The sequence below is a fragment of the Eutrigla gurnardus genome (genome assembly GCF_963514095.1).
Source record: "Eutrigla gurnardus genome assembly, chromosome: 19".
Lineage (NCBI taxonomy): Eukaryota > Metazoa > Chordata > Actinopteri > Perciformes > Triglidae > Eutrigla > Eutrigla gurnardus.
In genome coordinates this window covers 23,694,116-23,766,204 of record NC_139930.1, presented here as the reverse complement: position 1 = coordinate 23,766,204, position 72,089 = coordinate 23,694,116, and positions in this window count along the sequence as shown.

Below are 72,089 nucleotides of genomic sequence, written 5' to 3'. Positions count from 1 at the left end.
CTGTTATAATACCATCAAATAAGCAGAGGAGCTGTAACCCAGAATGTACCAGATAGGCTACAGGGGGAACCTCACTCTACTGTTCTGTTCACACATTCTGCCAAAACCCAACATTAGCTCCACTCTTACCAAACAATCACACTCAGTGGTATATTTTGAATTATGTTTTAATCATTAATGTTTGCATTTTTTTTGTTATACCACATGTAATTATGCTCCACCACTGAAAAAAAATCCTCCCAGAATAAAAGTTTCTTTGATTATTCCTTCATCCGCAGCACCACTCTCCATTTAATGTCAACAATGGCTGTACAATGTTTAAAGCTTGTTGTGCTTTAAAATTCCTGAGAATGAAGCTAAACCTCTCCCCTCTGTCTTCCCACTCCTCATCCCCCTTGTATCCTCCCATCTCACCTCCTCCCCCCCTCTCTGTTGTCCTCCTGTGTGATCTGTTGCTCCTCGGGGTGATGTTTTGGGACAGATTGATGGTATTCCAGCCCCGCTGGTGAGTGACGCTCTGCTCCTTCCCATGCACATTTCATCCCATCTCCCTCTCCTCTTCTTCTCTGTGGATGAATTCTGATTCTATACCTCCTTTCTTCATCGTCCATACTTCTGGTTCTGCACTCCATCATTTCCTCCCACCTCCTTCTCCTCTCCTCAGTGGAGGGACCTTCCATTGTCCCCCCCTTGTCCCTGCACTCTTTTCCCCTCCCTCCGTCTGTTCAGCCATCACTCCATCCTCCCTTCCTCTGCCTGGACAGATTAATAGTCTTCCCTCCCTGCAGAGAACCCTACAAAGACCTGTCCTTCCCTTGACAACACTAAACAAAGCCTCTCTCGCTTTCTTTCTCACTTTCCTCTTCCTTCGCTCTTCTGTCTCGCTCACACCCAGTGACCTGTGCTTCCTCTGGGCATACTACACTAGACCTCCATACCTTTCCTTTCCACACTCTCCCTTTCTTTATCTCCAATACACACACTTGTGAAAACTCACTTGGATGTAAAAAACGTGTTATATGTCGACAATCAGATGGCAAAATAATGCTGCATTTGTGTTACATATGTGTACATAAGTCATAGGCAACATCTATTTAAATCACCTCCCATTATGTTAGTTCATCTAGTAACATATAAGGCCAAATATGTTATGAAATGGTAGAACATGTTATTGTGTTTTAGCAAAAAGACAATGTGGAAGAGGGGAAGGAGGTGACCGTAGAGGGAGCGCAGGGAGGGGGAGGTTGAGACTAATACCACATGTCGAGGAGACAAAGTGATAAAGAAAAATAGGAAGGGACGGATGGAGGAAGAGAGAGAGAGAGAGGACGAGGAGGGTTGCGGCTGGGTCAAGTCTCTCTCCTGTCCCCAAAGGCTTACATGACTTACCAGCGGTGCAAGTTAAGCACAGTTCAAGGTTGGATTGGCTTTTATTCGGAGATAAAAGTCAAACTCAGCTGACTAAGGGAAATGGTGTCCTTTGGCAGCACATGGGTTTACTCAGTGGCCACGGGGGCAATATACATACCATAATCACTGTTATCATGACATATCGTATGAAGAATCTATATATGATTGTTGCATGACGAGGTGAAATGTTTGAAAGACATATTTCAGTGTTAAACATTGAAATGAATTAACATCCACTGATGGTAGTAACCTTATAATCTGCAGGATGTACGATGACTTTTGATGTACTATACATTTCCTTTATACATATCAACATCTATAAGGGTAGTTATGTATTCAAATGTTATGAAAAGCTATTAGAGTAGTTTTGTTTCATGAAAACCCAGTATGAGAAACTTTTGACATTAAGAGAAACTGTATTTGTGTATTCATCTTGTGCTGCATTTCGACTATATGGCTGTTTGCTAAATGTCAACTTTCTTGGAGAATATATTAATCATTGTTTTCCATTTGTGCTGTAAACATTCTCTGGGAGCTGGTCTCGGCCATATGGAATGAGCAGCCCAATTATGAATGCAGGTGATTTTCCTTAAACTGTTACTTGTTCCAATGCTCAATTTGTGAAACGATGAAAGAAAAACAGCCCTATTATTCAGAAATATTCTCCTCTATTCCGGGGCCAAATGTTATAAGCGAGTTCAGTAAACATAATTAATTGGAAAGGGAACTCAGCGTTGGCAAACATGTAAAGGTCAGCAGACACACTCGGTGAGAATATGAAATCAGCGCATCCTTACTTTTTTCGGTTAAGGGGGAAACTATTACATTGTTTATTCAGATTCGCTCAGATGAATTGAAGGTAAATATTTGCAAGTGTGTACTCACCTGTGGAAATAAGGCATTCAATATTAATAGCCGCTCTGGGCTGTCGCCGCCTTTTGTCTTTTCTTCGGCTCCATTTCATTTTAAACACACAGCAGGCGGTTCAAAATCAATACATTTGTAAATACACAATTCTGTAAATGGGGCTAATAGAAAAATAGAGACTGCACGGTCATCGGGAGAAATATGCAGCAGTCATGTGTTATTCATAAATCAATTTGGGTTTACACGAGTATGAACAGATGTGAACCGGTCATTATGTTGATGAAAAAAATAACCGTAATCCAAAACAAAAGAGAAAATGTCCGTTAGCATCATTTTGCATTCGGATTCACATTTTCACAATTAACAGGCCGCCCGTGACAACAAAGATTAATAACAGCAGGTCAGTTACTTTGGTGGGTGTTCTGAGCCACAGCAGCATCACTGTGAACATTAAGGTTTCCTGCTACTGATCACCCACAAATACATTGGCATTATTGAGTAAGTACAGAATATACAGCAGCTCCAGGATCACTGCAGAGGATCTTCACCTCTGTGAAGGAGGCCAAACAGCTGATGTTCTTAAAGAACAAGTACTAACAATAGCCATGTTTGTTGTTAATAAAGATAATTTGGGGGGGCTTTGGAGGGAGGGATGATGGGATGCACTGTGGGTGTTGCAGACTTGGTGACTTTCTCGCTAAATTTTGGAGCTGTCAGCTTCTTTCATTGCAAAGGAGTTGGCAATACTGAGAACATCATCCTGAAAGTAAAGCAGCGAGCAGAACAAACTGGATTTTGAAAAGTGAGGGGGGCACTTCCCCAGGTCCCCTGTGTAAATTAGGCCCTTGAAAAGAATGGCCTAGAAACCAGCCAACGGGGAAACACAAGTTTCTTTTCAGGAAGTCCTCCTCAGTTCATAGATCAATAGCTTCAGAACAGCAGCTTGGAGTGGTTGCTGCAGCAGCCATGGAGAATCAATGCAGGGCTGATGGATAATAGGATACATGGAGAATGTTTACCGGTGTAAAGTAATACCAGGAAGAGTGTGACGGCCTCCATGGAACGGTTAAAACGTTTACAGGTGTTCATTTTTGCATCACGTATGGATTTATTGTTGAGTATCCAGTCATGAAATAGCCTTGCAGTACAGCTGCTGTACACATCTGCCTAACTAGGTCTTGCTCGCTCGCTCACTCTCTCACTTCTCACTCTCACACACACACACACACACACACACACACACACACACACACACACACACACACACACACACACACACACACTCTCTCACACACACACACACACACTGCTCTACAAGAATTCAGGTTATTGCTCCCAATGTCATAGACGTGTCGGGCGTTTATTGAGCAGAAATTAATCTTGCATGTTTCATATTTCCTGCCTTTGTAATAAACCTTCTCTTATAGTCATATGACAGCCTCAGGTGTGTGTGTGTGTGTGTGTGTAAGAGAAATCTACGTTTCTAACATACGTTTCTAATACTCACACCTACAACCAGTAAAAACAGTAGTCAAGCCCTCCTTAAGGCAGGAACTCCTGCTTCACTTCATTTTGACTGTCATGAATATTTTATTTTCATCGCTTTAATTTGCTTCTTAAGTCACTTATTGCATTATTGGCATGGAAACCAAATAAAGCATTTTGAGATTATAAGCAGGGTGCGACCTCAGCTAAAGCGAGCGCTGAGATTTAATGACTTTATGTTTTCCCTCAACACTCGCTTCTCTCTCTCTCCTCCCGTCTCCCGCTTCATCCTTTTGCGTCCGTCTCTCATACGTATCGATCCGTCCTGCTACCCCTTTCGCTTACTCTCACTCTCTCCTGATCCAATCTCAGTACTGCCAGCTCGATCATAGCTTTGTTTACAACACGACTTGAGGGCAATCAGCAGGGACACTCTGTGTGTGTGTGTTGCTGTGAGTAGAGACTTGACAGGTATGCTGGTGTAATTAGACAAGCCCCAGAGCCTCTGCTTTTTTTTTTTTAAATGATAATTGCCCTGCATATTGCACCTGCCTCTCGTTCGCTCTCCTTTCTGCCTTCCTGCTGTTTCTGTACATCTTTCATTTCCCCGCCTTCATCTTAATCTTCTCTCTTTCTGTCTCACTGCAACTTTTCTCCCACTCCGTGCAGGATCTCTCTTTTGATTTCTCCACTGAGAGCCATGTCTCTCCCGGGACAGTCTCTTTCCTCTGCTTTCCTTTCCGCCTCAATTTCACCTCTATTTGGCACAAATAACAACACTTCATTGTCATGGCAGAACAATGACATGTTTGAGTGTCTGTCATTATTTTCTAACCCCCCCCCCTTCTTCCTCTACAACTCAATTCCAAACTTAATTTTCAATTAAGCTTTACATGAATTGCTGGTAGCCACTGTTGCCAAAGCAATTACATGATGAACAACAACAATTATTTTCTAACCTTTAACAAGGACAAACTCATTGAACCAGGCAATGACTGGATGGACGTGTAAACGGACAGATGTGTTTTCCCATATACTGCAAGCTCATAAGCACTGAATGAGGTACGATGCATTGTACAAGTTAATTTCAAAACTATTGTGGCGGTCGGTATGCAAACAACAAATTTAATGTGCTTTAAACGACATTAGAGTACATTTTACACCACTATTCCAATGTAAATGCATTATTCAGGCTCAAACACATCTAAGGCCTGTTTCATTGAGGACCAGCTGCTACTATGATTAAGCATGTTGTACGAGGGCTGATGGAGTAAGTTAAATGACTTAAGAATTCATTCCCCATCCATTCTCTTCTTCTTTCAGCCCCGTGGCTGAGTTATGAATTCAGTTACCTTTCACACGTTGCTTGTATTAAATATCTAACAGTTGAGCTCACACGAACCATGCAGACGGATTAGAAAGAATCAACAAACCGCTTGCTTGCTTCCTTTGTTTTGTTTATTTGACAATTCATTGTCAATAGACAAATGGTTGCAATACCAAAGTACATGCACAATAGAAAGAACGCAAAAAAGTGACCAGACTTATTTTCTTTGTGGTCCTTGTTGTAATTATATGGAGATAGTGGAGTTTGTCATGAGCAGCATATACACACATATTATATAATGATACAAAATAAGAACATCTGAACAGTTTTAATTGTACTTGTACAACAAAAAGCAACTATCATCACACAAAATATATGAGGATATTGAATCCAGGTCTACTGCACTAATAAATACCCTGTACAACATGTTTTCCCTTACTTTTGTACACTGAAGTTATTGCCTTGCACTTACAGCAGGCAAGACACTTAACACTTGAGGCTGGATCTCAGGGCGTTTATCTGTAGGACAAACTGCCCCACTTTGCCGTCTCGCAGCCCCAGGTTGTGTTTCTCCTGTGTCATATTTAAGGACTATGACCGCCTTCTCCTTCTGAAGCCTCTAAGCCTCTTTCTGGCAGCGCTGACAGTGGTTCTTACAGTCAACAGTTGTGGCATCAAAGCCCTCAGATGTGATTCTGCATTTTCTTTCTCTTCCGCTGGCCTTTGAAATGTTTCCTCTGCACTCATAATGACCGCTGACATTATGGAAATGGCTAGACGGGATCCAGAAAGGCAGCCAATCCCGAGGCATGCTAATAGCGTGCCCGAGTCAGCCCAGCTGGTGCCGGGTGATTGGCCCCGGCAATGATTCTTTTTCTACTACTTCTTGATGGAACTATGCAAGTTGTCTTCTTATGTATGAGAAAACTCAGGGCAGATAACTCATTTAGGGAAGCAGGTGTGTTGTGGAGGCTACAGTAATGCCTGCTGTCCACCGACTGCCAGACCCAAGGCGTGATGGGAAACATCTGGCCGTCGCCTCGTCTAGGAGCTGATTGGCTCTTCATTTTCACCACAAAGCAGATAATTCTTATATGTAATGCTAGATTTAAGCTTTTAATAGATAATTAATTAACTGTTAACAAACATCTTGTATGGTTGATGATAATAATAAGACATAAAACCAACAAAGGATATAATACAACGATACTCAAATATTTCTCCATAAACATCTATTAAATTGCAATAGGAGGGTGGTCCACAAAACTACAGGTAGCCTGCAGATCGCATCTAACAGGACGTAACTATTACTGTGACTTCCTGTATATTCTCTGAAGGCAGAACAGAACAAAAGTAAAACTATACTTTTCCATAATTTAGGTCATTTAAAAGGCTTTATTTTGAAATGACTTTAGTAATGAGATCTAAGGAGCATTGTAATCATGCAGCTGGTCACAGTGGAGCCAGTTCACTTTCTTAATGTGCTTTTGGTTTCACATGTAATAACAATTCAACTCCTCCTGTGATGGCAGGCCAGTGGAAACAACAGCATCAGCAACACACGGAGCACTGCATCCTGCTTGACAGACAGTCCCGGGACACAAGGACAGACTGAGGGTCCTCTGTGCAATTAGCCAGTCATCCAAAGTCCTCGAAAGTTTGGCAGTTGGTAATGTGTGCAGCATTATGATGCTCATGCTCCATCCCTCAAGTGAGGAACCAAGGTCTTTGTGCAAGACACTTATTGCCCAATACAGGCGCAGTTCTTGTCACCGTGGCGACCTTTTGCGAGGATGCCACACTCCTCCTTGTCCTTGGCAAACGTATTGATCTCTTCCTGCCAATTGTTAATCATACGGTGCAGAAGCTGTGCCCTCTGCATCCGACTCGAACCGCCTCTGTTGTCTGACCCTGAGTGCGTTCCCCTGCCCTGCACACCTGTGGCTCAGCCCCTCATCAGCCTTGGGACCTGCCTCCCCAGCTGCCCCTTGTAACCTAATTAGTGTTTGTGGACACACAGGGCGTGTTTTTTTTTGTTGCCACTTTTCCCTCCAAGTTGACCTTGTGTTCTTGAGACCTGCCTTGCCTGTTCATATGCAGCCCGTTCCCTTCTTTGTCATTATTTAGCTGCTTGTATCTACAAGTAAAATCTTCTTAACCTTTACTCTCTCGGGGTCTGTGTCTGTTTCCAAGTGCAGAGGGGTTTTCCTGCATCAGGTCGAATCTGTAGCTGGAAGGCCCAATATCTTGCAGCCTAACACCGGGAGCTTTTTTGTCTTCCAATGTGTAATATAGCTTAGCCAATAGCCTATAGCCAATTGCTTCCACAAACAAAATCAAAGCCATGCTTTTTAAAAATTCATGTGACGATAATGTTTATGATAAGTGGGGGAATATAGGGTTCGAAATTAAAGAGTGACTTGCCGAATTAAAAATACAGAGACGGTTCATTGCTTTAGAGTTTACATAAAAACTCTTCAGTTGATGTAGGAATGGTGGTACATTTTGGGTGTTGTTGCTTAGATATAGAATAGGATGCTTATTTTTTTTATACATTTCCTATTGATCTCTGCGTCCATCTGCCTCCGCCCCCCCCTCCCCACGTCCCACTCTCTCACTTTACCACAAAAGTGTTTCATTCTCTCCGCCCCGGTGTTGGTTGCTGTTTTATGGCTGTGTTTGTTTCGTTGTTTGTTTGTTTGTTTTGTTTTTGATGCCGTCGCTCTCTCTCCGTTGGTCCGACACCTCAAGGATCTCTCGCTGTTGCATCTCGGGAGTGTTGAACAAAGTTTGATAACACAAGGAATCGTATGCACGCTCCTTTTTTGGTTTTAAGTCCCAACAGATGGCTTCCAGGACTCCCCCTGATGCAGTTGAATTCAAAACAGAGAAATCTTTTATTTGGCACTAAAAAAGACCAAGAAAATTGGAAATAGTTCACTCGAGGCAAAAAAATAAAAAATGTTTTAACGCAGAAATGATCATATTTATCCAAATCTAAATTTAGCTTTCTTTCATCCCTCAATGCATTTTTTTCCAGTCAACAGGTTCATCAGTCTCCATGATGCTCATTTGTTTGTCTACTTTGTGCATCTTTCCCTCCCAGTTGTCTCCCTAATAACCCGTCCGTCCTCCGCGTTATTAATCACTCTTCACTTCCAGCTTTCAAAGCATTCCTCCGCAAACCGTCACATAACGGGTTTCGCCTCGACGGCATCTCCGTCGGCGTGTTAATGCTGAACGACTTTAACAATACAACCCGCCTCAACAAAACCACATCTGTCTCGAACCTGTTATCCATCCTTGACTTTACAAGGCCCAAATATGGGCTCAATTACCACGAGACAACTGGCTCTCATCTGTTTGGTGATGTTTTCGCTCGCTCGCTCCGTGTGCTCCTTTTGTTTATGTGCTTGTTAGTGTACCGCGTGTGTCTGTTACCGCTGATTTCATCCCCTCTGATCTCGGGGTTTTATTGCAGCACGAGGCAGTACAAAATGTCCATGTTGCTGCCGCTCCCGCTCCGCGCGCACACATTTTGGCATGTCTGGGGTTGTCGGGTCAGTCCAACCATGTTAATGAGATCAAAGTTCAACTTCTGCAGCTCACACACACACAGATGTTGTGGGAATCCGTTGTTACAGGAAACAGCCAAAAGTTGCTATCTACTCAACATTATAGCACTTAATCCTCCCACCTCACCATCCCTCATACAGGTCCATCTGTCTCTCATCACCCCTGTAATTTCCATTCCTCTTTTCCTCCGTTGTTCCATCTCCCCGTTCTTTCACTTAACTTCACTCCCTCCATCTGTATCTCATTATCTGCTACTTTTTTGTCACTCTTGTCCTCACGGTCCAACACCTCCCCTGTTCACACAAACTTTCCTTGCCCCTGGTGTTTTCTCTCTTTTTCCCCCCACCTCTCTCCTCTGTCCTTCATTATGTCCTCCATCCTATTCTTCACCTCCACACGTCCTTTCCTTCTCACTTCTGTCACTCTCTTCTCATCACTCACCTCCACACTCCCTATTTTCTCTCCGGTCTTTTTCTTTCCCCCCCTCCACCACCCACCTTCATTCCTTTTCGTCCTTCGGTCCCTCCGTACCCTTCTGTCTCATCCCTCATTTTATACCCTTGCCCTCTTGTCGAGCTTCCGTGACTTTTTTTTCACTACCATCGCTCTTGTCAAGATATCCTTGGCCTTCCTGTCAATGCATTTGACCTTATTGACATCCGCTCCCCTGATTCCTTCAACTACGGTTCATTTCATTTCACACCCAAGCACATGATCGGTATGCGTACCCAGCTGTGGACGTTTGAATTACTCAATCCCCATTCAGCTAAGACTCATGCATTTTTTTTTTTTTTGCATAGTTCTGCTGGTTCCTTTTGTGCATTGCCAACAGAAACATGTCAATGTGGGTGGGTAGGTCAAGAATGCCTTTTCTGTTTCTGCTTTACAATCCAAAAACAATTTTTTTTTGTTGTTGTTCCTCACTTTGGCAGCATATCATGCTATCGTTGCAAATTGTCAACCTTCTTATCAGACACAATAACACATTATACCACTAAAGCGAGATGAACTGACAACTGGATATGTTCTCCTCAATCTAAAAAAAAAGGATGGCAGGATTACGTGTGATGCCATGAAGTCAGGCAAACCCGCCAGGTGGGCCTATTGGATTCATTAAATAAAACCAGGGTACCACTGCACCAGGGTAACTCGTTACAACCCGCTCTGCCGCAGAGCACATTTCCAAACAAAGGCCGCTTCCTGCAGATGAATTAAAGTGGCCGTAAAAAGTCAGGTAGGAGGCAAAATATACGACACAGTTAAAGCATTTCAATACATTTCTGAGGGAGTGCGCAACTCCGCATGCATAAGAGGAGAGGCTGTGTTTTTGTTCAGAAAAGAGAGAGATGCTAAAGATGAAGTGAGAAAGTGAGAAAGATGGATGGAGAGAGGGGGTAGACGAATAGGAAGAGGGGATGAAAGGGAGAGACAGACATGCATATAGAGCGACAGAGAGAGCTGTTTCTCTCCTCGTTGTAATACTCCCCGAGATCCCCTTAAAATAAATCAGCCTGGTTTATCTTGCCAACAATGCACTTACTGGTCTGTTCATAAACAATGCTTTTATGGCTTCTCACCAGATTAACTTACTTAGCTGGAGAACCTGATGGAGTGAAAGGCGTTCTTGTAAGAATTCCAAGTGCAGAGGGGAAGGGAGGGCACCAAAAGATACCGCAGGAGGTGAGAGGAAAGTGAGGGATGAGGAACGCTGGAGAGGGAGCAAAATGCTTGAACGCAAATGCAGAAAGAGATTGGGATTGATTAATTGTAATTATACAGCACTGGTAATAAAATCAACTGCTACGGAGGCACATTAAACTTTAAATGAAGGCAGTGAAGGCCCACAGTTAAAGGCAAAGAGGGAAGTACGACCCAACATGTAAATTGATTTAAACATCCGAGCTTCTTGCCTTTTGTGATCTTGGGACTCTTCAATAACTTAATCATCTAATATGATGTGCATTAAGTTAATGTCTCTGGAGGCCATTTGATGCTGAAAGTGATTAAGCATAGTTTGAAAATGGCTGGCATTTAATTCCTACACGCTCACATTTTAATGTAAAGTGTTTGGTTTCTCATGATGATGATGATGATGATGAACGCCTATTTTAATTATTTAATTTAACAAATGACCTTCATTGGATTCAGTTTTCGTGATGACTGTCAGCTAGGTGACCGCTCAGCTCTTAAAGATCCACCTGAATGCTCGCACACCACGGAGGCTCCATTAAATTATCAAGGGTGTACGGCAACACGGGTAGCATGTTCTAGTTGAAAACCAGGCCTGCTTTTGGTAGCCCCCATACATAACTGCTTCATTGCCTGTCAGAAAACATTCGAAGTTGGGAGGAAAAAACTGATGGAAATGAGAAAATGTCTTTTAACCAAAAACAGATTTCCCATAAAATCTTGTTTTCACCTTGGCCTGACAGCCCCATCCATATCCCCAACTCCTACAGTGAAATTGAGTCTCTCCCTGGTCCACATGCACACACTCACTGTAAAACTTGAGGGCTCCACGTTTGCAGTGTGGAAAAATGGTGGGAAACAAGTGACTTTTGACCCCCGGTCAGGGTCAGAGCCAGGCCAGCGGAGACCTCAGAGGGAAGGAACATCATGAAGATGATCGGATCTGACAGCCTACTTCCTCCCCAGACAGGAAGTCAGGTGGATAACTGCTTTAGACTGACATTATCATCTGCCTATAAACCCACAGTAGGAGCTGGACAAGATTAGAGAGCTCCATGTGAGCCACTTAGGGGTCAGATTCCACATTAGGAGAAAAGAAGTACCTGTGTCTGGTTGTGTTTAAATGTCCAAGTTTATGTTAAAATATATTACATGACCATCCTCCGCCCTTTAGCTACATCTTTAATGCATTTGGAGATAGGATTTTAGTTCAGAAAAAAGCCTGCATGATTGGCTAAGATGTAAATGCTGGAGAATTCATATCTTTGCTGTGTTAACATTATTTTAAGATGCATCAAAGCCTGTGAAGCATTTCTTCAACTTTGCATATTGTATTTCAAGGATGATTGGCCTTCTCAGTCATTGATGTACACGTTCTAATAGATTGATGCTCGGCGATAAAAGCAGTGTTAGCTGTTTAATATTTAATGTTTTTTAATACTTTCATATTTTTTATTGTATTAGTTAGCACAAGCAAAACAAATGTCCCGATGTAGACAGTATTGGTAAAATGTAAAAAAAAAAGAGGCTGAGAACTAGCTGAGTAACATAAAAAGTAATGGCACAATTGGTGTGTTGCCCAAACACAAAAAGAACTTGGACATATATCCATGTTTCTGTTATATATATTATTTATTTTTATTTGTTTATTTGGAGTAGGTCACCCTCATCATTAATGTGTGAGATAGATTTAGTGAATTTCCCTATTTTCTAGCATAATAGACACCCAAATATGTTTTACTCCTTTCACTTTTCAGACTATTTGCTTCACAAAAGTTGCAGTGAGAGAATCTGCGACCTTTAAGTCCATTAAGCCCTGCAGTAGCAATACCATTGATAATGGATGTATATCTGGCCTAAGGCTGAATCGACTTTGCCAATATACTGCTATCTGCTGTAGCAGACTGTAGAAAGTCTGCAGTACATATTAGTGATTTACTAGGCTCTTTACAAAGCTCCCGCAGCCCCCAGCCCCCCTCCCTCACATTGTAACTCAAAACTACATTACAGGTTCAGCCGCCTGCTTATCTGAAGTCATAATGAAAGTTTGGGTTCTATTTAGATGGACTATCGTTTCTCTCCAGGAAAAACAACTTCACTTTGCTCTGAGGGATGTTTTCTTTTCTGTTCTCTTCTTTTTGTTTCTTTAAATGAATGATGATAAGGAGTTAAGCTGTATGATGGATGAGACAGCTTGCTGTCAACTGAACACAGCCATACACATAAGAGACCACATGAAATAATTATGTTAGATGTGTGAGGAGATTTTATCCGGGTACAGTAACTCAAAGCATGTGCTTACCCTTAACTCTGACCTTAAAGATACAATCTGCAAGCGTGATATAGGTTTACGTCCTACTTCCACAGATTCAAGACTTGTAGATGTCATGGTCCCTTCTGGACTTACATCTATCAGAGTTGATCTAACATGAGCCTGACACCTTCATTAAAGGCCTTCATTAAATAATTACTGATAGTCGTGGAACGGCATGCAGAACAGTGTTTGCAACTTTTATTATGTGTTTGTGATTGAAATCGCAAATGATCCATTCAGTTTGCAAACATCCAATCACATGATAGAAGTACCAACTACTAAAAGTGAGCATGAGAATCATTTATGGTGGAGGAACATTTTCAGACTGCTGTACTATATTTCTTATTTATTCAACCATAATTTATTATCTGAAATCTTGACATGATCTGTTTAAACATAAAAAGCAGCACTTCAGTCATATATACTTATATATTAAGGAAGATAAAACAATTAGAAACCATAAACAGAAGAGGTTAAAGAAAGAATTGCACTTTTGCCCATTGAAACACACATGCACAAACAAACACACTTACAAATGGTTTTTGTTTCTATATTTTCTATACTACTTGGCCCCAACCTGTTTCTAAAATAAGCCTAACACGCACACATACACAGTATTTCAAGTGACGACCTAAAGAGAGAACACACTAGCTTGCATACAGAGTGCCAAATGGCCTCTTTGATATGGTTTGACAGCGTGGAACAAAATGTGACATACACTCAATTTAACTTTTCACTCTACCTGAGAAAGTCCAATAGCAAACCATTCCAGCACTGTGCAGGCACGTCAAATGAGCCTCTGTGTCCTTAGAATTCTAATAATAGGAACACTGGCCACGTTTTGGCTGTCCGAATGCTCAAAGGCTTCTTCTTTGACTTCAGAGTTTTCTTTGTTTTGTTTCCAACATGGCAATGGACCAACAGATGATCATTCAATATTTAGTTGTTCTTCGTTTCAACCATCAGACTGAAAAACAAGGATATATTGCTGTATTTGACAATGTAATGGAGCAACATTTCATTGGCTCAAAATATGGCTGTAACAAATAGTTAAAAGATTAATTCCAACCTGGTTCTGCAACAAAAAAAAAAACTTCCATTAGGTTTGTATGATGTACAAATTAATTAATCTCTGTGAGGAGAATTTTAGGGTGGATGGGTCGGATGAACAAACAGGACATTCACCCAGGAAACCAATGCTCGTGTCGAAGTTGAATAATATGAATTCACGTCCACTTTTGTTGCTTTTTTGTTTTTGTTATGTTTCAATTCTTTAATTCATTAAAGCAACAACCACAATCCAGAAGACAATACACTACTTCATAATCCGCCTGTTCTGACAGAAAAAAGAAACCAACAGTATAGGGAAAGGGGGTGTGTGACCTTTTTGACGTATGATGTACGACATAATAAGAACAATATGTTTGACTCGTAATAAAAAAGTAACCCTCACAGCTGGACTAGACATGATGCCTCTGCCTCTTAGAATAAAGTGTCTGTAATGTGGTATTTTAACCCCGTTGTGTTTTCTCGCTGAACTTCCGTGTTTCTCAGCCAAAGGGGGTTCACTAACTCCAACACTAAACACAAATCGGAACCATCAAAGAGTCTTTTTGAGCGACTTCCTGAGTTTGCGGCTAGCCAGGGAGGCAGAGAGGAAGCAGGTAGGTTTACACAACTGGGTTTTTACTGGTGCAGACACAGGTGTGTGTGATTCAGTACAAAGCGTTGCCGCCGAAGGCATGCAGCTCTGCACACGCATTCACACGTGCATGTGTTTATGGCAGCATCCAACCGAGCAAGCGCACGCACACGGATGTGAATGTGCAAACACACACAAACACAACATACCAGGATGCATTCGTAGGGATGAACGCTCAGCCGCTCACACATGCGCGAACAGCATCTCGGCTGCAGACCTGCATGCCAAACAGACAGCTCATTCCCACGTGCTCCAAGAGAGTAAAAAACGGGTCTGAGATCTGTATCGGGGCCTTTGGATCAGAAACAGGTGGAGGCATGCTGCCTGTCTTGATCTCTCCCCGAAACACAAATACACACACGCTCGCAGGAATACATATCTCCATTCTTAGCGTGACATTATCTTGCAAGTCCGTTAATTGTATTTAAGAAGAATTAGATTAACTCTGAACTCTGACCTCTACATAGATGTCCTTGTTTGCCAGACAGGAAATTGCTCTAAAAACCATTACATGGCCTTCAATTCAGGCCGGGGCTAAGTGAGTCACAGTGTTTAAAATTAGCCTCGCTTATCTTTTTTTTCAACCTTCTAAAAGGGCCCTGTGTGAAATGTCTTGGAACGATTATGACTATATAGAGATACTAATGAGGTTAGCCGTAGTAAGCCTCACAACATGTCAGTCACCTGTCGAGTGGGACGGAGTGGAAGAGTTACTATGTGTTTTATGGGAAGCTCCCAGTCATGGAGTCAGGCTGACACCAGAGCTGTGAGCAGACAGAGGCCAGAGATGAGTTACTGCGCCGGACTTAGCCCCCTCCCAGAGGGAGATGCTCACATCTGAAACAAACATACCCATGGACCTGAGAGAGCCATGAAGCTAGCTGAAAGAAAATAGGATTTTTCTTTTTTGTTCTTTCCGTTTCATCTCAATTTCCACATCTGTCAGAGCAGGAAAACGTAATCTCCCATCTCAGTGTAATGAGTCAGGTGAATCTAATTCATTAGTGTGGCACTAACGTTAGAACGAGGAAACTAAGATAAATGTTTAGGTGGTTCAGTTACAAGGTAAGCAGTAAGTGTTTTGTATCACAGTGGACATTGTGGCTGCTTTTATGTTTGCAGCTACTTTGTGACTGATAGCACAAACTGCTCACTGTTCTATCGTTTTACAAATTGGTGTACGTTGATGTTGGAACCTGAGTTTTGTTAAACTTGTGTTGCTAAATTTGTACATTTTTATACACTTAAAGATGAACCAAGTTCATGGAGCCCTTTGGCATCACCCCACAGCCCCTAAAATAAATGAAAGTTATGATAGATTTGAATACACCAATAATATACACAAGACAAAAAATAATACGATGAAATAACGTGAGTGACACAAGGTGTGTTTGGCATAAAACTGAAGCATGAAACCATTGCAAAGGTTAAAGAAAAGTAATTTATTTCACAAAAGCAACTTAATTAAATGTCAATCTGAACATAACCAAAGCTGGGAGTATGAGTGTCTGTAGAATCAGTAGTGTGCATGAGGGATGAGGTGGTGTTTAGATGCACAAAAGAAACCAAAATACATTGTAACACTGGCGTCATCAAGCAATGGGCAGTGTACCTGCAGGAGACCGCACACCCACCTCCCTGCAACCAGGTCCCTGAAAACGAAGCAGTTCGGTGGATGGATGGACACACAGTTTACAGTCAGGCAACCACGACCACATCCTCCTTCCCTTTAATATGCCTAGGCTGTAAGCCTGAAGGAAAAACATCCACCTCATTAACTGCCGATTTGGACACCGCAGGAAATGCAGAAATGTCAAGGGGTTGAGGTCAGTAGACACCACCAATGAGCCATTTCCAGAACCAACACAGACCTCATAATATTAAAGGTCCCGAATCAGAGTGCTTCCTTCTTTATAGTGGAATACTTAAGCTTGCACAAGTTGCATAACTTTTAAATGGAATAGCAAACATGCCTGGCATGAAGTCAGATTTTCAAAGGCACATTAATGTCTGTGACAAAGGCGATTGCCTGTAAATATTGTTATTTTACATAATAGTATGACTTTATAACTACTTTATTGATACTTTTTTGTTTTACAATAAATCGATCTTGGAATCTTGTTAACAGTTCTCAAAGGTTTTTTCTGTTATATATTATGTGTAATCAAAATATTGTTATTATTAGTATTAGTAATATAATATTGCACATAACGTGGATGTTGTTGAACATCTCCCCCCCGAAGGTGTCATGTAAACACCTTGAGGGGTGCCGATCAAAAATCTTGCCTAGGGCGCCAACATTGCCATGTTCGGCCCTGCTTTACAGACCAAACTAATTAAGACGCGCCCTTAGGCAAATCAGTCGGGGGCACAACTATAGTCGAGAAGTTCTTACAAAATGCACAGCAGACCAACCGCTCAAAGAAACACATTAACTCCTTCTTTACTTGGGCACTGGATACTACCTGATAGCTCTGACCAAGTATGCCTGACTCATAATTGGCCAAATTCTCCACAAGATGTGCTTCAACCGAGCGACCAAACAGAGACATGGGAGGAGATGAAGGTCCCACACAGTCGATGACCAGATGTTCAAACAACTTACTAACAACTGGAATGAGCCGTAGATGAGCAGGCATTGCATGCATGCGGTCTATTTTCAAAATAAACTTCCAAGGTAGGTTTTCTTAGTTTTGAAAGATCGCGGTTGGCGGTTAAACTAAGTATAGTTTAATATAGCGCTAGTAATGACACGGATGGTTTTACATTGGTGTTAGTTGAAAGCCCAGTGCATCTCTACCGGATGCCAAAGGCACTGACTAAGCGGTTGGGAGAAAGAATGGGTCGAACACCCAAATCTATTTGGCTGAAAAATTTGGAAAAGCACTTCGCCAACAGAATCACCCTCACATGGCACCCATTTTCTCCCGAGCAAAATCTCCCTGGAAAAAGCAAGTACGAAGCAACGTCTCTTATTTCATCAACTGACAAAGCCTCATCCCACAGAGGAGAGCGAGATGAAACAGCACTTTGGCTCTCTACCCATTCCTCCCCTGAAACAGATGGGGGAAGATCAGACGGGGAAACCACACATTCTGCAGCCACCGTCACAGTAACCGCATGCTGGAGCAGGCGGGTCTGGAACGGGTCTGGAGAAGTCACATTGTGGCTCCGCGCACATGTCGCGGGGCACGATGGAAAAACATGTCCGACCACTTTCACCCTGCTCCCTTGGGGCTGTGGAAAAGACCACAGGAGACGGCAGCACATTGGCCCACACAGCACTCCCAGCCAAATCGTTAACCTAAAATCATGACGACATCTCTCGAGTGGCAGCGGTGGGTGCACCGCGACATAAAGAATGGCCTTTAAGCCACAGTCAAGCACTGTATTATGAGGCTGTACGGGAATCAAACCCAAGTCCACACATTTCATTAAAAGGGAGCTGCTTATTTGGGCCGGGTAAAATAAAAAAAAAGAGTTTGAGAATGAATGAATGTGTTATGTTGCTTGTTAATTTACACTCATGCAGTATCCGTGCAGAGCATTCTACAAGATCATTTTAAAGCATCTAAAATACAAAACATTAAATCTGTCAACTTTTCAAGTAGCATGTGCCAAATATATTGGACTACACATCTTCCATCCAAAGTTTCAACATGGTTATGAAATGAGAGCATGGGAGGGAGCAAAGTCGGCTTCTCGCCATCTGCCCATCACAATTTATTTTCCACTCATCCGTACAGATTTCGCCACCTCCCTACTTGTATCTCACTCTCATCCAGGCGCTCACTCTCATTTCTCAAATAGTTCTCCTCTGCATGCCTCTCATACACTTCCTATTTGGATTTGCTTGAAAAACAAGTTTTGCCACCCGGTCTTGATGTCTTCCTCTTTTCATATTCCCGTTCCTGCCATGTCTTTCAATCCAGCCTCCTTCTCTTCACCACTCTAAAATCTTTCTTGCACCCAAACCTCATACTGGTTCAAATCTAAATGCTAATGACAGTTAAAGTCCTTGACCCTTTCCCTCCTGCGATCTTCCCCACCGCTGAATTTTGTATGATGGGAGGAAAAAGGGAAGTATGAAAGGAGCATGGAGTTTATTGAGGAGAGGTTAAAGGCTACTGGCTCTCATTATAAAGATCTGACAAAGGGAGAAATGAAGACTGAGACAAGTGACAGGTAAATGGAGGAGAATAGCATTCTTTGAGATTAAAAATGCATATATATTGCTTTTAAATCAGACGCCCAGGGTCATGCAGGCATATCAGTTTAGGCATGGCTACTTAAATCTATGGCCTTTCATTTGTTTATCGACCCTTTTTCATATCATATACTAAGTATTAACCTCATGCATGATTAGTCGCCAGGTCAGATGCACTTTCTTCACATTTAAAGCCAGAGATATTAGAGTCATATTAAAGGCTAAAGATAGAAAGGCAGAAAAGTGATTGACAGCAGACATTTGGCGTTATTGAAGTGTGTTTGCATCTGGGCGCTCGTGCAGGTGTGTGTTAAATGTGTGTCTGTGTGAGTGAGTGTATTTGTGTCAGGTATTGAGCTGAGTGCTGACCTTCAAAAGCAGCTGAATGACATGTAGAATCACAGCCCTTTTGGTTTAATAATGAATGAGCTGACATTTGAAGATCAGATCAGCAGCTGCATCACCATCAGGACCAAAGAGTAACAGATTACCTTCACATTTCGGATTTGGATCCGAGGTAATCCACCAATATCTACAATGAGTGCAGCAGGGTTGAAGACCAGTAGGAGCTTGAGTCCAAAATGATGGGAATGCGTGTCATGACTTTAAGTCTCCTACAAATGGATGCTCAGGATTGAATGTGTGTGTGTGTGTGTGTGTGTGTGTGTGTGTGTGTGTGTGTGTGTGTGTGTGTGTGGTCATGTGGAAATGATTTATCAAGTCAATCTCCACCACTGTGTTCAGTGCGAGGACCCAAGTTGCTCATAAAAGTAAAACTATTATATGCACAGCTTTGTCATAGTTCATTACCACAGGCAGGAGGAACTCAAATCCAATGTGTTTCCTGTTAAAAACAACACTGGATCTGCTGTTAATCTTGTGCCAGATTAGGAAAAAGTAACAACGTGATGGCTGCTTGGCAGACTCTGTTGGTTGATTATTTAGACATAATTGAGAAGAAGCGAAGATTCTCAATTAGATTCTCGGCTGCTTCACCAAATGGGAAATGTTTTGTTGAAATAATGAGATTCATATATTAATATCCTGCATCCTTTTCTTTTCTGGATAATCAAACTGTGTAGGAAGTGACTAAGTGGTTTTAATGACTGATAATGAGGCCACAGTTCTTTTGATATACAGCAGCATTGTGAAACTTGCCATTCTCCTTCCTTCCTGTTTCCACTGTTCTAATAACCCCTCTAATAACTTCCAACCTTGACATCCGGGACTGGCCATCTGTACGGATGTGAGGAAGGAGCCAGTATTTCTGACAATTTTCATTTGAACAACTGAGTTCCTCAAAACGTCAGGCAATCATTTTTAAAGTCAGACAAACATATCTGATATTTAAAACCTTCAGTCTGTCAATGAAGATTTGAAGTGGAGACAAAAGAAAAGTGGCGATCACTGGAAAGTCTGGGATTGACAGACGCTAATAATGTCACTGTAGCTGCCTGCGTGTCTATTAGTGCAGATTTTTTGTGAATTGGACTGTTTTTTGCAATGAGGCTCTTTTGCATAGTAATGGGCCAGTTTTGCGTCAACTGTATGCAGACAACCTCATTTAAATGTATTAATAGCAAAGGAGAACCAAGATGCCTTTTGCTTGGCATTACAGGTATGGATCCATTCACCCTTTGCGTGTGGTTTGAGAATCACATGATTTCCTTTTTCTCTTATTTGTGCAGGTTTGGTGGTTGGAAAAGCCAGACAATCCTTTCTCGAATTTGCCCCTGGATGTGCTGTTTGCCGTACACTTGAGCAATTTTCCTGCTGCAGTCTGCAAATCAAAAGCTGACCCTTCAAGAAGGAAAGTTATATCATCATTGTGGAACAAATAAATATAATACAAATGAAAAATAATATAAATCGTACCATTGTTCACGCCGTCTGAAAGCACACAGTGATAAATATCTGAACGTACGTGAGGTAATACATTGTGGCCCCATACATCAATGTTGTATGTACTTAACGGGCCTGTTTTTGTTTTCAAATAGCTCTCCACCTTGTCACCATGATGAATTCCCTTCATTGAACTGTGTGGATTGAATTCTTTTAGTGCACTGTGGACATCGCTGAATCAGCCAGAGTGCGTTTACATTTTGTGCCAATTAAGTAATTTGGTGCCTCTCTATATTGCGTGATTGAGTGTTAATTTACTGAACAGACGATGGCTATTTTTCATTGTATTTGGATGGTTGTCCACAACAAGAAGATGCAGATGATATCATATTATATTGTATGCTTCAGGGGTTTTTATGTAATAGAAAATGATTTATACCATGAATTCGGTATCAGTAAGAAACAATCATTTTAAGCTGATATCTAATCTTTTTTACTGGTAGAAAGTCAATCTTACTGATTGAAGAGGTCGTCAGATTCAAGGCTTTTGTCAGCAATAACTGAGAATTACAATTCTCATCTTTTAAACAACGTATTTATTATTATTAAGTGTAATTAATACCTTGTACTGAGGAGATCAACACTAGTAATGCAAGTACAGTGAGCCTCCTCAACGATATCCTAGCATCCAGACCAGGTATGAATATACAATGACATTCCACTCCTTCTGCCTGCAACATAACAACTAGTTTCTTCCAGCAAATGTTCTGACTCCATGATGTTTAATGAATGTCATCAATTGATATTGAAATCAATTTGACTAATCGCTTCTTGGCACTTATAGCATGCCCCCAGCTACAGCTTCCATCTCCACGTTATGTAATCAAGAAAACATTATGCAAATCGTTATGTTAATCACAGCTGGAGGGTTGTGATAGCAAAATCTTGAAGACGGTAACCCAATTATGTGGTTGTTGTTCTGTCAACAAAATCTTTGCTAACGGATGGGCGGCACAAGAATAAACATACAACTGACAAACCAGGAATGTGGATGTTAATATATATTAATTTCATTATGTGTTATGTGTAACTCAGCATAGTTCAGAGGAGCAAGATTATGTGTGTACGTGACTGAGAAATACTAATATGTATATTTTTCTATTGCCTTGCCTTGATGTGTGTCTCCATACTGTGTATATGTATTTCCACACTTGTTTAACAAATATGTAGCGTGTCCACGTGTGGGGGAAGGTAAGGAGAAAGCCAGACAGCCAGTGAGACAGCATGGCCGGAGGAGGAAGTGTGAGCTGCAATTAATCTTGATTGATTTTTCCTTGTCGGGTTTAAGTGGAGCTCATTGTAAATGATGTAATTATATAATTGCATTTACCAGCCATTTGCCAAACAAAATGTTCACATTGGGCCATTCTGCGAAACCTCAAGATTACATTAAGTTGCGATTCTGTACATTTGATATAGTTGAGATGTCTAAAACTACATAATTAAGATAAGCAAAGTCCAACATGTTGCACAACAATCCATCTCTGTATTTACAAAAGCATTGTTAGTGCAGGTGTAAAAAAACAAAATGCTTGTACTTTGTTAGTTTGGTTGGTCAGACATGTTGTTAGTACTCTTAAGCTGTGTTCGAAATCATTCACTCATTCACTCACTCCCTATCCCCTACATCGTGTATATGATATAGTGCACTACATCATGTACACGATGTAGGGTACGACGGGAGGAGAATTCGGACACTACACGGGTCATTTTCTGAACGTGGTTACGTCAGCAGATGCGCCAGATACTCATGTGACGTGAGTGGGCGCGCCGAGCATCATGTAAACATACCTGACGGTATAAAGATGTGATTCTTCATGGCGGCTGTGTTTCTTGGTCAATAAACTGTTTGGTTTTGTCAGCTACTGTTTTGTGTCCTCGTCATGAGCTGTAAATGCTCAGGGTTGCGCACAAGCTGTAAGATACGTAGCGCGTGCGAACTAACGCTAGTGGTCAGTAGCTATTTAGCTCGTAGCTAAGTAGCTAGTGGTCAGTAGCTATTTAGCTCGTAGCTATCGGCTACTTGTGTATCGGCTACTTTCTTAAAAAAGTTGTTTATTCTATGAAAAAATGGTACCCGTTGTTGTTTTGATGCTGCTCGCCCAACTCCTGGTTCTCAGGCACCGACGGAGGCGAAGGGAACGGCGTCTTAGGCGTTTACGGCGCTATTTATTGATTCGCCGACGTCAACAGGTAAATACCAAAATAAATCTTAGCTAACATGCTAACTGATATGGGGAAACCCTATGATTGAACCCATGATTTAGTGAATGACTACCAAATGAAATTAAAATGTCTTTGATATTCATTTAAAAACTCTACTTACCTTAACTCAATTATAGTAATATAACTTTATATTGCCATTATAATTAACACATAAAAAACTAAGCTTTTCATTGTTTTGCTGAGGACCCCAACGTGAAAGACAATCATGGCAAAAATGTCTGTTTTCTTTAAACTTACATTACACTTTTACACATTAACTTAATTTCAATGACTTACTGCGCAACCAGTTATTACATAACTCACCAAGGTTATCATTTTTTGATAAATCAGTTCAAGTAATTGCAGCAACAACATAAAATAATGTAATAGGTAATCATCTGGTTAATTAACTGGAAATACCTGTGGCAGTCCTTATTTCTATACCCTTAAACACTAAAAATGATCAATTTAATGTTTCAATCAGGAATGCCAAATATGAACTCTACAAAAATGTATTTATTAAAGAATATGCCAAAGGGTTAGAATCAGGGAAAAACGGGAATCAGGTGAACAGTCTTCCCCGCCCAAGGGAATCCTTGAAGGAGCTGGAGATGTCAGTAACTGTAAAACAAAATACAAAAAACCACTGTGAGAATAACAATAATAATAATAACTTATTCATATAGCGCCTTTCAAAATACCCAAGGCGCTTTACATGAGCATATAGCACAGATTGTAATCAGAGGTAATCACAGGTAATCAGAGTTTAAGACTATAATAAGTTCACAAAATTGTAAAATTCAGTATGGAACAAAATGATGCTATCACTCAAATTTGTTTGCTTACTCCCATCCATGCAGAGCCGCATTTCGTCGGCCTGAGAACAGCTCGTTGTGCTTCATTCGCATTTTAATTAGTGTTTCCACATCCTCATCAGTCCCTTGAAACAAGAAATAGAAAAGCATATATTTTTCTAACACACCGCCAATTGGGAAAAGAGAACAAACGTTATGATCAGATGTGAGCGGCTGTCTGCTACTAGCGTTAGCTTAGTGTTAACGTTAGCTAGCAGATACAAACAACAAACAGGATGCTTCTCCACCAAGAAATCGGCTCGTTTTAAAACTACTGGCATAAAAACTACGCCACTAAAGTATTACACGCATGAAATGTGTACATTCTAACGTTACTTACATTTGTAGACAAAAGCGGCGTTTGGTGCGGCGGCCATTGCCTTCTTCTCCTCTGACAAACCACGGCAGCATTGCATTGTGGGATACGGGAGCACAATGTAGTGTACATCGCTTGTTCACTCAATTTTGCGGTGCATTGTGGGTATTTTGTCGTCCACTACATAGTGGATGAAATCAGCCACGGAGAATTCGAACAACACTACAAAATGGCGAACACACTATATAGTGCACTACATCCGTGATAGGGGGCGATTTCGAACACAGCTTTAGACTGTGATTAATACAAGTTGTATTGGAATATTTATGTAATGTTATGGGGACCCACAGTTTTTCTGGGGACAGTTGGGTCCCCACAAGGTAAACCACTAAAGCAGACTGATCTCATGAAGTGCGTATGTATGTATGCCACGCCAACTCGTATGCCATTATGGCGTGTTATCACTACGCACAATCGCCTTTTCGCGTGTTTATCTACGCCGAACCCTAACCCTAACCCTAAAGGGCGTTTACATACACGCCGATGTGATGGGTCGTTTCGCTAGAGGGCGCTGACAAACACGCGGATGTGATGGGTCGTTTCGCTAGAGGGTGCTGACAAACACGCGGATGTGATGGGTCGTTTCGCTCAGAACGTACACATACACGCGGATAGCTCGAATTGCGTACAGATAACACGCCACAGGAAGTGGCGTGTATATTTACGAAAAGTCATGATGCCACGTTGACTAAAGGGTTAAAGAGTAACGAAAACAAAACTACAAAGTCTGCATGTGCCGCCATCTAGTGGTTGCCGCATGGTGTTTATGTGAAGTACAGGACTTTATCAAACACTAGCTGATTTTCTTGTGACACCCAACTGACTGGTACAATGTCTGTGAACCTTTCAAACAGTAGCGGACAAGATTTAGTGTGGAGTTTCTATTTTGTTTGTCTGATTATGTATTTGCCCTTTTGTTTTGTATGTTTGTTCTTTTTGACTCTCTATTCCAAAAGTTATCTGGCTCTTAATCAGACAACCTGATTAAATAAAGGTTATATTTAACACTTGATTTTTGTTAAGTCGAGGGTTGGATTAATAAAACTCGGGTCATACCTCAGCCTTGATTTCTGTTTAAAAAAAAATACGGGACGTCTTGCTTTTTTAATATTGGTGGATTTGTAAAACAAGCTACTCTATGATGCGTTTGCCAACAAGAACATATATCTGTCTGCACCACACTGGAGGCAGGGAGCTCACCGAATGTATTCCCTACACACTCCAACATTTGGATGTCATAAATCCTCCTTTGCATCGGTTTTGATGCACCATTAATTTACAAGGAGATCTTTAGTGGCTGCAGATACGCTTTTTTTTTTTTTTTTACTGTTTTTTGGTCCATCATAAACATTTGGATAGAGGAAAGAAAACACGGGCCAAGTCCTTTTAGTTGCACCAATTGCTTTCTTTTATTCTTGAACTCATTCTCAGCATGTTTGTGCGCACACGTTATAAATTACACGGATAATTATCCGCTATCAGGAAACTCCCTCATAGCGTTAGACTGTGGTGTTTGTGAGTGTATCCATCTGTTTTTGTGTGGTTGCTTGAGTGTGTGTGTGTGTGTGTATGTGTGTGTGTGATGCTCTGTCAGGGGGGAACTACCCAGTATAATCCATGCTGTCAGATTATAAATCGATTGAGGTAAACCAGAGATAGTCTGGTGTTACACCATCATGACATCATAGGGGTTTCTTAAATGCCATGGGGGTAGAGGAGGGAAGACGGAGAGGATAAACAAAGAATAAAGGAGATGATGAAGAGGGCGAGCTGGGAGACGACAAGATAAGCACTTAATTGTTGCAGTGTAATTGTTCTCTTGTCGATAAATCACTTTCATGACACACCCGTTTGTTAAAGGTGCTTTATGAATAACTATAATTTGACAGATATTGATTTTGCATCCCCACAATGTACCACTTTCCACAAAGTGAGTGAACTACTACATTGTCCCTTAAGCTCAGACAGTTTCGCTTTCTGGCGTTCCAGGTTAGACCTTTAGAACTTTTCCTATCTCCAAGGTGTGAGGTTATTGAGTTTTTTATGCTTTGGGGTGAATTTTTAACTCCATTTTTAGGGTGTGTTTTTTAACTTGAACAGAGCCCTAAGTGTGGTAGGTCCATGTGTTTTATTGGTATGTGACTCATTACCAGGAACGAGGTTTGTGGTTTGCGTCCAGCCATAATGGGTTCCATTTGCAATTTTAACAGATTTTCTAATCGACTTTCTAAAAGAGCGGAGTGGTGTGATGGAGTAGAGTTTAACACGCGTGGCGACATGTTCCATGAGAACTGCCATGCCGCCGCCGGGCTTCGGACAAATACGCAAATGAGTGATACTTACATGTTGCAGGTCTAACACACACACACACACACACACACACACACACACACACACACACACACACAAAACATAACAAGAAACTCTTTGAAAATAAAATGCACATCATTTGTCATGAGTATTTTACAAATCACTGTTTTTCTAATGCAAATTAATTGGTCAGCCTCACTGAACAAATACTCCCACAAATATCTACAGAAACATAGAGTTACATATAGAACGACACTTAAAGAGAAGAACGATGAGGTCAACAAAACCTCTGACTTTGGGAGAGCGTTTGTATTCCATTTTTGTTGATTGATTTTATTTTTGTAAGCATAGCGGCTATTCATTGACCATAAGTATGTGGTTATTTGTGTGACCACACACTAAGGGCCCACAACCTCAGTCACCTCAACTGAAACCGCTACAGGCCTTCAAAATCTCTTCATTAGAAGGGTTGGTGAATGAGGCGGCCCAGTGTTTCTTTTACTTTAATTAAGAAGTTACTATAACCCTGATCGAAAATATTAGCGCACAGACGATTAATATTGTGCTGTAGAAAGGGGCACCAGATCATAAAACGAGAGTGTTGTCTCCACCTGACTCTGCACGGCTGATGGTGATTCTCTAATCAGACTGACCTGCCGCTAACCTGACCACCTGCACCTCGTTGGCTCGTTAGTCGCTGGCTGCCTTTGCTACTTGTCCTGTTGGATTCTATTGCTTTGTGCTCTCCTGCCTGCCTCCTTATTTGTCTTATGTTTGCTCTGCTTAATATGACAGAATGTACCAAGTGAAAAATAAATATGGCATTAAATGTACCAAAAATACTGATTAATTAATATATAAAACAGGAAGTAACTTATATTTCTGATATAGATATTTCTGTTTAGATTTGCTTCTTTGTCTATTTCCCTTTTTTATTAATTCCCATATGGATCTATTCTATTTAAGTTTCACTAAAGGTTCAGGATAAGTGCTCAGACTGATCCCCTTCTCTAGTGTGCACATTTGTTTGTTGTTCGTGCCTACAATGGACATTTTTCTGTTTGAAATAAACAAGTTAACAGAATGAGGTAGGGAGGAAAGATCCAAGTAAAAAACAATCAGAGGAGAAAGAGAGAAAGGGATTAGGAGACAGTATGAAGCCAGACTATGTCGGCAAAAGGCTCCTTGGGGGCAAACCAGGCAATTTTAGAGTCCTAAGTTTCTTCTTGTCAAAAGCCAATTTGCATTTTCATTTTTCTCTCAATGGGTTGGTGCACATACAGAAACACACAAACCAGATTGATGATCAAGTGGTCGAATGCACCCGCTGACCCACAGACTGGTCTTTCTCTCTTGTCTGCCGTCCCCATTGTCTTTTTATGTCTATTCTATTCACTTCAGAATGAAAAAAGGAGATATAATTATTCCTGTCCGGAAATACTGAGTAATTGACAGGACGTTCTCTTTTCTCTGGGTCATTGCTGTACTGCTAAGTCCGTCAGGCTGACAAGGATAGCATTCAATTATGTCATCTCTTTACCACTTGTATGTCTTCATGGAATGATACAACACACACTTTCAGATGCAAATGTGTGTGTGTATATATAAGGGTAGAACCATTCATACAAACCATGTCACTGAATGTAAAAAGAAAAAAGAACAGGCACTCAGGTGAGTTTGAAAAAGTTAAAAACACTTAATTTTTTTAAAAACACCAACACGTGTCAGCTTGCACCTTCCTCAGGGTGTATGCCCTCACCTGAGTGCCTGTTCTTTTTTCTTTTTGTCAAATTACCCTTAGCAAGAGCACCGGTGGTTTGAGGGACAGCAGCAGCACTCCTGTGATCCTTTTGTTAATGTCACTGAATGTGTTTAAATAACGTGAATCATATACCTTGGGGTTCAAATCTCAAAACACCTCACAGTGATCTCCACTATTTACATTTAGGGCATTTAGCAGACGTTTTTGTCAAAAGCGACTTACAATAAGTACATTTGTCAAAAGAAAGAAACCACAACATATCATTGCCGATAAAGTAAGAGCGAAAAAATACAAACAAGTGTTAGGTCCTTGTCTGAGGAAAGTAGCTGTTCAGCAAGTATACCTTAAGAACAACAGAGCTATGATGAAAGTGCTATAGGTAAGAACATAGAAGTGCTTATTCCTTTTCACCAACACCATTAAAGCACCAAATTAACTGGTTATCATTCTCAACACTGCATACAAAGTGAACTTTCAAATTAGGTGAGGTAGGTATTGCCATGGCAACAATGACAAATCTAAGATACTTCTCATAATTTTGGCACGGCAGCAGCCTGACTGAGCCAGTGTTACCATGGAGTTTCCGTGAGACACGGCGACAGAGAGAGAGACAGCTGACTGGAATGGTGTCTGGGGAGTCGCCTGTGTTCAGTCGAAACTCAATCCTGAAAATGTGGAAACAGGTGGGACGTGATCTCTCTGCATTCAAGCCTTTTTTTTCTTTAATAGCTGCCATTCATATTGATATTGCATATGGGTGACATCCTGGAATAAGTATGAGCAGTTATCCACAAAAATGGGACAATTTGTAACTTGCGTGGCCACAGCCGGAGACTAAGAAAAGGAAGGACAACCGAGGTAACGGTGAATAAGTGATGGGAGTGGAGAGGCAGAGGTTGTGTGACACAGACAGACACGCTTAATTGAGTGATTGTGGGTGTGCATGAGAGAGAGCAATTGATCAAAAAGGGAAAGAAAAAAAAGGAAAAAGGAGCAGCGAGTGAGAGTACACCAAACTCAATTAACGGTCAGAGCGATATATCACAGCCAGCTAAATTATCTAAATGAAAAGAAGGAGAAAAGAGATCAAGACAGCAACTGCATGATTTCACCGTATCTCAGTAATAGTTAGGGGAGACAAGGAAGCTAAAATGACAGGAAAAAAAATCTGGAGGAAAGAAGCCATGTGCAAAACTTTCCTGACTTTAATTGTTTGTTAAAAGGGAATCCCAGAGGTTACAATGACAGCAAATAGTGCACACCTGTGCTTTGATGGACTGTTGTCTATAGCTAAGCTAGCAACGGAGGAAATAGTTCAGCTATGACTGGATTTATATTTCGCTCTATATATCAAAAACCCAGTTAAATCAACCTGGAATTTACCCTTCAACAACCTCAGTTGTAAACAACAACATTAACAAATTTACAGCTTGGAAAAATGCTTTTCAAAGCGCAAATTAAATAGAAAAATGTGGGCCCAAAATAAGAAACAAAACAAAGTCCAATAAAGTCAGGAAATAAAGTCAAATGTCCAATTTAGTCAGTGTCCACAGTTGTCCGTATTCAGTGAGTGTGTGTGTTAGTCCTTCAATGTATGGTGGTGTAATTGTTCATCTACCCCGGTAGTGTGATTTTGCGTCTTATCTGTATGATGTGACAGATGTGCTTTCTCCAGATGCATGATGAAGCTGTTTCCGACGTCACACCCTCCACGCATGTAAACCGGTGTCCTGCTCCACGTTCCTCGGGTTCGGGCTCGGGCTCGCCATCAATCTTAAATCAATGGACATGACCATTCACATCTGTATCATATACAACTATAACATTACAAATACAGCCAACACACACAACATGGTGTGTATATGAAATGTTTTTAGCCTTTATCACTGGCACATAGTGCACACAAAATATGAATTAAATCACATATCAATCATGTTTGAGAATGATTCACTGAATTACTGTCCTTCAATAACTCAAATGCACAGAGCTGCGTGTGTTTTAGCTCACAAAACCAGCTTGATTAGCTGTTTAGCATTAGCTAGCATTTAGCAATAGCTCGATTTAGCACAAATAATTTCCACACAGAAATACAAAAGTTAAGCACATTCTCAACTTCAGTGCACACTCTTATATACCTCCGGTTGGTTTTAAATATTTTCTCAGAAACATAACGACACGTACTAATGATGTATTCATGAAATGAGTGAGTAATTAGCCGTGGTCGGAAGCTGCTAGCATGCTATGGTTACTACTCACCGGAGTTTTTCTCTCGACAAAAACACAACAACACGGTAACGTCTGGCAACCCAAAAACCTCCTCACGGTTGCGGATACATCACAGGATCAATAACTCAAGGCGAAATAAAGTTTTAATGACTTTTTGTCTAGTTATTAGCATTAATGTGCTCTCTCTCGGCTGTAGTGTGTCTGTCTTCATCGGCATCAGTGAAGAAAAAAACAAGGAACTACGAGCGTGAGCGGCGCTTGAGTGTAAGGAATGCGCACCTGCTGGTGAAATTAAAGAACTACAACTGCAAAGTAGCTATAGCTCAACATGGTTAAACTAGAAATATTGGGGATTACATTGTGTGTGTAAATAACATTATATAACACTAACATCGTAATGTCATGCAGGTAAAATGATGACCATATTCACTATCGTCTACACTGCCTTTTTGCTAATTAACACAAAGTACAGCTGAGACTGGGAATGTTAAATGTCAAGTACTGGACACATACAGACTTGACCTGACGATGATGGCACTTACTGAAAAGTTAAGTGAACACTCGGGTCATTAGGATCCGTCCTCTGGGGTGAATGTTTGAGCGACAGCTGGGCGGATCGCCATGAAAGTTTGTCGACAGCTTCTACCTCCACCCAAAGTGAAGCAATCTGCGAAAACATAAGACTGAATGACATATGATAACGGTTTGACTCTTGACAACCAGGCAGACTATTCCACATTTGTGCACACACACACCCATGGAGACACGTAGACACCGAGTGGCACAAAGTTGAGGGAGAAAGGCCGAGAGAAAGAAAAAGGGAGGTGCAGAGACTCACTAAATGCCATTTTGAGTCTGAACAGACTGAGACATTGAACACATTAATGTCACCAGACAGACAGTCCGTGTCTGAGTCGAGGCGGCCGAAGACTGTGATGGTAAATTGGATACCTTAAAAAGGCCCGGAATTAAACCCGAGACGGATATTTCAGATGAGACATGAGGGACATGCTTTGTAAGTATGCTGCAATGAAAACGTCGATTAGGGAGGAAAAACACACATATTGGGTCAATAGGGACCTATACACTATAAAAGGCATGATTATGAATAGGATAGCTAGGAAATGGGAATCAAGACATGGGACCAAGTGCTTTTGAGTCTCGCGGATGCGTGCTCCATGAAGTGATGTCTTTTTTCTGATGAAACTGTCAACCGAGGTGATTTTGGGTGAAAGAAGTCTGGGTTCTCAATAGGACCTGCTGAGAAACCAATTTAAGGAATGGGGCGAAGAGAGGAATTGGAGGTATTATGTTAGCTTGTTTCACTTTAGGACACACTTTTTGAATAGTGCCAGTGGGGAAATGTCCAAATGTGGAGAGTTTGAGAACAGATACTATTGGAGAGGGCCCAAAGAGCACAATGAGTGATGCTTTTGAGTAAGTGATTCATGACAGTCATTGTATACTTATTTATATATTAAATTGTATTTAAACTTACATTGCTTCAAAGGTTACAAGTAGTCAAAATTAGACTCTTCCCATACTAACCAAATGTCATTTTGAAATATCAAACTACTGTGACACCAATTTGAACTTTGTTGACCGGTACTGGAGGATCTTTGAGGTTAATGGGAGATTAAAGAGTTATATTATTGAATCTATTGTTTGTGATTTTACAACGGACCACATTTCGGAAATAAGCTTCGGTGTCTTTTTCCTTTCGCAAGATATGTTTCAACCCTGTTAATAATGTCCTGAGATGATTTCTTTCAGATGGGTGAAGGGGTTTAATCAACTGAAGGGGAGATATTCACCCAGCAGCTGTGAACAACAGATACTGTAAGAATCACTTAATTATAGATAAATGCAGACTGCATTACTGAGGTCCCTGATTTAACCACATGTCGCTGCTTTAAATGCACTTAGTAGCTGGAGAGAGATTAACTAAATGGTTTATTTATGTTTTTAACATTATTCCGTCAATTTATAGTGATTTGTAGACCAACTAATGGAGAATGGCTCGCTCATAGATGCTCAGGTGATGGCTTTCTCAGTTTTTGCATTTTTTGGCAGGATGACAGCATTTATTAAACCAAGTTACTCTGCTTCAGTAATCATGTCAGATGTTGTTTTGGTGAGCCAGCTGTACTGAAGGGCACGTTATGAACAAATGTTATGTATCTAATTTAATACTCAGGCAGACGTTTTTAGTTTGATAAAGACCAACATTGGTGGATGTTATATGATAGAAGTGACTTTGATAGCGGTGTTCCGCACCGACCTGCCGTGACTTTGCGGTCTGCCGGAAGGAGAAACACAGAACCAACATTTATTTACGAGCGGGAGCCGTACAGAGAGACAGACATTTGTCAGACAAATTTACCTGTCAGACTGTAGACACCCAAACAATCTGTGGGTTTGTAAATGGAGTGAACACAACAACTTATCAAGATTGCGGCAGCACTTTCGACAGAAGGTTAAGTGAGACAAGGTACGAGAAGTGTGACGAGAAAGAAAGTCGGGCTTTTTTTCTCAAAATAAAAGCTATAATGATGGTCATTTATTTGTTTTTTTTCTGCACTATAGTCACCTAAGTCCTATTCCTAATCCGTTTATATAATTATATATTGCGTCCATTATGCAACGTCCAGGTACACAATGTCACCCCTCTTCCACCACCTTTCCTACAAACTGGTTTTAAAGACACCCCTGATTTATACACATCAATTTACATCTGTTTTCTGCACAAATATGAGGTATTATCGTAGAACTCAGATGGCTACGATGTGTTTCTCCTCCATTTCTCATTCAACACCATCAGGACATCGCTGGCGACAGGAGAATCTCAATGCTAACAGGCTTCACAGAGTCACACAAACAACTATTTCAAGTCGAATGACAACTATTCCTCTCTTGGCGTCAATTTGCATCAATTGTGCCTCTTTGTATTTGGTGTGACACATCAGTAAAAGTGTTATTACACTACGCCTGACCTTTACCTGATGCTACCTATTGTAAGATGCTGAAGTTAAATAATACAAAATATTGCACAAAGATTGAATTGTTGCTGATGTTAAATGTACAGGGTATATTGGTTGATTATCAAATCCTGCAATCCTTACAATGTCTTAAAGATAATCAGCCCTATGATTTTTTTGAACAACTAGATGCAACAAGGGAAAGTCATTAATTCTGCTTCCTCCACTATGTGAACGGAGGATAAATCATGCATACCAAGAGATTTTGTCAAGAGTGGAAGCTGGATGAGGAGGGAGAATTGCGAGCAGGCTGCATCTGGGGCGAGTCGAGACAGACAATAAGTCAGTGCCAGTGGGAGGAGACATAGTAAATTGGGAGAAAGGGAAAGGAGAGGGTGGCTGGGGAAGTAGCTTTGGATGTTGTCAGGGTACTTCCTCAAAGGAGCCGAGGTGCCAACCGCCGTGACATCAACCGTGATGCCAGTCACGACAGTGGAGACTGATATGTGATGGTACAGTTTGGAGAGAGTGAGAGTTGGGTGTTCATGAGGACTAGCCTGCCTCCTCTAACTCTACTCTAATGAGAGCATTAGTTCCATATGAATGCTGGAGACGGATGTTCCTTGTGTGAAATGAGTTCGACAAAGGTCAGGGAGGGTTTCCTCGGATTGAACCTTTTTGTGGGACAGTTAAATGTTGGCAGGAGAATCAGATATGTCCCCTGCTGAATTTGGGTCTTGGAAATCAATGACAATATAATATGCAAGCAAGCTGGCCCACAGTGAACATGTGGATATCGAATTAAGAAAAGCTAAATGTAAAACACGAGGGGAAAAGTGGAATTATAGCATTCGTGGCACCACTACTGCTAAGAGAGCCTCGGGTGTTTCTTTAGACTTTGTCGGGGTCACTTACTCTGAGACAGTCAGGAGATGCACCATGAAGTGAGCAGTTTACGATGGAACAGCTCACTGGCAGTTTCTCAAACACAATTTGAAGGCTTCAGCTGATTTAAGTTCTTTTTGCAACCAAATAACCTCAGGAAACCAGACACTGAACCTGGAAATCCCTTTTGAACATTGCACATTGCTGTTTGCCTGCGCTGCATCTGAAGTGATTATGGAAATACACCAACAGCAACAATGGAAGCTGTCATTTTTTTAATTCAAAACAACAACACAGAGTGCGTAATTCATACTTTACCATTGACACACTTGACTCCAGAGTAGCAATAATGTGTTTTGATTGTTTCTGATTTAGTACACGCACACAACTCAAATCAAAGCTGGCCTTTTGCTTTATCTCTCTCCATGAAGCCACCACACTCCAGGCAATGTTTCCGAGATGTTTATTCATGTCGTTTTATAAGTTCTGCAGAGCTGTCATGATGAATGACTTTGCGTCCTGTCCACTGGGCAGTTCATCACTGCTTTATGAAACAAAGTCACAAGAGTTTGTAAACATGACAAATCTGATTTGTTGTTGACAATGAAAGGGCCCGACTGTCCTCGGCCAACGGTTTTGTTGACTTGCCAAGCAGGCTATCAACTGTCTTTTCCTAGCTATTCATCTTCCCTTTCCTCCCTTTTCTGAAGGGAATGTTGCATCCTGCTAGAATGAATGGTTACTGATAGGTCTGCATCATCAAAAAAGAGCCGCTGAACCAGAAATGATCTGGACCGTGGGATCATCACATGTGTTTATTCTCTACTTTTCTATTTAATAATCCTAAACATCAAATGTTCAAGAAGAACATTATCTTTAAACCAGATACATTGTGGAGAAGTGAGGTTTTATTTGTTGTAGCATTGACTGAATGTTGAATGAGTGAACTTGTATCCTAATGGAGACTTTCATAGAGTCATAAAAGAAAAAGGTTCACTGCAGAAAAAGAAAAAATGTAATTACTCTGATATCATGTAGGGCCCCCAGAAGGGAGGCATGCAGGTTTATTATATCGCCCACATTTTCCATATAAGTTCCTCTCCCACATCTTTCCCACACCCGTAAAGACAAGCACTGTGGCTTCTTTCATATTTACCATTAAGATCACACTTCCTCCTTTGAGATAAGCCCAACAGAATGTTTCACCAGCCTTGCCTTATAATTTGCATTTGCTCCTGCTATTCTTAGCTCCTTCATTCAGCCACTGCACTTTAATTTAGTGAACAGCAAGCCTTGCCTCCTTTTCTCATATTCAATTTTACATCTTTATTACTTGTCGGTTCTTCTTTGTCAGGACTTTACAAATGCAGAACTATGAACTAAATAATGTGTTTCTGGAGTAAAATTAGATTACTGGAGGAAGGTGGCCCTACTTTACCTTTCCCTCGTTTTCATAAAGGCTTTCCTCGTATCCTGCTAATGCGTTTCACTTCAAAGTGAGAAAGAGTAACACATTACTGATTGTGTGGCAGTAATTATTTTTGTTAAATAAAGTTAGGGGCTGCGGGTCTTTGCATCAGTGTACCGGGACAGGGTTTCTGCAGGGATCAGCACAATGCCTTTCCTGACTTTTGCGATTTCATTAAATCATGCTTTTAAGGCCTCGGCTGGTCACAGAAGCAAGATGTGAACATTACAGCATTGTCCAAATCCAAGTCATGAGCAATGTTGCAGCTTTTAACCCTTTAAAATGTGCACCCAAGTTGTTACATTTACACAATTAAAAAAAAACTCATATTTAAACAAAACTACGACAATTACCTGTCAAAGTATAAATGCATTTAGCAAAAAATGTAATCTTCCTTGAACATCAGATCTATGTACTAAGTCTTCCATCCTACATTAAATGTGAGTCATGAACTTTCTCTTGAACTCCATCATAGACACGGGTCACTGAGGGCCGTGGAGCTATTAAGGACGGGACGGGAGGATTCGGACAATTTTTAACACCACTGGAGTCTTTATGAATGATGGCCACTTCTATCTGAGCACACACTTTTTCCTCATTCAGGTTCTTACACACACACACACACACACACACACACACACATGCTCTGAAGCGCTTCAACACACCCTCCTTCACACTCTCTCTCTGTCACACACCGTCTGCTTCCCTCCGTCCCCATACTCGGATTTAACTGGCATGAGAAATGTTGTGGTAAAAGTGGAGGACTCGGTCTAACTGACTGTATTAAACCACAAGCCGCACTGATTAGGACCAGATGATAGGCGTGGCTCTTCATAAAAACCCATGAAATAAACCCAGTGTACTAAATCAGCCCTACGCGACTACCAGTCATCCGTCTTTATGTGGGAGGAAGTTAAAGATCACCACTGATCTCGTGTTGAACTGCAATATAATCCTCGGTAATAAATCACGTTCCCAGACTGGATGCGACTGAAGTCACTTGTGTGATTGGTGGTTTGGCCTTGATAAAACAGCGAGTTCAGATCAACCATTGATCTTCCATTGATGAGAGATGTAATCTGTGTTGATGCATTGCCCCTCTTTTATCTTGTTTGGGGACATAAAGCAGCCCACTCCCATGAATATTGGCAGGATGCTTCGGCAGTTGCTTTGCTCTATAAATTTGGGGTTGGCTTTAGGATTGAAGGGCCAGGGTCGCTGTCTGTAGAGTTTTGATTGGGTTTTTTATCGCTCTTACCTTGAGTGGCTTGTGTTTGGATCTTAATGCCAAAATGGACAGCCGGAAGAGATATTTAGCCTCTGTCAAAGTGATTCAAAGCCTGATGGTTTTCAAAGTGGCTGGGTAAAAAATGAAGAGGTATTATGATGTGACTGACTTGATCTGCAACATGCGGTGAAAAAAATCACAGGAAATCGGCCTCATTGTGAAGCTTGACAGGGTTTTTTTTGAGTGTCAAAGAGGTGTTGATTAATCTCTTTGCTATTTTGTGATGTATTAAATTGGATTGCATCTTGGGACACTGTCACCAAAGGAAGGAGTTTCTCCAATTTATAATAATAATAATAATTGAATCTCTCTTAAACTCATTCAGATAAGGGAAATGTAAAAAGTCTGATCCCCACTCAATAGTGCCACATCGAAATCACAATTAATTCTATAATTTGATCTATAATCTGCTGAGTAAACATTTTTAAATTATCCACTTCCATCCAATGTGCTGATGTAGCAATATTCTTTTTTTTATTGTTTAGCGTAAAACTACACAGCTCAAAACTTTTAATGTCTCTACCGTGTTTTAATTAAACATTTCAATTTTCTTTCTCATTAATAAGGCCATGCGATTAATTGAGTCAGGTTTGTGCCGTAGATTGCTACATTAATCACTGTAGTCATAAGCAAGTACAATGACTGATAATGACGCCCTGAAATGTCTTTCCACATAATTACAAATCACCTCTGACACTGTCTACATCCATCACAGAACAGCTATAAAACATTACCCGAGCGCCAGATGTGACGCGTGACATGTATCACATTGTTGATGTCCAACAGGAACTTGGTATTTTTTTGGTATCAAGTGCTTTCACCAGCTCAGAAAGTGAGCGCTGACAGGTGGAAATGCCCTGTCATCTGTGAGCTTCATTCTCTAAAACGGAGTATTTTTCTCACCCTTGGGATCCCGGCAGCAGGAGTCTGTGCTGCTTCGGTTCCTGCGGAGGTGATCGCCGCCAGCATGAAAGCACAGAAACACTTTCAGTACCCACAGTGATGGTTAGAAATGGTGAGTTAAATTAAGCAAGCGTTACAAAATGACATGACATCATCAGATAATCAGAGAAAGATGAAGAATACTGAAAAGTGACAACAATGATGATAAAGAATTCATAGCCACACAATTTCAGCTCATAAACTTCTTCCAGAAACTTGTTTTGCATGACCTCCAGAGCACTGATGGTGTCGGATAACAAGCATAAGTTATGACAAGATAAACTCCCTGAGGAGAAAAACAAACAAGATTGCAGATCCATCGTAAGCATTTGAGCTATTTTATCGAATGAAGCCGCTTTCACAGGTCAGAGGCCTGATACCTGGCTTCTTTCAAACAGACTCAGACACTGTGAACTTATGAGACACAGAAAACAATTAGTATTCCATGTTTGTTTATCTGAAAATATCAAATTCATGCTTTGAATATTGAAAATCACAATGACAACCTGGACAAATTATAATAAGCAACAGACTGGAGATTTATGACTCCAGCTTATGACCCCTATTCTCAAACACACACACACTCTAATTTTGACCAAATCTGACTTTATAAAGGCATGAATATTTCATTATGAACCAACTTTAGTTTCCTGTGATATAAATTGGAGTGGATGTATCCTTTTCTGCTCGTGTGGCTTTAATTTAAAAGATAAGCTTCTCGTATGATTCCAGTAAACTGAGACCTCATTCATATCAACCACATTCCACAATTAAATGAGATGATTAAAACCACTGACCATTTGGAGATCCATCTTGAGCTTGTGCATAGTAGGTTTCTGTTTTCATCTAGTCTACGTGTGCATATCTGAGTGTGTGTTAATCTGATGGATTCAGCTCCGTTCGTGGTCATGACTCATCAGCCGTGCATGAATGATAGTTTGAGATATGACCTCGGGAAACACACGATCCATCACTGAACACCACATCTGTCTAACCCTGAAGAGAAAAGTCTGCCTGTGTGTGTGTGTGTGTGTGTACATACAATCATTTACTCTGAGCTCCAAAAAAGAACATGCCGTGTGTGTTTCATACGTCAATGCTTTTTAAAGTCAAGGAATTAAACATTCAGTTGAGTAAAAAACAAAGAGACAAATGGAGGCTCCTTCCCTGAAAAAACAGTGAAATTATTTATCAAAGCTTTAGAGTTGCATACATAAACAAAGGCAAAGGCACGCGTAGAGATGAACTGAAAAGGATCAGAATGGCTGTATGGCGTGTGTGATGCTTTTTGAAGTCAGACTACAGAGTGGTTATTACTTCTAATGCAGGTCCACATGATACATGAGCCGTGCATCGGGCCAGCTTCCTCAGGCAGTTCTTTGAGGTTGGCATGTCGGTCTCAGGGTCCTTAGATCTTCTACCTTGGTCTAAGGACCAACACCTTGAAGCAGCTTTATTGTCCTAATAAGTCACCTCTGTAAGAGTGGAAGACTGCATGTCTTCACAGATTGATTTATTTTTTATTCACGCAAATTAGAAAACATCTGAGGTGTCACATGATGGGGAAATCAAAAAACAAAGCTTCAAAGTGCAAACTCACCTAATCCACCCACATTTTCAACATGCTTCCCCACTGTCTTAGTCCATTGAAGCATCGGCACCTAACCTCCAAAAACATATGCTTCGTTTCTCACACACACACACACACACACACACACACACACATAAAGAGAGTAAAAACTCGAACTTTTTAACGTCGCTAGTTATCAAGAGAATGTGCCAGTTATTGGCTCATTCTGTGCAGCAGATGAGAGACACTTCACAAACCTGGTACACACACACACACACACACACACACACACACACACAGGCAGCCCCATCTCTCTTCATCTGTACATCCCCCGTGTCTGTAATGTCTGCCTCCTGCCACCATGCAGTTTTTATTGGATTTCATATCCCAACGCTTTGACCACAAAAGGAGGGATTCGGTTACCTTGTGCATATGTTCCTGTGAGATCGGGTGGTGCTTGCATACAAATACTGTCATGGAGTTCTCTCTCTCTCTCTCTCTCTCTCTCTCTCTCTCTCTAGAAATAATAAATAATTATTTGTGAATGGGACTGATCCCCCCTCCCTCTGCTGTCTGTTGAGCGTGTGTCTGCGAGTTTAAGTCCCTGTACGTATTCCACTCGGCAATCACCCATTAGGGCATTCTCGGAAGACCGCACAGTCACCCCCATAATCAATCCCAGGATTCTTCAGGGTCCTCAAAAAGTGTGTGGAGGGGGCCCCGAATGTGTTTCAAACCAGGCAAAATCAAATGGGAAGGTGAAGGACGAGTTCCGGTTCCACATCGGAAAGCACAGCCATTCCAACAATCACAGAGAGGCCGTTGAAGAGCTAAGCCAAGGTTTTTGAAAGCTCCCTGAGGGGACACAACATCCATCCAGTTGGGTGAGTGATGGGTGATATCCGTCGACAAGTCTGGCCCACTTTCAAAGTTCAAAACCCGGGTGCATCGGCATGGCGTTCTTCCCAGTGGCCCCTCCTGTTTCTATGCAGCTCCTAATCTTGATAATTGAAACCTGAGAGATGCGTGTCACCAACCACCTCAGGCGATAGATGGGGCCTGCCAATAGCATCACGTCCTATGGACACCACAACACACTGCCCTTTAAATCCGTAGAGCAGGACTTCAAGGGAACAAGAGCCAGGGAAGTGGTGCAGTACAGGGAGTGATCTGAGGGGGGCGAAAGCAGGAATCCAGCTGAGGAGGGCAGAGGAAACTGTTAAGGAAGCAAAGGCAACATTGGTTCACAAGAGACTGGTGGGACTGGTCACACGGAGGCCGAGCTGGGCCAGGATCCACCTCCAGGTGAGAGGAGGACTTGGAAGTGGATTGGAATAAAGCAACAGGGACCTTATGAGCGGGAACTGACCTGGGATGAGCTCTGGAAAGCCAGACAACACCGCATTAAAATGTCTCATCCAATGAACAATTATTGTAAAGGCATTGTTGATTAAGTTGCTGTTGATAATGTAGTTGCAATTATCACAGGGTTTATTGCTGAATATTCCTATCTTGTAGCTTTACTTATTTATTTTCTTCTATGACGAACCGTACAAAACATATTTAATAAGATTAGGACTTTGTCACTAAACAGGCATCTGCTTCCATTCAACATACTGAACCTGCAACCTGAAACTTTATCTCTCTTTGTTTTTCTCCCTCCGCTGTTGTTTTCATTTAAAGTCACCACCAAAACAGTTTTAATAAGTATTCGGTTTGAAAATAATTGCCAATAATCTTGTCAGTTGAACCTTGCTTTGATAATGTTTGGCACGGCAGCGGTATGCAATTTATTCCATAATCCGACCTTAATTCATTTTCTTTTTTTTAATCAAGTATAGCATGTTTACAGCAAGAGTCAATAAAACAGAGCACGGTCTCTGCCGTTTAATTAATTTACCAAATGACTTTGCGTAAGCTTCAAATTTCCTGCATATATATATACGTTAGGAGTAAGTCTCAGTGTAACGAGCTCATTGAAAACATCTGTATCAACTTCTTCAGACACGTGGGTCCATAATATATATAAGATCCTGAAGACATCATTAAATGCCACCAGAAGCGTTTTCATTCTTGGTTCACTATAATTACCAGCTCCATTGGGCAGTATAGAGCATACAAGAGAGTACAATAGGCTGTAAAGAGATCTATTAACATCCTCTTTACACACATGAAATCTGTGTCTATCCAAGAGAACATTTCTAATACTGCTCCAGAAAAACACATAGCAAGTGAAATTCTGTGACCAGCTTAGATGTTCTGCTGTTATTTGATCAAGGTCACGCTTTGTTCACTGCCAATTAATGTATCAATGACATGGCAAACTTCATCAGGTCTAATAACCACACCGTCACTATTAGAAACATCATCATTCAAATCATCACTATAAACACAGTTAAAATATCACTTTAATATCTTCTCCACCATTCATCAATATTTTAAGACCCAGTAACCCCATCAATACTGAATGGCAAGGTCATCAATGACTTCTCTTCAGGACCTATTTATAGAGATGTTGCCCTTGTGGCCTGTTTATTCTTTAATAAAGCAAACAGCATGTTTGTAAATCTAGCAGTTGTGGTTTTCTTGTGTTCACAATCTGGGCCATGTCTAGTTTTATTCTGAAGTTTCTTTAGCCTGGCCTGAAAACTAACAGATTTTTGTTGAACTTATTTCTGTCTGTCTGTCTGTCTGTCTGTCTGTCTGTCTGTCTGTCTGTCTGTCTGTCTGTCTATACACACACATCTGTCAGTGGATTTATTGGCAAGGCAGAAATGAGCTGAATGGAGCAGAGCAGGCTGACACACACACACACACACACACACACACACACACACACACACACACACACACACACACACACACACACACACACACACAGTGCAGTGTCTCTCTATGCTAACTGATTAGCTAAATTAACGTCAAGGCCATGCACTAAATGCCCAATGCCGGCAATAGGATTGGTCAATACCCAGCGGCCTGTGTCCTAATTGGCTGGCCTACGAGGAAGAGCAAAGGGACTTACTACTTAATTAGGAACAGAGAGATTGCCAAGATTGGAACCACAATCACAGTGTGTGTGTGTGTGTGTGTGTGTGTGTGTGTGTGTGTGTGTTCTGAAGCAACTGCAGGATAAAACTATGTTGACAAGTATTGATTCGCAGCTACTAAATTGACAGAGGTTGGAGGAGCAGAGAAGGACAGCAATGCAAAGGTGAAAAAGATGGAGAGAGGGTGCCAATAAAAATATATATATATATGGGAGTGTTAACTGATGAAGACGTAAAAACTGAGATGAAAAGAAGAGTTTGAAATCAATGTTAGGAAAAGGTAGAGTTGGGCAACACATAGACAGAGATTCCATTCCATTTAAACCACCAGTCATTACACTGGAAAGCCACTTTGATTGAGACATTTAATTGACTCTTTATAAATGAAGTAAATTCACAAAGTAAATTCATTCAAGTATAAATCAATTCAATATCTCAATCGGAATCTGGAGTCTGAACAGGTGGATTTTCAGTCTGAGACCAGGCATCCGATTCAGGTCTGAATAGTGAAGCCGACTGGAAGTCTCAAAATATAATTATTTCAAATGGCCACCAGGGGGCGAGTCCTCTTGTTGCAAAAAGAAGTCCAACTGTATAGAAATCTATTTATTACCTCATTAAACATTGTACTTATTGTTTGACGTCTTTTTGAATACAGCATTATTATATCTACTGCAACCAATTAAATTGCAGGAATCATCAACTCATATTTGGAGCAATAGTCAAGTATGGCTGTTCCCATCTGATGATCTGGTACAATAAACTGAATTGTAGCATTAAAGTTTAGTTACTTGTTGTGGTGCTTAACATCAATATCACTACTTCTCTGACTTCTCCACCAGCTCTGTTTGTAAATCATTCTTCAGATGCCATACCGTGTTTGGGAATCGTGTGCATTTCCATATCATATCGACACTGCTTGTTTCCAATCTAATATCGGGGCTCAGACTGAAAACAGCCGTGTGATAAAACAGCTCAGGGAACTGTGCTGGCCGGGTGTGGTATTTAAGGTCCCAGTGAGACAATAAAATCCATATCTAGGAAGTCCAGCTGGAGTTACACATTGCATTTATAGACTTATCAGCTGCCAAAACAGTTCTTAACAGCAACTTCAAATGCGTAGTAATTTAGCACCATAAAATGATGAAATCTCTCTTGATGTCTTGATAAAGTCTCCCTGACTGATTACCACAGTCCACATAAGAACTCTTATTTCTAAGGAATTTTAAATGATTTTGTAATCAAACTGGTCCATGCTACACATTTGCAGTGTGCTCTAAGTAAGACATGCATCCAAGGCTCCCTTGAAACAAACTTGAAGATTAGTTAGAAAATGTAAACGTATTTCTTCCAAGTGTGGGATTTGTGTGGGATCAGCATTAGTGTCAGAAAGTTCCAGCCTCGGCACCGACCCAACGTGCATCGCTTACCATGACTAAGAATGTCAGTCTGCTGAACAATGATGACAGTCTTGCTGTCAAACACTCATTTTAATTCCAGGTGAGAGGTATTGCTGGTGTGTGTGTGTGTGTGTGTGTGTGTGTGTGTGTGTGTTCGTGTGTGTGTGTGTGTGTGTGTGTGTGTGTGTGTGAGAGAGAGAAAGTGGACCTCACAAGTTCAGAATTCTGATAAATTTGTGGTTAGGATTTTTTTTTATCTTGCCTGATTTTGAGGTGTAAGAACCACTGGAAGGGGTGGACCACACAATGGGACACAACCTGGAAATGTGTGTGTGTGTGTGTGTGTGTGTGTGTGTGTGTGTGTGTGTGTGTGTGTGTGTATATGTGTGTAAGAATGCATGATGCTATTGTAATTAATTTTAAACCAGTCTGTATTTAGTTTGTGTAAACCAGTCTTTATTATGTTTGCCCTATGAGACATTTGTGTGATTACTTAACAAATGACTTATTGAGTTTTGGTTGAAAACATGTTTTGTAATGTCACAGTGACCTTTGATACCAACACCTCTAATAGGTTTTCAGTCCACATGGATGTTTGTGAAAAAATTGACAAAATTCTCTCCAAGCATTCCTGAGATTCTGCATTCACAAGAACAGTAAGTACATGAGGTCATAGCGACCTCGACCTTTGACCACAAACATTGAATCAGTCCATCCTTTATGTTTGTGCAACATTTTTTAAAAAGTTCCCTCCAGGCTGAGCTATTGTGTTCACTAGAATGGGATAGGCACAACATGGTATTGTGCTTCTATTGTGTGCACCACCTGCGTGATATGTGTGTCCAAACATCCATCCAGTCAGAGGCGATTCTAGAGTCTGTTGGGGCCCCAAGCAAAATTTTCAGTGGGGCCCTTCTGACTAAACAATAACAATAATAATCTTCTAAATAATCTGACGCCAACGAAAGATGTATGAAACCAACGTTTTTTATATTCAAAATGTGCATATATAAATGTCAAGAACAATAAAAACCATATAATAACTAACTAGTTTATTTACACTTTATTTTTATGAGGAGGTCGGTTGAAAAAAAAAGTATCTTTTTTAATTCTGTCTTCCATTGTGGTCTTTAGCGGCAGTGGCGGCGGCGGCGGGCATCAAATTGATTTTTTAAACATTCATAAAACAGCCCTCGGGCCGAGTCTCGGGGGCCCCCTGGCAACTCGGGGCCCCAAGCAGTTGCCTGCCTTGCCTGTTCACAAACAGCGCCTCTGCATCCAGTGAGTGATGGATTACACAGCAGAGTGAATTCAACTGTGGTCTGAGTGTAAATCTGGTGTTATGTGCACATATGATAGTGGTTTAGAAAAGTAGTGCGGATCATTAGTGAAACACTTGTTTGATCACAGTTTCCAGAGTTAATGATAGGAGCGAGCATGACTCAGTAATAGCTCTGTGGTGTTCGGCTGCGTGTGCTCTTCTATCTTTGTGAGGACCATCTTGGCTGGCAATCACTCGTCTTCCATTCAAGGGTTAGGTTTGGAGTTTAGCACCGAGGTGATCGCGTCAGATGAACGTCGGATGGAAAAACGTTATTTATACTGAGGGAAGACAACAGCAGAGCGACAGAGAAGGGAAAAAGAGAGTAAATTAAAACTCGGTACTTTTTAACGGAGCTAGTTATCAAGAGAAGGTGCCAGTTATTGGCTCATTCTGGGCAGCAGATGAGACACTTCACAAACCTGGTACACACACTAAACCACAAACACACACACACACACACACACACACACACACACTCACATAACCACATTGACATGTATAAAGGCCCACACACATCCTCCAACACACATGCTCAATACCCACACCTCCACACACACACACACACATTCCACCCATGTAATTATGTGGCTGTTTTATCCCCTCTCTTTACCTTCTGTCATAGACCAACTCTGCCAGTTCCGTCTTCACAGAGCTGTTTTATTAGCATACCACTCACAGCTCAGTGCTTTACAGTGTGCGTAAAATGGCATCGCTGCATCGTTGTGCCGGCATATGGTTAGTGTACTGCTGACGCCGCGGTCTATTTGCCCACCGAATGTCACCGGGGGAGAGACAGGATCGCCCCATTTCCAGTTGGAGACGAGAGGAGAAGAGGAAAGGCAAAGATACCTGAGAGGAGAACAGGAAGGAGAACAGGAGGATAGAGGGATGACAGTCGGAGGAAGGATAATACATGAAACGAGGGGAGGACGGGGGGAGATTAGATATGATGGGAGAGAAGGAGTCGAGACTCGAATAGAGAGAAGAAGAAGAAGAAAGGAATGTCATCTCCGTTAAGAATGTAAGACAGAGGAAGAGGGGGTACGAGGGTAGAATACCATCACATAGCAAAACAGTAAAACAAAGATTTGAATGGCTGAAAGTAAGAGTTGAACGCTTTAAATCTCAGAAAACATAGGATTCAAACATTTAAAAAGACAACCTGTTCGGAGCTTTCTTGAGGTGGTGATAAAACAGATGAATTATTTTTATAATAACTGATAGAAATGATGTCCAAAACCAAGAAAAAGCCCAACATTGAAAATAATCTCTTTCCCTCATGTAGTGTGGGAAAGCTGCTTTTCACATATGAACTCCAGAACCAATCTCTGGAGAATCAGGTCCGGAGTTTCCCTTTCACACATGTATCACACAACATTCATCACCTGCTGGAAATGAGTGAATGGCACCTTGGAAGAACATACAGCAGGCAGGACATGTACACTATATAGTATTCACTCACCTGCCTTGACTCGCATATGAAGTTTAGTGACATCCCATTCTTAATCCATAGGGTTTAATATGACGTCGGTCCACCCTTTGCAGCAATAACAGCTTCAACTCTTCTGGAAGGCGTTCCGCAAGGTTTAGGAGTGTGTTTATGGGACTCTTGACCGTTCTTCCAGAAGTGTATTTGTGAGATCACACTGATGTTGGACAGGAAGGCCTGGCTCTCAGTCTCCACTCTAATTCATCCCAAAGGTGTTCTATCGGGTTGAGGTCAGGACTCTGTGCAGGCCAGTCAGGTTCATCCACACCAAACTCTCTCATCCATGTCTTTATGGACCTTGCTTTGGGCACTGGTGCACAGTCAATTGTCCATCTCTTGGTATGCTGAAGCGAGTTCCTTTCACTGGGACTAAGGAGCCAAGCCCAGCTCCTAAAAAACAACCCCGCACCACAACCCCCCTCCACCAAACTTTACACGTGGCACAATGCAGTCAGACAAGTTCTCCTGGCAACCGCCAAACCCAGACTTGTCCATCAGATTGCCAGATGGAGAAGCGTGATTCGTCACTCCAGAGAAGACATCTCCACTGCTCTAGAGTCCAGTGGTGGATGCATCTGACACTTTGCATTGCACTTGCTGATGTATGGCTTGGATGCAGCTGATCGCCATGGAAACCCATTCCATGAAGCTCTCTACACTGTTCTTGAGCTAATCTGAAGGCCACATGAAGTTTGGAGTCCAACTCTGCAGAAAGTTAGTGCCTCAGCATCCACTGACTCCACTCAGTCATTTTACGTGGTCTACCACTACTTGGCTGAGTTGCTGTCATTCCCAATAACTTCCACTTTGTTATAATCCCACTGACAGCTGACTGGAATATTTAGGAGTGAGGACATTTCTTGACTGGACTTGTTGCACAGGTGGCATCCTATCACAGTACCACGCTGGAATTCACTGAGCTCCAGCTGTTAGAAACAGTCTGCATGCCTAGGTGCTTGGCTTTATATACCTGTGGCCATGGAAGTGATTGGAACACCTGATTTCAATGATTTGGATGGGTGAGTGAATAGGCTACTTTTGGCAATATAGTGTATCAGTGAATCTCATCGTCCCTCCAGTTAGACATTTCCATTTGTGTAAACCAACCCTCCTCTTCACTCCCAGGTGTTTGTGTTTTCTAGTTTCACATTGGCATGGAAACATCATCAACATGCCCACTCGCTCGCTATCAATTCTCTGGGCAACGACCGCCTCTGTTCACACATGGGCTCGTGTGGATGCTACGCAGACTTTTTACAGGGGTGTTTAAATCAGTTTAATGTCTGGTCCGACTGATTGGGACATTTGCGTTTACACTTACAGCTCCTCCGTTTAATGTCTAGATAGGTTCGGGATTGTGGTGCATGTGTACAGACTGCATCATCACAGAAAACAAGTACACTCCAAGGGGATGGAAGGATCGGTGACCAAGGACAACAAGCTGCTATCCTGCTGCAACAGCCAACAACAAACATGTAAATATAAATGTAGCATTTACATGTTTTCATATTCAGTTTGAATGAAAAACTGAATATGAAATAGTTCCTGGGTCTGCAAATGTAATCAGGGTCAAATGTACTATGGGACACTTATGCATGCGTGTATATTGCACCTGTGAGATACAGATAATGACATTTCCAGTATCTAAAACTCTGCTGCTTTTTACCGATATCCAGGGAATGTGATTTATGGAGGGTGTGTGGGGCACACGGATGGCTCACGACAGCACAGTGAGAATAAGTATATTCCTCAGCCGTTCCGGTTGTCTGCTTTCTGGACTCTTCTCCACTAAACTCGTTTTTTGTTAGTTTGTTTCCAATAGATTACACATATTTCATTGCATTGCATCCAAAACATCTCATTTACATCCCAGATAAAGTCTTGTTCCAGAACACTGACAACATCTGTCTACCAGCAGTATAGCTTCACTCAGTACCTAAACATCATGGCCAATGTTAGCATGTCAATGACTACATTTACTAATTTATTAATATATTTCGACAAAAGGAAGGTCACGTATTTATTCTTCATTGTATGGATGGTTCTGCCTTACAGTACATGTCACAGAAATGCTACAACAAGCTCCAATACTTTTTGGGGAAAATCTTTGCAAAAAAGACTGTAAATGCACGGTGGTTTAGTGGTGATTGAGCATAAATGAGAAAACGGTTCATGTATTTTGAGAGATGTTTTCTACACTGAATGCATTTTGTGTCAAAGCAATGAAAAATGATCCACAGTGATTTCTGCTTTGCTGAGGGTGTGAAGATTAAAAAAATGTGAGCAATCATGAAAAAGAGTACACAAAGAAGAAGAAGAAGAAAAACAAACCTGTAATGGATTTCAGACTTTTGTCTTCTCTCAGTCTCTTCCCTTCCTCTCATCGTATGTTTGTACTCTCATCCGTCTCCTTTTAAGAGAGTCGTTTTTTTCTCAAGTCATTGTTTCTCTTTCCAACTCTGATTTTCTCTGAACTCTTCTCCCTCTTTATATGATCATTTCTCTCCAATTCCTCATATTAGTCAGTTCCAGGACATTCCAGGCCTTGTTATGGATGACTTGAAAAGATGCAGTATTGACAACCCGAGGCCGACCCCTTTGATTTGTTTTTAGTGGAGGTTTCCAATATCATAACAGCTATTTTTGTTTTCATAAAACACACTTGTGAAAATCATCTGTATGAAGTGTCACATTTTGGGGTTTATTATTTCATAGCTGAAATCAAAGTGCATTCAGACACATTCCACATCAATCTATTGTACTCGAGGGCGACCAACTCAGCGGAGAAATAGCCGTGGATGGAAGTGTTATACAAGCAGGGATGGTAGGCTACTCAAGCAGCAATACATTATGTATGCAGAGGGACCTCCCCATAGCAGGCTATGAATGGCTGCAAACACTTAGATTGACACATGATGAATGCACTCAGTTGTAGGTAGCAGCAGCAGCCTCACCGTCCTGTCGGGCTTCAAATTAGGATGGCATTTCTTGGCATTTTGTTTGGAAAAAGCTCCAGCCTAGTCTTCGGTGGACTGAGAGTTAATCGTGAAACTGATCCGGGTTTACGAGTGACTTGAGTCACTTGAGTCAGTACCACCCAGAGCATAGAAATCCTATTTCGCGCTGGAGGAAGCAGATTCCCTCAGTCAGCCAGGCTATGTGAGTGTGGGTCTGCTGTTTGGTGCTGAACTTCTCCTGATCAACAGTGGAAAATCTAAGTCTGAAGTCTCCCTGATCCACTGACTGTAGCCAATCTCACGTCTGCTATGACGGAAGTTTCACTGAGTGATCCACGGGAGCGAGTCTAGGGCTTCTAGGGCTTCTATCACCGACCGAATCACGTCTGTAGCACCGAGTATCAAAAAATGACAAAGCATTCGGTGCCGAATCCGGTACTTGACAGCTCATTTCGTGGAATTTGTCAAAATCTGGATACAATTCACAAAAATGTATGTTTTCTCTCACATTATAAGCTTTTGTCATCGCACGCCAGCAGGTAAAGTTCCATGTGTACCTTGACAATGAGCATTGAGTAGGGACCAAAAGAATGAGCTCAGATAAAAAAGTGAGCTTGGGGGCTCGCATTTCAAGGGACCAGCTGCGAAGGTTCGGGCATCTGATCTGGATCTGGATGCGTCCCTCCAGGCATGTCCAATTGGTAAGATGTCCCAGGGTAGACCCAGAACACACTGGAGAGATGATACATCTTGACTGGCCTGGGAACGCCTCAGGGTCCCCCAGAAAGAGTTGGAAAAACTTGCTTGAGAGAGGGACATCTGAAACACCCTGGTGAAGACTGCTGCCGCCTGCAACCAGGCCCCGGACAAGCAGACAATAATGGATGAATGGATGGAGCTCCACAGAAAGTGATTCATGTTCAATTTCCCCATGAGCCTGACCGATCACTTGCTCGTCTTTTTATGCCCAGTATAAAGCATAAAAAAGAAAAGAGTAGAATAAACTGCTCTTCGACTATTATCCCAGACGAAGAAAAGAGCTTTCATCAGCTGTTAAATTATGCATTTATATGGCTAGGAGAATAGCTTTGAAGGTCAGAGTGAAGTTGAAGTAAAATGGGAAACACAATTTGTGCAACGGGGACGGTGTTGTAGGTGTTTGTCTGGTGTATTTTCATGGTTCTATTTCACATTTTATTGCATTATTTATTGGGTTCATTATTGTTGCGAAGGATTGACTATAGATAGAAATGAGAACAGGAGTGTGTGTGTGTGTGTGTGTGTGTACTATGGGGGACTGAACAGAAACCCCCAGCCACATCATCAGTCTGTTAACCAGCCTGTCAACCAATCCCCCAGCCATTTAGCTGAGTGTCGGAAAGCCATTCACTCAAGAAAATCAACCCATGGGTCATTTGCTCCATCAGTGTGTTGTGGTCGCGGCAGCCACCTAAAGTAGGTATTCAGTCAAACACAACATCTGGCCAAAACGCCAGTGTTCAGTTGCCATGGTAATCATCCACCAGCCAGCAAATCAGGCCTTCACTCAGCCAGTCAGCCTGTACAGTAAGTTAGTCAACCAGTCAGTTATTCAGTCCATTAAGTCGGACTGGAGCCATCTAGTTAAATAGCTCTCTTCACACCTCATTTCTCCCCTCACACACTCTTCTCTCATTTAGAGGCAACGGAGAGACAGAACGAGTGGAATCGGATCAGAAGGGAGAAGAAAGAGTTGAGTTATATTTCAAATGGACTGCTTCTATGTAGCACTTTCAGTCCACCTTTCACTCAAAGCACTTTACAACACATGCCAACAGTCACCCATTCACCAACCTTTTCTCCTCCCTAATGATGTTCCCATACAACTAAACGGCACTCTCAACTGTGTTTCCAGGGAGACAGAATGGTGAAACCGTTTGAAATATGTGGTTAACAAAACCATAAATAAATAAAAATGCTACAAAACTACATAGTTAACTTAAGGGAACAAAACTACTTGGTTAGACTTTGGTTAAACCAAAAACGTAACGGGTCATGAACAAAGGTTTCCAGGGTGATGGGTCTGTGTTTCACAACATTTATAATTATAATAGTATTGTTCCATGTATCATTTCTAAAGTTGTACTTTTTTCTTTTCTTTCTTTATTTGTTTTATTTTTTCAGGTCACAAAAACAAATTTTTTTGGGCATGACTGTTTAACCAGACAGACAAATAGTATTTGTATTTATTGACGAATCTGAGTTGTTTTTCATGCAAAGCAGCGAAATGAATGAAAATAATCTTGGCTCATGGAGAAATCATCTTTCGTTTGCACAGAAAACAGTTTTGCATCTATTGTTCCAGCAGCCCTCCTAAGACAACGTCCTTGTCAATGTGACGGTTTAAGTGGTTAGACTTAATGCAAACGGACAGCATAATATAAGTCATGATTTTGCTTTTGTCCATTCTGATTATGAAAAGCATTTTTTGAGAAGCTTGTGTTGATAACGACACTTATTCAGCGTCTCCCTACAGGGGAATTCTCGCCTCTCCATAGAGCTCAATATTTTGTATGGTTACAGCCTTATTTATTCAAGCAATACACTTTGATTAATGTTTGAAAATAGAGATCCTGCACAGGACTGGGAGAGTAACCCTCCAGTTGACCCTGACTTCACCAAACCACTTCCAGCTTGGTTCTGGTGTGAGGTTGTGAACATGCACCTGTTTCAAGATGCTCTCCATCCTCCAGCGAGCTGCTGAATTCCTATCAGCTCCAGATGTGTGCTCTGCTGTCCCCTCTGTGGCGAGAGGACCAGACAATCCCTCACACTCAATCAGCATGTCCCGTTAATGAGGTTTTTTCAAAGACGCCATCGTCATCAACACCGAAAGGAACGATCATGTGCTGCAGTTTCAACATCATGCGATCAACTCCCGATCCGCCACGGCAACATATAATAATTCTATTGTGAGCGTATAAAAGCGCATTGTACTAACTTGCATAATATATGCCATAATTACACAGCTTGTAAAATCTCAAGTTGCTGAGTACAATAAAAGCTTTATTGAAAAGCTTTTGGTGAAAACCACAAGCGTTGCTGTTATGTGCCTCGAAGGGGGAAAGGCACTTCTCTCCCCGCATTGATACACGTAGCTCGTTATTCCAGCTCTCATTGCACCGGCTTTTTCTTCCATTTATTTACCCTTCGCATTCAGGGCTTCTTGGATAGAATGTACTTACAGTATATAATGCATGTCTAGACCACTCAAAGGGCTATCAAGCTCAAGCCGGCATTCAGACATTCACCAATCCATAGGAAGCAGAAGCTGCAACACAATTCAGTATCTTGTCCAAGGACACTTTGACACGTCGACTGCAGGGGCCGGTAACTGAGCCGAGCTCCTGAACAGTCCTGAACCATGCATTCATAGAACATACAGGCTGAAACAGATCATAGTGAGAGATCTCAGCTCTCTGCAATATGCTAAGAAAATGATTGATATATGATATTGTTTTTATTACAATGTTTTTACCTCTGCTTCATCTCCCCTCTTCGTCCCCTTCTTCCCTTTCACCACTCCTCCACTTATTTCCTCTCCTTACCCCTCTCATCTCCTTCCATCATCCTTTGTTCTCCTGTTTGTTGGTGTTCCACAGTGTGTGTGTGTGTGTGTGTGTGTGTTTGTGTGCGTCCTGGCAGTAACATCTTTAGTGTCCAAATGAGACAGACTAACGGACAAGCAGGAAGGGAATATCAATCTTCATCACTATTCCAACCCCAGCATGCACACACCCACATGCACACGCACATGGAAACACACACTACATGCAAATATCACAGTCCATTCTCCACTCACGCATGCAGCACACACCCCCTCTCCCAGAATAACTATGATTATCCCTCCATCAATCGACGGCATCTCAACCTCTCCTATCTCCTTCAAATTGGCGAGCTGACTTAATGATCTTTTAAAAAACATTGCATACTCCACAGACATCCCATGATACCTCCGTCAGTCTACTTTGTAATCATTTTCTTCTGCCTTGTTTCTGTTCATATTCATCAGCGGCCCGCTGCAGAGAATACCCAAATGCCTACACCTTGTCACAGCGTGTGTGGTTTTGAGGATTATACGGGTGTTTGCGCTGAAATGTCTTTCTTCTTCATTTCTTTCTCTCTTGACAGTCTCTCCAGACTTCCATCCTTCATTTGTCCTTGAGTCACTCTACCCCTGCCTTCTTTTATACTCTTCAATAGATGCATTCCCCCTCCTATACACTGAAATTTGGGACAATTATAGCCAATTATCCCCTAGAAAATAACCAGAATTATCCTTTGGACTGCACCAGCCAACCCTGCACTTTGGCAGCGCTAACTGACAGCAAAGAGGTTTATTGCCTTTACAGTTTGAACATTTCAATCTGAAAGCCTATAAATCAAGTACTCCAACCTTGATGGCTGGATTTCGCAAGCTAAGCAGGCTGCTTCATACCCAATGATATTAAGAAAGACGATGAAATATGCTTAATAAGAAATGTCAGTTCTGCTGAAGCATTCAGGTGAAGTTCTGCCGTGGTGAACTTACATGTGAGTTCGCACCATTAACCCAACGCCAAACTGTAGTGATAGTGCTGATCTTTGAGAAAAAAAGGAAGCTATAACTTAAACTGTATTGCAACACCTAATCTGATATAACCCTGTTCTGCTGGAGTGTAAATTGTGTCAAGTATTTAAGAACATCTCAAGGACTTCTAGATACATTTTGCTGAGTGACTTTCTGGTCTGGTGCCTGCTTGTGTGTTCTCCTTTCATGATGAAGACAGATAACTCGTTCTTCTACCAGTCTTAAAACATGCATTCACTTATTTGTCCACAACAATATAAATGTATCATGTGCCCTTCTGTTTTTCCCCCCATCTATTTCCGCTATGTTTCTTTTCAATTCCTCCCTGAAGACGTCCCTCCATAACTATAACAATGCATCTCTCTGTCCCTTCCCTTGATATCATACGTCCCTGCTGGCCCTTTTCTAACACCTCGCCATCCTTCTGCCCTTCCCTCCATCCAGACTGTCTCTTTATCTCCCTTTAATATCCTTCATCACAAAGGGCCCCATCAATCTGGGCTGGAGGAGGGGAGAGGGAGAGAGGGGCCGCATTCTTATCGGCATAGTTTCTATCTTCTCTAATTTTTCAAAACCCTTCCGGTCTCCAATTAGCTGTGAACATACAGTAGAGCATCTGGCAGCTTAAGACCAGGATATCTTGAGCTCAGATTATCAGAAACAAACGGATAATGCATCACTGTGGTACTCCTTTTTTAGCCTGGGGCCTTGTCATCGCTCGGTCTTGGCCCATCCATCCATCCATCCATCCATTTTCTTCCGCTTATCCGGTACCGGGTCGCGGGGGCAGCTGCCTGAGCAGGGACGCCCAGACTTCCCTCTCCCCGGACACTTCCCCTAGCTCCTCCGGGAGGACCCCAAGGCGTTCCCAGGCCAGCCGGGTGACATAGTCACTCCAGCGTGTCCTGGGTCTTCCTCGGGGTCTCCTCCCGGTGGGGCATGCCTGGAACACCTCCCGAGGGAGGCGTCCAGGGGGCATCCGATGCAGATGCCCGAGCCACCTCAACTGGCTCCTCTCGATGTGGAGGAGCAGCGGCTCTACTCCGAGCTCCCCCCGTGTGACGGAGCTCCTCACCCTATCTCTAAGGGAGCGCCCCGCCACCCTGCGGAGGAAGCTCATTTCGGCCGCTTGTATCCGGGATCTTATTCTTTCGGTCATGACCCAAAGTTCATGACCATAGGTGAGGGTAGGAACGTAGATTGACCGGTAAACCGAGAGCTTCGCCTTTCCGGACTCGGTCCGTCGTGGTAAAGAGAGGGTCTTGGCCCAGTAGATTGCAATATGGGAAATCATAAGGTCTGGTGTGGAAGAACAAACACAGAGGCCCTAACCTGACCCTAACCGGTAACTCCGCCGAGATGACTTCTGACTGACCTTACTCATGCTGTTGTGGCAAAGTGAGCGGAAAGCCTTTACCGATGAGCGGAGGCTGCATTAACGCCTGTAATCTGGGGATAAGATGTTCAATAATAACCTAAATTTGCGTGCTCACATACATTCGGACGCTTAGTGTTTAAGGCAAAAGCATTTTAGAAGTGCTAGCTTTTCTTCTTCTGCCCCTTGGTGGGCAAGAAATCTTTAAGCTGTTAGGAGTAGAGCAGGTCATGACAAGGATGTCATTTGACGTTTAATCCCTAAACAATATGTTCTCAGAACTCAGCTGCCATTCGTCCAAATAACACACTCGGCTCGCTTTGCAGAGTTTCCCCAAGCTGAGGAGTGTGGTGGGAGCTCCCCGACTTCTCCGTCTTTAATAGCACAGCCAGAGAGGACAGACACTTGAACTGTTGCTGTTAGAGACACTGACCTTTGACCCTCTGATTCCCTATCCACTGCTGTTCTGCTGAACTTGGCTGTCGTGGGGGCCGGAGTAGAATTCCCCTATGAAAGAGAGCAACGGCACAACTTCAAAATAATAAAACAAAACAAAATGTTAACACCTCAGAGTTTCTTTTCCCACTTTTTCTCTCTTCCTCTACCTCAGCCTGTTTCGTATCTTTTATTACTCCCTATGCATATTATTTTGAGCTATAATGTCCAATAAAGCAGAAATGCAATAAAAATAATATTAAAAAAACGGTCAAGGAGGAAGAGCTAGGGAATGAACAAAATGAAGGAGAAAGGAAGAACTATTTCGTCTGAGAGCTCTGGGGACAGACAATCTCCCACTCCCACACACACACACACACAGTTTTTGAACTGTGCACCGGAAGCACTCAAGTCATTTAGGAAAACAAAAACATTTTTCAGAGATGATGTATCTTCGTCTTCTTTCTGCCTGTCTGCTTCTTTGGCTCTTTTACTTTACAACTGTAATAAAGATGTAATGCTCTGTCTGTACACACTGGGTCCCATCTATCATATCAAACTATTACAATCTAGAATAGCTGTAAGAATCCTCTAGATTTGAGGGTTGGCAAAGTTATATTATATGCTAATAATACTTTTCTTTAAGTAGGAAAAGCAATAAAAAAGACACGTGAGATCACTTAATGTATGCATGTGTGGAGTGGGAACATAACACACACACACACACACACACACACACACACACTTACATAACTGTGCAGGAACATCGTTTGATTTTATGCTCCATTTGACCTTTAATAGCACTGAAATAATGGATGTCATAAAACTATAGCACCTTAAAAAACGCCTAAAGCTAGATGTAAGATATACTGTGTGTTATATATGTCATGACATACATGACTGTGTTGAACCCTAATGTCAGCAGTAGGGGGGTAGCTGTATCTTTGCTAAAAATGTATTTGCTAATAGAAATTTTAGTGTAATAGTGCAATTTCTTAGGCTAAATGGCTGCAATTGTCATGATATTATGGTGTTGTTTTCACCTTTGTGTAATGAGCATTCATTAAGTAAAGGAAAAGAACCAAACTAATAATTCCAACATGAAAAGCAATGTAGAAGAAGAAAAGTGCACTCAGTAGAGTGCAGATGACTGCTGTAATGTCTGATTAAATACACGTCTTTCACAACCGCCGTCTGCAGTTAACTGCAGTTCACTGTGTAGCGCTTCATGTTGACTGTTCATTGCCTTCTCTGGAGAGAAGCAGTCAGTCCTGCTGTGTTTGGTTCCATGAGCTGTTAGCGCTGTTAGCCCAAAGCTAACAGGGAGTCCCACCGGCTGCAGCTCTCCATTCAGCCACATAGAAGACATGCTCTGTTGTAGTCAGTGCTCTGTATACATACATACATACATACATACATGTGTGCGATGGGTCCAGCAGTATGCTAGATTAACCGTCGAAATTCAGAGACATGGACACACACACACACACACACACACACACACACAGACACACACACGCTGAATAATAAGAGATTATATTAAATATAATTAAAAGGGGCAAAAAAGAGTAAAGAGCGGCGGATGAAATGAATCACACACCGTTCTAATGAGATGTTTGATTAATTGATTGTTATTCTGTTTTATTCTTTGGCCGATGTCTTACCTTTTAATCTAAAGTGACGCATGGTGCTAATAGATTAAGACAGAAACACAGTAATGATGTGAGAGCTTCTGCTTGTGTAATATAAGCTGTTAATGTATTGGCCTTATTATTATGTCCCAAATGTCACATTGCTGCTCCTGGTATTTTTGCGGTTGCCACTGCTTTGATTAATGGTAAAACATAAAGAGGAGTATGCCTAAGGAGCAATTGTCAATCCCGGGTGTGTGAATATTTTTCCACTGGAAATAGTGGAGGTATAAAGTGGATTTATGCCGGGAATAATGTCGGGGGAGAGAAAGGGGAGGTCGGTATTAAACCACTTTATCCGTTACATAGCAGAATTCTTTGTTTTACGTTTCACTGCCTGACCCTTGTGTGAAGTGAATTGTTATTTCATGAACAAGGCCTGAATTGAGAACTGGTCATTATTTATGTTCATTATCATTCCTTTCATTTCACGCTCAGTTTGACCTCTTTCAGATTGAAATTGGCTGTTTTCGGCAAAATAAGAGGCACATCGCCGTTGTTGTGTACGTGTTGGACCCGTCGCTGCAGATAAATGATTCAATGTTAATTTTTGACCCGTCATTCACAGCTCCATTAAACATTAAGTACTCGTTCTGCTCAGCCATCCACTTTATTCCTCGGTCACCTCCTCCCATACTCAAATTACCATCCCCCCTCCTTCACCTTCCACTATTTCCAGCCTCCATCTTCAGCAGACACTGCAGCTCCAAACACTAAATCACAGCATCTCAAAAACACAGATCCTTATGACCTTCTACCTGCAACACGTTCTCCACTTTACAGGATGCCTTTAATGCATCTCAGTCTGCCTCTTCCCTCTTCTTTACATTTTAAATCCAATAGCTTCATCACCAATATCTGCCACATTAAAGCTTCTGCCCTGTTCTACAAAAGGGGCATCAATTTTCTTGGCTGCATATTGCTGCTCCGCCCTAGAGAGTAACTCGGCGAAGCTATTTCGATTCACGTGCTGTATTTAAACCTTTCGCGCAGGACACAGATCCCCCTCATGAACGCAGCACATAAACATCCAGACCAGTGTGCTCGGCTGTTTTATTGGGTCTGTTACACCAGTGTGTCCCTGCGTTAAATGAAAACTTTCACCTCCTGATATATTTCCATAATGTCACATTTCATCGGTTGTGTGTGTGGGCTGCAAAGTGATAAACCGTAGATGAGGTGGAAGCGCACACTTCCCCTTCTGTGTTCATTTTGCTTTGAAACTTAACCACACACACACACACACACACACACACACACACACACACACACACACACACACACATATATATATATAAAGCATCAGGAGCTGCACAGCACCAACTAGGGAGTCGGTACGTAATAAGCCATATATCAAAGTCTCCCCTTGAGCGACTTCAGGGATAATTGATACAACAAAGGATCACACTGCCTGAACCATGGGAATCACTGGGAGTGACTCCTAAATCACAAGAAGCCAACATGACACATTAAGACTCACTTTGGATTGCTGTGTGCCATTTTAAATCATTCGGAAGACAGTCTGAATTACTAAGTTTGCCGGAAAAGTGTTCTCTGAAATCTCTGAAAACGGTTTATTCACAACAGGGGTGCTCTTTCTACCAGACGTATAGCATGCATATGGGTGTCACTCCATAACCGACACGACACGTATTGCCACATATAATGCCCGTTGTCACGTTAGCAACGGAAACTGCCGGCATATTACAAATGACAAGGTTTTCTATTATCGGAAGATTGCCAAAATAAATGTTTGATCGCTCACACAATGGACAGTAAGTTATCAACATGTCCATTAGTAAAACATGTTGATCAACTTTCCATAACCAAGTTTAGGCCAAACAGAAGGAAATGTCTTTCATTTTCCTTATGAATAAAACAGAAGGCAAAAGTAAACTGATATCTGAGCTTAAAGAGGCAAAGACAAGAAATTAACCAACTGACCATAATAAACACCACAATAAACATGTTTTTACTAACAATAACTTCACTGTATAATATTAGGAACATTTTATTTAACCACATGCTTTTGCTTTACATACAGATTATTCGATTATTATGTTTATCCTTAAGCAGAGAGATTAATGTATGGTGGAAGTGTTGGCAGCAGTTGCTGTATGTACACATCCAGCAGGCAGGGAGCAGCGTTGTGTTTCTGATGATTTATTTTATGACATCTGTATAACATTATAGTGACTTCCTGTCTACTGCAGCCAAAGCTGAACACCCACAGCAGGATCATGACATCATGACACCCAGCTTGGTGAAACAGGCCTTCACCACTGGTTTATCCCCAGAAACTAGAGGCCATGTGAGGTCATCACAGGCTGTGAGCTAAAGATTGGTTAATGTTATGGATTGCCATCAAAGCTGACAACCAATTTTAACCTCAACGTTCCTGCGTTGGAACACAAGGTTACCACTGAATCCACATGGCAATTTTCTCCCAAGATATATTTTGCCAAATTCAAATGAGCTCTGTATAAATATAATTTGTAGAAGACGGGGTTAAGAGGTCACTGCACCGGATGGCAGGGTGTTAGGTCTTTTGGACCACAATCAAAAAAGCTAATTAACCTCAATAAAGGCTCCTTTTTTATATGCAAGGCATATTGTCTCGTCCTCTTTGATTTTAAATGTAATTAGGTCTTTGACACCTGAATGGGGAAGGTTAGAACGGCTGCGATGAGTTGACATTTTTTTGCAGATGTGATTGCTTCAGGGAGAATGGAGGAAATGGGGATGAAGATATGAGGAAATAAAGTGCATAATGTGACAGTATAGGGAGCTAATAAGCAACATATTTTATAACTGTGATTAAAAAGGAGCCGTATCCGGGTGTTTGTGTCACATCCTGACCTTTTTCTTCTTTTTGTCCCGGCTGATTCACACCATCTGCTTCCACCTGGATGTCAGACAATTATCGGCCTAACCACTTGGCTGAAAACACATCATTCTGAACAAACTGCTGACCAGACAGAATGCCGCGCCCTCTCTCCGTCTGCCTGTCTGCTCTCGCCCATTCTTTCTTTCGTTCCGTCCCTCTCTCCTTCACACATCGCTTGTCTTTTCTCTCTGAGTCATCTGTCACAACAATTAAACAGCCTGGCCCCGTGTGGAGCAGGAAAGCATGGCTACAGTAAGACTGGCGGATCGGAATCATGCAGAATTTAAGGATAGTTGAATCACTAAAACATTCAGAGGACTGAATTATTTCCGGGTGAAATGCTGTGATTCATTTTAAATCATTTATGTATGTAGGATATGGAGGAACGTGAACATGGACGTTACAGGGATGAGATTCGTGTGAATGATCGTCACTGTGACATATTGTTGTTCTTTATATATAAAGATGTGGTGCCTGTTTAGGTTTATAGAAGTGTAGTCCAAAAAATCACTGAACTGTGATGTTAATGTGACTGTAATTTGGACTCACTTCCGTATGTGGTACTTATTGTTGATTTATTGAACTTATCATTTTGGTCCTACTACACCACACCTTGCAGTCGCCTCTACTCCATAAACCTGAAATGACATCATGGTTTTCTTGCCGTTATGTAGCAGCTTTTCTTTAACCAACCATAAAAACCTAAATGCCAAAGGGAAGAAACGAGGGTCTCTGTTAACACTGAAACAGAATTGGTCTGAACCCTTGTCTGGCTCAATTGCTTAACTATAGTCAAGGTACAGCAAACCATTATATGTGAGGCATGTTAAATAACAGAGCAACGCATATTTTTAGTCACCCTTGAATATTGAATTTGAATATCTTAGCACCCTTGCATGGCTTTGGGAATTCAAGGAATACTATCATCACTTTGCTCCTGTTCACTGTGGCTGTAAAATGATGGTAACGTGAAGCAAGTAGGTGTTTCTTTTAATCCTCCCACCTCATAATTGTGTCTAAGCAACCCCTTAGATACTGTTGCCACAGCGATAAACTCAACATTGTGTTCGGTTAATGAGTACATGGCCACTTTGACCCCTAAAGTTTTGAATGAGTAAACACAAACACACACACACACGGTGCAGTTTTTCCGTTGATAATAAGTGTTCTGTGTGTGCCTTGGGTGCGTTACAGCAGCAGACCTATTAATCAGTGTAAATATAAAAACACAGCCACACATGCGCATAAAAGGCTGACGCGTGCAGCACAATCTGATCAAAGAGCAGCCTACTGTGTTGTGCCCTGGAGTATATTACAGTAGGAGCCACCATTAATCAATATATAAACACAGTGGAGCGGTGGCAGAGGGAGGGACGGCGGCAGGTGTTGGATCGGCGCTACGGCGCGTTCACTCAGTCTGCAGCAGCGCACACGTTTGATGCATTGGCTCTATATTGATACTGCAGTATAATACTTTTAATGTATAGTAATAATCGTGATTTATATTTGATGGTTTTACATATTTGCAAGCTATGCCATTTATTTTTTTCACGGCACACAGCTCTTCTTTATGATTCAACTCCCTTAACGTGCTGCGGTGTTACAATCTGTGTTTGAAGTGGATTACATTTGGTGGCTTTTATTACATATGTGCACACGGAAGCTTAGAATGTTAATGTCAGGCTTTCTCTCTCTCTCTGTTGTGTAGTTTAATCAGACATAAAAAGTGGTCACTTTAGCAGATGTCATCTGTGAAGCATCCATTGAGTGATCTTGAAATGTGATCTGGATTAAAGAATGGAACGCAGTAACATTTTGCCATAGTTTAAGGACAGATACAACTAGAGTCAACATGTTAGAGAAATAGAAATGTACAGTATTAGTACACATATCCCATTTAGAATACTTGATCCGAGGGCCCAGCAGTAATCATATAAAGCTGTCTACAAAACTGCACACACACACAAAAATTAGATTTCCTTTTTTTTTTTGACCAACCAAAACATGGTAGAAAATGACAGATACTGATGGGCTTATTTCCCAGAGAAATGGTGTATTGTACTGTATCCGTATCTGCTTAATCACACATGACAAACAGGCAGGCGTTCTGTCATGAAAATGTAGCTCGTAATAAGCGTTTAACGTTGTCCAATTTCAGCATATTAAAACACTTTATGAACACATTTTTCTTCCTATCAAGCAAAACTGCATCGTTTTCACTTCATTCCATTAAAGCATTTTTTTTTAATTTGTCAGCAATATATATCTTCTTATTATATGTTGTTGTTGTTTTTTTTTGGGGGGGGGGGGGGGGGGGGTCACATCCAGTTCCCACTTTCAACCAACCACATACCGTGTGCAATAAGGCAGATTACAACTATTACACTATTTAGTCACATAATTGTGTGTTTAAGAATGATTTGTGATACGCTGTTAGTATGTTCCCACACATGTGGCTCGCCCCCTCCTCAGACCTGCTGCAGGCTCTCAGTTGCATCACATGACCAATCACAGGGTCCGTCAAATAACGTTGCCCGAGCTCTTCCTGGTTCGGCCTCGTGCCCTTCGTACCCTCCTCCCATGTCTCTGATCTGCAACTCCATTATTACCTTTGGTCAAGAATATAGAATGGAAAGTTACAACCGTCCATAGGTAGGTGTGTTGTTCATTTGCATTAAGAAACATGAAGCACACTTCACTTTCCATTTAACGTTTATCTCTCAAGTGAATTCTAGGTTCAAAGCTATGTCAGTGATAAGCTGGCAAAATGGCCAGTAATGTATCGGTATGCATTAGCATGTTATGCTGTGGCTTTGTCTGGGGGAATTACTACTGAGCGCTCTTTGATTTCCTGTTTGCATCGTTTTCAAAGGTCAGGAAACGAGGCCCAGCCAGATTATTTTCTTGTTAGCGCGCTTAGATTGTTGAGGGACTGCATGTGGAATTTGCTGTTATATAGCAATACGCAATGAAAAGGTTTCAACAATGAAATGAGTGATGTAGTGACTTTGATTTGGGTTTCCTGGTATCATGCATGTTGGCGTCACTCTCAGCAGGGTACTTGAATATAACAGAGCCGTCTTTCGTGTTATTAGCACCACCACCTGTGCTTTTTTCCTCCTGTGACGAGTCATAATATCTGTTGTGAGAAAAAAATGCCTATTGAATAATCACTCAGCAGTCTCTGGATGAAAACAGGTGCTGGAATAATGATTAGACATTTTAAAACACCTGTCACAACCAAGGACAATTAAAGAGGGAATCCATCAAAAATGTCCTTTTAGCACAATTTATTCACTACTCTCATGCTCCATCTCAGCAGGCAGAGTAGCTTTCAGGATAAAAGCACTGGGTGTATTTATCATGACTCGGCTGACTACTCGTCAGAAAACAGTGAACAAAGGATGTCTGATTCCACACTTTAAAGTGACTGTTTAACCATGAGGCCATCAGCTATTGTTCAGATTTGTTATTCTTGTATCTTGGCTGTCATCTGTCACCTTTGTCCAGACCTGAGGATAAAAAGCCAAATTATGCAAAAAATGGAAAAAAAAAATGGAAGCCACTTAATTAATTTAAAACTATTTAGTTATGCAAAAGTTACATTCTGAAATGTCATCTTAGTATATACAACTCCAGACTGTTTTCCCTGACAGAGCAGCATTACATTTCAATTCACAGATGTAACAAATAACATTCATATGCAGCATAAAATTAAACAAATGTTTACTCGCGTAGTTGAACTTTACATTTTTATATAAACTTTAACATTAAAGGTAATGTGGCTGTATATTTTGCATCCATCTGATCCTGACATCATACAAAGTTAAAACATGCCTCAGAGACATACCACTTTCTGATCGCAGAATGAATGCCATCTGGCTGCATTTTTATAAGCTGTAAGTATTTATAGCTGTGTATATATATTTGTGCGAGTGCAGGTTCAAGAAATAGCTGTGTGCAAAATTACAAACAGCTTTAAATTCCAACCTGAATTCATGCTTTGAGGTTTTTAACGACACTTTTTAAATGTTTTCGTTTAACTTTTTTACTGCCGTCCAGACTTCCCCTCGGAGGAGTCGAAGATAAGACATGAATCACAACTCATGTATGGGATTTGATGTCGATGTCAGTCAGTGTGAAGTCCGCCGTGGCACCCTATAAAAGTTAGATGTTGATGCTTAAGCATGAACCTGCTATCTAGAGATGTCAAGTCAGGAAAACACAAGGCTTTCTCCAGCAAATGTTATTCCCTTTGGCCGAATTAGAGGAAGATATCGTGTTTTTACACAAGCAAGAGTCCAGGGTGAGGGATGAGACCGAATTCTGGACACACAATGGACCACTACTAAGCAAGTTGGCTCTTTACTTTGCTAGTTTATATTTCTCATTCTGAATTTTAAGCTGTTACTTCCTTTTTTATCCTGTGAGATGCACATACTGACAATCACACTGAGTAGTATATAAGAACATAGAGAGCACAGCCACACATAGAAACAGTGTCACAAGAGGTCTAGCAAGCTGCTGTAAAGTTTCAGTGAGTGTGTGTGTGTGTGTGTGTGTGTGTGTGTGTGTGTGTGTGTGGGAGGATCCTGGTGCTGCCAAGTCTTCCTTGTGTTCAAATCTCTATGTTGGCAGGTACCATACTGTAGCTTTGCAGCGCTGAAGTGGGAGACACGGCTGGCCAAAATATCTTGAAGGGTAAATATAATTATATTGAGAGCTCGGCAGTACTTGTCATGTTGGTCACGGACTGAAATTAAATACATACTTTTAATAAGCCAAGGTTCCTGTTATATTAACCATAGTCTAGTAAGCTGGTGTAGTCTACTGCATCAGAGCTATGAGTTTTATTTGTAAATGATGGGCTATTTTTTCTGAGATATGTCAGTGATTAGCAACAATATTGATCTAATATATTATATTAGTCCACGCAAAATGTTCCTTTTGCTTTTCCTGTACTCCTAATACATGTTTTTTCTTTCTAATCATTACTACCCTTCAACGTTTCTACCTTTTTAATAGCCTATTACCTTATTTTGCTCTAGAAATAATGCAATTATAGCCTAAAAGATGACTTTCTGTCATCATCACAGCATACCCATATCCAGTAGAGGAACATTGGTTTCATTTGACCCCCTATGCACTATATCTGTGCCCTGTTTGTACAGCAACACTTTTCTCTGAAGTTAGTCCATCCTGTCACACACACAACAAAGCAATATAAAAGAACACTTAATTGCAAACTTTGATGCGAAGCTGGGTTTTCAGCCTGCAGCTTCCTTCTGTTGATGCAGTCAAAATTACAAAATCATGACTCAAAAGGAATATGGCCTATTAGGCCAACTCTATTATAAAATTCATCACGGACCTATTTTCAGTACCTTTTTTCGTGTAGCTTCTCAAACACACACACACACACACACACACACACACACACACACACACACACACACACACACAAGCTTGTTTATCTGGCTTGGAGGTAGTGTCAGGCCGGTTTCATTAAGCAGGTTAGTCTTTGCAATTGTTTCAGTCAATTGTTCTGTCATGTTTGTTTGCCTGACCAGTGACTGCAAATATAAGATTGGAATAAAAATAATGTACTCAATCCTTGTCAAACAAATACATTCAAGTCCAACTGGGCTCCACTTTAGCAGTGATGTAGTTACTAAATGCCCAGGATGTTAGAAGTGCAGGTGTTTATTTGACATTAAACTGATGATGAGTGAGAAAGGGAAAGAAAAGGATCTATACAATAAACAGACACAACTGGAAGAATAAGGACATACAATAGAGGAGAAGGGGAAAGGAGTTGTAAAACAAGGTACTGGGAACGTTGGGGGGTGAAGGGTGATGGTGAGGCGGCCGCGGGAAACTGGAGTGCATGTGGTCAGGGAAGTAGAAGGGGGGGGGGGGGGCAGCACCAGAAGGGAGATATGAGTGGCAGAGCGTGTAACATGGAGAGGTGAGAAAATGGAGAGCATGAGGAAGTGAATCGAGGGAGGAACAGAGGGAAATGAAAAGTGCAGAAGAAGGAAGAAGCAATGTAGTGTGAGTGATTGAAGGGCTGTGTGTGTGTGTGTATGTGTGTGTGTGTGTGTGTGTGTGTGTGTGTGTGTGTGTGTGTGTGTGTGTGTGTGTGTGTATGTGTGTGTGTGTGCGTGTGCGTGTGTGCGTGTGCATGTGCGTGTGTGTGAGAGAGAAACAGTTTGAAAGCAACTAAGCCTGTAATAGCAGGTGGTCTCCTATCTCCTCTTTCTCCCTCCTAACGAACCAGTGTCCCTTCCTTTCGTTTCCCCCTCTCCACTCCTCTGCTGCAGTGACCAGTGAACAACCCTGCTGAGGAGTGTTTCATCGTCAATAATAATGAGGGAGTGAGAGGAAGAGTGTGAGCAATGGGGAGAATGAAATATTGCTCTCCCTCCTGTGGCCTAGGGGAGTACAACACAACGTTCAGTACTGCATGTGCATCCACGTATAAGCTTGATGTAGGCTTATTTAAAGTGCACGTCAGGTATCTTCATCCATAAAAAATGAAGGAATCTACCTGGAGAAATAAGAACTCGAGGGGCACAAAATAGGGAGGGTGTTGGCAGATAATGGGCACCAAGTAATCAATAGAGGTTGGAAAAAATTCACAAATTTTGTGATCCAGGAGTTTCTGCATCCAGACTCAAATGACAATGAAGGAGTGGTTAGATTTCCACAGCACAACTTCCCATGAATTCTTCTAATTAATACATCACAACGTGTGACAACGCCTTGCTAAGGTCCTTAGTGTGATGTTTATTGATTGGGCAGTTCGGGGGGGTAAATGCTAGTGGTAACTTTCACTTGTTGTCATAGCAACAGCAAACATCCGGTGTTAGCGGATCCAAGCACAATATATATATACATCTATTGCTATATGTACACGTGAAAATTTGCTACTTTAAAACTAGCAAAGTTGTGACATTATAAAGTAGAACATTTGCTACTTTATAAAGTCACAGATTTGCTACTTTATTATAGAGGTCATAGAGGACCCTGAGGACCATAATAAGGTGTTTTTACACGTCGTGATGTATTAATTAGAAAAATAAATGTGATATTCATGGGAAGTTAGCTAGCATAGATGACGGTTATTAGCATCGTAATAAAGTAGCAAATCTGCAACTTTATCAATTTGCGACTTTTGATAATATTGCCCGCCTCTCTCGGCTCTTTTTTTTTTTTTTTTTTTACAGTGGCCTTAATACGATGTCCTACATTATTGGCTCATCTTACTACCAAGAAAAAAATATATATAAGTAAATAGGAAAAAAATCATACACTGGTGGCTTCAAGTAATTCAGGCAATTTGGGGTTCAATGTCTTGCCCAAGGACACTTCGGTATGCGGGCTAGAGGAGACAGGGATCGAACCACAGATCTGAGGATGACCCGCTCTACCTCTGAGCCACAGCGGCCCCAAGAGCGTAACTCTGAGGTCTGCGAACCGAAGCTCCTCTCCCCAGCTGCACCTTGAAATCCTGTCCATGAAAATCAAACAATATGGATGAGTCCCCCATCCTCCACTGAGGGTCTGTTGGTTGGGTTCAGGTCCACAAAGTGCTCTGTCCACCGCTCAAGAGAATCCCCAGTCCGGGTCCTCTAAACCTGCTGTCCACCAGCGGGCTGTTAGGCTCCGGTCAAGCCACGTCTGAGAACACTAACAGTCTTAAATAGTGCGTATCACGCATATGGAATTCTAATCATTATTGAGTCGGGTCCATTAGAAGACATCCGTCTCGCTTGTGTGAATAATATCACAAACTCAGGAAACCATGTTATAAATAATTCCCAAGACTCAAAGCGGAGAAGTTCTCCCTCTTTCACAGTCGGACCACGCACGCCGCCTCATGATACATTTGGCAAATGTTTTCATCGTTGGAGAAATTGACTTCAGATTTTCACACCTAGGACGCGTCCAATGAACGAGGCGATTAGGTTTGCTCCGTCTTGCTTTTCATCTGCACGTACATTTTCATAACTGGAAATTAATGTTGAGACCAAGTCGGGGGGGATGTGTGTGTGTGTGTGTGTGTGTGTGTGTGTGTGTGTGTGTGTGTGTGTGTGTGTTTACTTAATGTTTAATGTGCAGCCACTGCTCTCCAGTTTCTACATTATTTATCAGCCAATCAGGTGACTCTCTCTCTCTAATTTCACTATGAATTATTTAACTGTTACATCGTCAACGCACACACATACTTGTAAACACATGACACGTAACACTGCACACATGATTATGATGCTGTTGAGATATTAACAAATTGAATTTGTTGTTAAACATTTGCTGCACATTTTTGGATCATATCTTTTTCTGCACAATAAGATCAGCTGCTGTTTATTGATTGAAATTATATCTGGTTGGCAAAATTGGTTGGTTTTATAGCAATTTACTATGTTATAAATTATAACTGCATCTATTATAAATACTGTTCTAGTACAGTTTATCAAAATTGAAGGACAAAAATAGAATTAATTTTTTTTTCTTCTTCATTTAAATGTTTTTTTTTTTATTATTGGATGACAGATTTGGAACGACATGATAAGATAGTTCAGCAATTTTAATATTCTCTTCTCTCTCTCACTCTCTCTCAATGCATGATATATTTACTACAACTACGTAGAGTAAAGTGGCCGATAATCCAGCCACTCAAGGCATTACTTGCCAAATAATTCTGTCAACACACTTCAGCTAACACATGGGTAACTATCTCACCAACATATATGTAACTTTATTGTAGGTGTGACTATAAAGTTCTATCAAATACTCTTCTTGAGATATTGCAATAGCAAAGTCTGTTAATTGGGTCATTAATAAAACTAACAGACTAATAAGCAGTAATTAATTAGGGTAATAAATATGTTGAGGATGTACTTTGACATGGCAATTTAAATTCATACAATACAATTCTCTAAATAACCCATCAGAGGTATTAACAACTCCCAGGAAACCCATAATGTAACTATGGTAACGCATTGATCTTGTGATACTGTGTTTAATAATAATGTACACACATTTTATTCTTATGAACAAGATCGATATATGTCAGCCATGGTAAGAAGGGAGGAGATGAAAAGGTGACGGCTTGCAGGAGGAATGATGGAGGAGAGAAAGTCTTGCATAATCATTTTGCAGCGGGATAATAGAGGGTCAAGTCATGGCATGACATGATATGCAATAGGGGGGAAAATGATGAAACATTATAAACAAGTGCAAGGACAAAAAATAGTTGGCAAGTGTTTGATGTGTGATTTCAATGCAACGCGTCCGACATTCATTACGTAGAAGAATCACATTTGTTTCCTTCCACTCCACCTGATGCACCCCATTCGTTCACAGGGACGTTTATCTTCGTCACACGTTGGTGCTCAGGACATCTGCGATATAATATTTCATGGAGATGCTGGCTTAAGTTTTAACATGCGAGTCGCATGTGAACCTGCAATGAGAACCCTCGAATGGGTGTAACATGACATTATGTAGATGTCTTATAATAAAGCTACCTGCAATATCCTACATTATTTTATAGCGAGGTTAAGGAGCCATTTATGATGCTGGGGTCTTTTGCTAAGTATCTTGAAGGTTATAGTGAATGTTTAACTTTGATAAATTGTCGCCTTTAACGTTGTAACATGTAGTCAACATTGTGAGAAGGTGGCACTTGGCTTTAGGCAACATAACCACTTCAGGTTAGGAAAAACATCATGATTTGGCTTAAAATAAAAATGTCATGTCACTCTAAGGCAATGTGTCACATGACATTAGATCATGAGTGAATATCACTTAACTTTTATATGGATGATGCCAAGGACCCCTGCTGGCTAGAGACAGGGTTCAAGTGGAGGACAGCACAATTTGAGGGTTTAAACCCTGGTCAGAAAGTTAGACCGATTAAAAGGACCTCCCCATTAAGGTGACAATATGAAGGTACATTAACTGTCATAAGTGTCGACCTTAGAGCAGCACTTAGTGAGGACAAACATGTGAGCCGAGGAAGGTTGCAGCGAATCACGACACTGAGAGCCTGGCAGGTGGTTCAGGGGGTAAAAATTTCACTAAATTGACTACCATGGTAGAAGTGGAAAAGACTTGTAGAGTAAGATGTCTCCGATGTATGATTATAAATAATTGCAAAGTTTAACTTCTCTTTAACGCTCTACACAGGTGGATCTCCTGAAAAGATCTTTGTTTTTCGTAACTTCTTGGTTTCCACTGACTACCCCACTTACATTTTAATTTTATTTCAATATTCAGCTAAATCGCTGTCCTGTAAAACCCCTTCGCATGGTATTTGTTTAGCACTTCATACATTTGAGGTTTGTTTTTCCTTAATTGTCCTAAGTTTGTTGAAGTTGGCTACAAAATGCAAATCTCTCTTCCAGGCCATATTTCTTTGTCTTTGTGAGAGTCATAAAAATGACATTAGCCTTTAGAGAGCCATTAGACTTTATTACTCTATTATGAGTTCTAATCTCCTCGCTCTCATCATTGACAGAAAGTCAAACTGCAAAGACATTCACACCCGGGCGAAGCTTGGTGAAATTAGGCTGGAGTAATAGAGCAAAAGAACAGCTCCCAGTTTGGTTATTTAGATAAAAACCACACATGCACACACACGTAGAGGACTAGAGAACGGCCGTATAACAATAGTGAAACAATGCATGGACAAACACATAAATCACTGTACATAACGATGTGCAAAAACGATGCCGTTAAACATGTAGGGAGTAAATATTGGACATCTGTTGCGAGTGACTAAATGTTGAGGTTATGTTTCTGTTTTTTTCCTAAACCTAAGTGGTTTTGTTCACTAAACCTTCTATGTTAAAATATATCATCCACCTGAGCAGAAAATTAAGTTGAATATGAATAAACTGGCTGGGGTTTTTTTTTTAGGTCTTTTTTTTTGTTTACATAAACAGGCCTCATGCAAGAACATTTTGGTATTTATATCCTACATCATTTATACTATTTTCTGTGAGGTTTGCTTGTATGAATTACACATTCCTGAGATTTCATCATTTACTTATCGACGCCTCCAAAACAGTGTCTGTCACAAATACAAAATGTAATCCAAGTGTAACAGTTGTCTGTGTTGTGTTGTTTAGTTGCAAGAAGGACCGACACTCTCTTAGCTTCAGGACCGAACTTTTATTGCCTGGACAATGATACGGAAATGACTGGTCAGCTCACGGTCAAGCACAGCACTCGTTCGGCACAGCATGGGCTCAATCCTCGCATACTGGCACTGTGTTTACGTCACAGCCCAGATTTATGTGCTGAGGAGAGCCCTGCTAACCAGTGAGCGTCCGTGATACATGAATAAAGATAAATATGATTGGCTGTTACTGTGGTTAACACCAAAACTCTGTTACACAAGTGTAAAAAAGAAGACTTTCACACTGCAGACTTTCAAAAAATGTCTCTCTAAAAGCGAAATGGTCCGTGAGAGGCGGTCAAGGGGATATGTCTGATATATTGATGAGAGAATATTATAGC